Raw genomic sequence first — 72089 nt, forward strand, 5'->3', positions numbered from 1 at the left:
CTGAGTGTCATCATCTTGGGGTCTTCTTACTGCTAGCAAATAGCCGTGTGATTTAGTGTAGGGCATTTAACCTCCCTGTGCCTCAGTTTCCTAACTCAAATTTGAAGAGGTTGAGTTAATTACTGTTTCTTTTTAGGGCAAAGGAATCCATGATTCAAGTAATATTTTTATATAAACACTGTAATTTATTCCTCATTCAGAGGAACGTTATCTATGTCACCATCATACGTGGAACATCTATGTAGACTGGTCAGGATCCAAGTTTAGGAAAAGCATCAAGTATCTCAATACACAAATATGTTAAGATTTAGGGGGGGTTGTGGGTTTTTTTTTTAACTATTTCCTTTTTGTGGAGTGTACATTAATATATTTCATGCTCAACAAGTAGGCTTATTATTTTTAGACAGTATGCTTTAAATAAAGGAGAGGACTTTATTTGATACCTTTATTTATATGCAAAACAGCGCACCATTCATGAGATATGAAAAACTTGTCAGATAGAAACCAGATTATATCTATTTTCACTACAAAATATTGCATTATATAAAGCAACAGAGACACAAAAAAACCCTGAAAAAGACTAAAATCTTTGGATAGCAGATGCGGTTTTTTTTTTTTTCCCTTGTCTCTAAAATACACTCCTTGTTTTAAGAGTTTCACAGCTGAGAACATGAAACATTTTCAGGTTATAGACTTTTCTTTTTGGTTGTCACAGAGGAAAGTAGTTTTGAATTTTTTTTTTAGGAAAATAACTTAATTTCCTAAAATCATCCCACGCACAAACAGCACACACACACACACAAAGAAGCTACTCTCCTTATAAACAGTTTGTACTTTTCAGACATAACTACAGATAAGAATAACAACACTTAACTTTTTTTAAAAAACTATAATAGTGAAGTGCTAGTGTTGCTGATCTCACAACAAAAGAACCTTTCAAGAACAAACATCTTAATATATAAAATATGTTTAGAAACAGGGAGAAGTGGGAAATTTGTTATACAAGTGCAATATAATTAGAGCAAAAAGAAAGACCACAGTATAATCTCAACAAACACGTAAAAAGTTAGACATAATTATTCCACAGGAAAAAGTGTAAACACTTGACTATAAATAAATTGGCACAGAGTATCCAAAGTAAAATTGTCACCACTCTGAAAAATAAATGTCTTGAAAAAAATACTCTACTCCTTCTAACATAAATAAAAATAGGTTGTTTTTTTTTCTAACTGCACCTATGGGTCCACATGTTTAAGGTCACAAATAGATGTTTTTGGGATATATAAAGGGGCACTTCGCCTGAAAAAGCAATCAGATATTAAAATTTCCATTTAATTATGTATTCTCTTGTCTACATCAGTGTCATACCTTGGGGTTTAAATCTCACCCAGCTCAAATCTTCCCACAGTGTGTCTATTCTCAATGTATCTTTTGAGCTTACCAATATTGAGGGTTTGTCTGTTTTATTTGGATTCTAATATAATCTTCCTTTCCACAGCAGAACGGAAACTTTCCTGTTCCACCTTTCTGTGCCTTAAATCTACATTGGAGGAGAGTCTTTCCCAAACCCTCCAAATGTTAGGTGATTTGTCAATTAGAAAAATCCCAGATAGTCTAAAGTTAGGAGTCTTTACTCTGAGCTTCTGCCCTCATTCTTTCAAAACATGAAGATCTGTGGGAGATAAATGTAGGAGAACTCAAAGTCTCCAGTGAGCTAAAGCAACTACCCTTAAAGGGATCCTAACACACGGAGGGGAGGCCTGGAGGCGGTGCGTCTCGGATGCCTCCAGGAGGCACGCCTGGCCTGGAAAATGCCCCCTGCAAACCCCAGGCTCACCAGACAACCCCACCTTCCCCATTTGGAAACCCCTCGTCTCCTTGCTGACCGGAGAGAACTCAAACGCGTGGCGAGCTTCCTCCCGCGTCCAGGCCTCTCCCGGCGGCCGTCCCGCTGGGCCACCGCCTTGTCCGCCAGCCCCACGGCGGCCGCCCGGGTCGGTGGCGCTGCCCCGGCTTCCGGACCGGCGGCCTCCCGCCGCGCCCCAGGCCCTACACGTCCAGGACGTGGTTGAGATAGGAAATGTAGCAGATGGCCAGACGCAGGATCTCGATCTTGGAGAGCTTCTTGTCCGGGGGCAGCGTGGGCAGCAGTTTGCGGAGCTCGGCGAAGGCCAGGTTGAAGGCCTCCACGCGGATGCGCTCGCGGGTGGCGTGAGCCGAGCGGTACTTGGCCGTGGCGCGCCGGCGGCGGCGCTTCTCCTCGCGGCTCAGCTGCTGCGGGTGCGGGTAGAGCGCGGCCCGGCTGCCGCCCTTGCCATCGCCCTCGGCCTCCTCCACCGGTTCCAGGTCCGACACGCTGCCCAGCACCTTGGCGTCCGCGCCGCCCAACGACTCCGGGTCCGAGTGCGCCGAGCTGGGGTGGTCCGAGTCGGCGGCTTGGTCCGGACTCAGCATCATTTTGGAGGCTGAAGGGGAGCCAGAAAATCAATCAATTAAAGGAAGCAGGGTCTTTTTTGGATCCGAGGGAGAGCAAGCGAGGGCCTACCAAGTCGGCTCTCGGCGCGTCCCGGGTCCCCTCCCCACCCTAGGCGGGCGCGCTCGACGGAGCTAGCCCCGCGGGGAAGGGAGCGCGCCGAGAGGGGCAGGCCCGAGGGCCTGAACCCCGCGCCTCCCCACGGGGCCGGGGCCAGCGAGGTCCCGGCTGGGCCCCGGCCGCATCCCGGACTCCTCGGCCTCCGAGAGGCCGAGACCGGTCTGTGGGCCAGGCCCCCCCGGGAGAGGGCAGGCCCAGGAGGCTGCGACCGCGTTCTGTGCCTGCTCCGGCCAAATACCGACTCTGCAAGGCAGTCGGCCTCACTTCCCATTCCCTGACAAACGAATGATTACGAACGGCGAGCACTTCTGGGGTTCACGCGGGGCGGGGAGACGCCGAGGGCGCTCCTGCTCCGAGGGCCTTAGACCCAGCAGCCGGAGGCTGCGGCGCCTGTGGCCCTCACGCTAGTCTGGGGCGTGCGGGGCGGCCGTGGCTGCGGAGGGCGCCCCGCGCTGGAGATGAACCCTGGTCCCGAGCGCGGACGGCGGACAGGCGGCCCGGAGCGGGAGGCTTTTCCGAAAAAACAATGACTGAAAACGCGAAGGCTCCTTTCTACAGAAAATTGACCCTTATGCCCTCGCGGCTCCCCAAAGCACCATCTGTCACGCAGACAGCCACACACATCGGGGACTTAGGGACGCGGAGACGGGGAGATGAGACAATGCGCCCGGCAGTCGGCTGACCACCTCACGGGAAAATGCCGGCGGCCGGGTCGCGGCGGGAGGAGAGGCTGGGAGGGAAGGGAAGACCGGGGACGGGAGGAGACGGCCCGAGCGTCCTCTCCGCCCGCCAAGTCCGGTGCTGAGGGGCCCAGAGCCGAGAGCCCGCAGCGGTCCCGGGGCGGCCTGGCCAAGGCCGAGCCGGTCTGTGCTGAGCTCTCGTGTAACGACGCCCTCCTGGAAGACGGCCTCGCCGGGCTCCTCTCCCGGCCTGGAGCTCCGACCCCGACCGCGCGCCTGCGGGGGGTGGGGGGGCGCGCCCACAACCGCGGGGCCTGGGGGGGGATTCGGCCTCCAAGAAAAGGGCCAGCAGTAGGGGCCCGCACCTGCGGGTGTAGCGCGCACCGATCGCAGGCGCCGGGGGAGCACCAGGCCGTGGGCCCGGTGAGTGCAGCCCGAGCGACGCTCGCCGCGGGAGAAATCCGCGGTGGCGACGTGTAGGAGGGCTTGCTTCTAGAGAAACAAAAGCCAGGGATGTGTGATCCGCTCCTAGCGCTGCACTTGCCTAGGAGCGAATTTGTCTCCAAGCTGGCTTTCATTGCGCTGCTAGGAAAGCAGGTCCTCTAATGCAAAATAAAAACAAATGCTCCAAGTGAACTACATGTGACTCCTTACGGGTTTTTTGCAGATACATTCATAAAGTAGAACAACTTGCATCTACACATTCGGCTTGAAAGGGCATAAATAAATTGGCGAGTAATGGAAAATCACAATAAGCCATAACATAGTTGTAGTTCGGCTAAAAAGTTCCTGGGTTGCCCTCAAAGCATGTTAAATTCTCCTCCAGATATCTTTTTAAAATATTCATAAATAGCATGTCGTGCATACATTTTATTTATTTAACAATTAGCTGAAGCACATCCATAAATGCAATATGAATAATCTAACTTAGTTCCAGGGTGGAAAAAAATTATTTAAAGAAGTCTTACCTTGTAAAAGCCTTTTCGATAATCTTTTCTCCAATCTTTTAGAGTTACAAATTCCAAAGAATACAGGGGAGCAATTCCGAAATATATTAAAAGCAGCAAGTATTTATTACATTCGAATATGAAAAAGCAGCTGTCATCTCGCTAGTGTCCACAGCGAGGGACGATAATGTCTCAGGATGTGGACGATATAAATGATTGTTCACTTAGTTGATAGACCAAAAACGCCTTTTCCTTTTAATTGTTCTCAAACATTTCGGGAAATTCGTTGTTGATTTTTTTAAGTGAGGTGTTGAAAAGTCTCGTGCCTTTTTTCCTCTTCTAGGTCTCTATAAATAACAAAAGAGATGCAGAGATAAACACAATCACATCAAAGGGCTGATTCCTCCACTTTCTAATAGCGGAAGAATCAATAAGAAAGATGGTTAAGATAAGATCCCGCTCCTGTACGACTCCTTTCCTTCCCTTAATACGGTTGAGCAGAAACTGGGAAGTGCAAGGCAGAGATGCGATCTTCCTCAGAAGTGATTTTTTTTTTTTTTTTTTTTTGAGATAAGGCTTTGTTCAGCTGATGTCTCCCCAGTTCCCAGGAACACAATACTGTAACTCGGGGCTAAGCTTGCCTCTTCCTCTTTCCTCATTTACTTGTAGTTTGTATAAACAGACACCTATTTGCAGTTTCAAAGTCTTTCAAGGCTTGCTTCCATCTCCCACCCCACCCCCTCCTTTCTTTACCTTACAGTAAAATATATATAGTCTGGCTTGGAGACGCTTGGAGAAGGTTGGTGGAAAGTGAACGTCTCCCGGAGTAACAGTGACAGGGAAGCGGAGAAAGACGGGAGAGGGTGGGAGAGCCAGAGCAAAGTGGCAGAGATGCGTGTGTGGCTTCTTGGCTCTCCTGGTACCAATTGATTCAGCCTGGAGATGGTGGAAGAGATAAAGGCTTAAGAAGGGGGATGGAATTTTTTTTCCCTAAATTGATATTTAATGGGAAATCCTATTGGACAGAAACCTGGACATGAGTCACTTAATTGGACTTGACATCTGTCACAGTGTGGGAGTTTTCACAGCCCAAATATTTTAGCAGATCAGATTCCCACTGAATCTGTGCCATAAAATATAACAGTTGAAAGCAGTCCATGATAGAAACCTTAGCCTCTAAACAGAGTCTCTAGCCATTATCAGACTATTTCTCTTTTTCAGATTATTGATGCATCAATAATTTAAGTGCAAATAAACACATATTGACTATGGAAAAATTGCTCTCCCGTATTAGAAAAACAGTATCTTCCCTTAATGTTAAGGAAAATATTTGTGTCCAGAACATGAAAATATATACTATATATGGTAGGTACTATAGTAAATATATTCATATATGCAACAGCTAACATTTATTAGTGATCATTTATTTTAGTGATCATTTACATTTTAAAAGATACTTGAACAAGACTTGATTGAACATACTCATATTTTTAAAATATATCCTGCCACTGGATTAATTTTCCAATATATGATTTAAAAAAATAAAAACAAAACCCTTTTCAATAGATTAAGTCATTGGTGGAGCTGGGAAGAGAATCCAGGTATTGTAATTTCAGAGAGCACTCTACCACAAGACCATTCTACTTTTCTAAATATGTTTGTTTTTCTCATTGCTTATTCATTCATTCAAGTTAAAATATGGCAAATTACATGTGTTGATTATTGTACTTCATTTTTGCTTATTTTACCATGTGAATATCTAGCTGTGAGGCAGTGCACTGGGCCAGGATGCAAACCCACACAAATCACCAGTGTTTTGCAGCACATTATGCCTTTGCCTTACACGACCCCATGGCCCTGAATTTATATGCCTTCTAACAAAAGGGAAAATCTAGTTCAATTACTTTACCACTTTAGAGAGATACAGTTAGTCTCCATCAACTACCTATTATTTGCAATTTTAGCTTTTTTGATTGTGTAAGCTTAAAAGAAATATGAATATTATAGCCTTATTCCCCACCTCACTAATTCCTGGGGGAATATCTGTGGAGAGAGGGGTCCTCAGTTTTCTTTCTTTTTCAATTTTGCTCTGAAAACAAGTTTTATCATCAGGGGAGAGGATTGATCAGCCTACCCCTGGGAGTGACCCTCATGGCTACCACCAGTCCTGTTTGCCTTTGCACACATTTTTCAGCTTAGGGGAGATGTCTGGCCTGAAATGGGGCAGGGGTGGGGTAGAGTAGGAAGTGTCTCCAAGGAAAATGGGCACCAACACTTTCCAGCCTTGCCTCTGCCCAGCCCCAGCACAGAAGCACATTTTAGATATCCCCGGGACACTTCAGTGGAGGCAGAAGCCAGCCCCATTTAGGTGGCAGTGGAAACAGGTGAGCGGGTGAAGTCCCCAAGGTGGTGAAGATGAAGGGAAAAGGAGATTTCCCCAGTCTGGCTTAGAGCAGCAACACTAAGCATTCACACATAGCCAGAAGTGTGCACACAGATGTGCACCCACAGATAACTGTACTTTCCACCCACCCACCCCCACTCAGGTAAGCTAGCTGGCTCTATTAGACTGCTACACCTTCAGATTGACAGAGTGAAAAACCTGGTGCGTCTAATCACCAGAGCTCCTGAGACAATTGCTACAGTGGGAAGCCACTGGTATCTCTGGTTACCCTGATATTGGGGGAACAAGGGACAGTGGGAAGGTACCAGGGAGGTCAGATTCTGCCAAGGTGTGTGTGGATCCAGACACATTCTTCTTTACATTCAGGCTTACTGACTCCACACTGACGGACTGCGTGTGCATACATTAATATGTGAGTAAGCCCTTGTAAACAGGTACACACTCAGACTCATCCATAGCCATGGCTGGACGCACAGTCACGGTCACAAACATGGATTCACACTCACACACGTGTGTTCTGTCTTCCAGGAAAGCCTCCCCATCCCCCGCAGCCACCTTCACCTTTTCTAAGACCTCCCCGGCACAGATGGTCCCTCCTTCTGTGCTTCCTAAGCACTTTTTTTCCTATCCCCGTTAGCGATTACACACTGTATATGGTGATTCTCTATTTCCATACCTGTGTTTCCCACTAGGCTGTGATGCTTCCAGAGCATCACGGATGTCTGAGTTTGACACATTGTAAGTACTCGGTCCGTTTATGGTGAATGACTCCTTGTGTACAGAGGCAGCCAGGATGTTTGTAACGCAGAAACACATCTACTGAAAGACTCCCATGGTTTCAGTTGTACCAGTTTCCTCTCCATAAAAGTGAGGATAATGATCTTGCCCTATTCACTTCACAGGCTGTTTATGAGACTCACTGTATGTGAAAGTATCTTATAAAATACCAAGCATCATACAAATGAAGATATTAGGGAGTATTAGAAGTAATATTCAGTAATATTAAACAATCGGGAGGTGGCAAGCAGTGATTTATAAAGCCATACCGGGGAGCCTGGGTGACTCAGCCAGTGAAGCGTCCAACTCTTGGTTTCTGCTGGGGTCATGGTCTCAGGGTCGTGGGATCGAGCCCCACGTTGGGCTCCCTGCTCATGGTGGAGTTTGCTTGAGATTCTCTCCCTCTCCTTCCCAGATAAATAAATAAAATCTAAAAAAAAAAAAAAATAGGCCAGTCTTCCTGGATCTATCATAAGCTAGCTATGTGAACTTAAAGGAGTTACGTTACTTTTCTGGACCTCAGTTTTTCATCTGTAAAATGGGAATAAGAAAAATATGCTATATGTTGCTATGTTGTATCATCTTTTTTCCAAAGATAAAGATAATCTGTGTAAAGTACTTAAATGAATGCCCAGAACTAATACTCAATCAGTGTTGACTATTGTTAATAATATTACTGTTATTCAAAATACATACATATTGTGAACCTGAAATGTAAAATAAAATTACATGAAATATAAACATATCAGTGTACTCACCCCAATTGTGTGTGTGTGGGTGTGTGTGTGTGTGTGTGTGTGTGTGTGTGTGTGTGTGTGTTTTTGGCAACTAACCTGCAGTGAGCACTTTCCATATGTCAGACATAGGTCTAGGGACTTTACACATATTAACTCATTTTATCTTCACCACAAAGCGATAAGACAGGTACTGCTATTGTCCTGATTATGCATAAAGGGAAGCTAGGCCACAGAAGATGATCTATTCAAGGTTATTAGCTAATAAATTATGGAGCCAAGATTTAGACTCAGGTAGTCTAAATTCAGAAACTGCCACCACGGAGCACTACTGCTTCTGTGGTTCAGGTGTCTTACACAGATATACTCAGGCAGAGGAATTAGTCACCAAATGAAATGCGTATTCCAAGGGAGAACTATACATACACACAAAATATACAGAAAGTACCACATTTTGTATTCAGAGGTGGTCACTGAGCAAACAGTTTTAAATACTTACTGTGCATCTAGAATTGTGCCTGATGCTATTGGACTACAAAGGCTTTATAATTATTTGTTAATTCCACTAGACAGCTGTTTCCAATCTATTTTCTTAAATTTTGCACCCCATCAGTAAAAATTTTTGATAGTATACATCCAGTATATGTATATTTATTATCAACAAACTTTATATATGGACTACCTACAAGCATATTCTGTAATTATAAAGCATAAACAAAAAGACATTTTTAAAGAATGTGAAACATAAAATCAATAATCTTTGTTAACATTTTTTATTTATTGTTATTATTATTAAATACAAAAGCCTGTTAACAGCACAAGATAATATGTAGTTTTTGGAAGCAATAAGCTTCATTTTATTATAATCATTGCTTAACCCTGTGTGATAATGTGATCTGATGGTCTGGTTTTTAAGCTCAATTTACTTAGAATCTGGATTTTATGGCTACTATGGCAGAAAGAGATGTAATACAAAAATTCAAAGATCCAAATAGTAGTTCATCATTGATTATTAACTAAATTATGATTCTAATCTTTTCTCTCTTATCTACCAAATATGCCAAAGTTTTGATGAAATTTGGCTAGCAAATTTCCTTCTAATGGGAATTCTTCATTCTTTTAACAAATGAGTTCAAAAGCCCTGAAACTCTTTCTTTGGAAAATTTTAACAGTTTAGATTTTTCTAAGTATTTTAAGCATTCACATGTAAGAGATTTTGATATATGGGCACATTTCCATTACTTTGAGCAGCAAAAATCACATAACAATAGAAAATTTTCCAAATCTCTATCTATATTTTTTATTTATTTTTAAGAGAGAGAGTGTGGGGGGGGAGGGGCAGAGGGAGAAGGAGAGAGAATTTTTTTTTACTTGTTTGTTTATTTTATTTTATTTTAATTTTATTTTGTTTTGTTAATCACCATACATTACATCATTAGTTTTTGATGTAATGTTCCATGATTCATTGTTTGCGTAGAACACCCAGTGCTCCATTCAATACGTGCCCTCTTTAATACCCATCACCAGGCTAACCCATCCCCCCACCCCCCTCCCCTCTAGAACCCTCAGTTTGTTTCTCAGAGTCCATCGTCTCTCATGGTTCGTCTCCCCCTCTGATTCCCCCCCTTCATTTTTTCCTTCCTACTATCTTCTTCTTTTTTTAAAAAGATTTTATTTATTTGAGAGAGAGAGAATGAGAGACAGAGAACACGAGAGGGAAGAGGGTCAGAGGAAGAAGCACACTCCCCACTGAGCGGGGAACCCGACGTGGGACTCGATCCCGGGACTCCAGGATCATGACCTGAGCCAAAGGCAGTCGCTTAACCAACTGAGCCACCCAGGCACCTCCCCTTTTTTTTTCTTAACGTATAATGTAGTATTTGTTTCAAAGATACAGGTCTGTGATTCAACAGTCTTACACAATTCACAGTGCTCACCATAGGAGAAGAGAATCTTAAGCAGGCTCCGCACCCAGCATGGAGTCCAACGTGGAACTCTGTCTCACAACCCTGAGGTCATGACCTAAGCTGAAACCAAGAGTCAGACCCTTAACTGACTGAGCCACCCAGGTGCCCCCCAATATCTCTCTTTAAAGTGTCTTTTCCTGCTGCACCCTCCGACCCTCTTCCCTCTCGTGCTCTCTCTCATTCTCTCTCTCTCAAATAAATAAATAAAAATCTTTAAAATGTCTTTTCCATGGCACAAATTTCTTTTTTTAAAAATTACCATTTAACTCTTTTAAAAATACATACATAAAGAGAGACATTCAGGGTGTTTTGTTTGTTTTTAATCTGCTGTTAGCATCTTACTGACACCCCCTAGTCATGAAAGAAAAATAAATTTAGAACACTTAAAGTCGAACAACCTTCTTTAAGAGATTCTTTAAGAACTTTGCTATATACTAACTAATTCTTTGTGGGACAGTAGAATTTCATGATCTCTTCCAGTTTCATTTATTGCAAAGATTCTACCATATTTTAAAAGACTGAAAACTACATGAGTATATCTGGTATGCTTCAACTTTCTTATGGAAAATTCTTACATAGGAATTATTTAGTGAATAAATTTTGTTTGTGACGGTATTTCTGGCTCCCAGCCCTCTATTTGAGTTAAAGCAGCCATTCCCTCAGTGGCTATAGGTCCACAGTTTTTCCATAAATCATTCTTTTATTAAAGATCGTTTCAGTTGTGAGTAGCTCTTCTCCCATACATTTTACCTTCAATGCCCCCTTAAAAAGAAGTTCTTTGTGTATTTGATTATTGAAACAATATGTAAAGTATCGTGAACTGAAACATGTTAGAAATCACTGATGTTCTTTCTCATCCAGCTAAATAGCAAACTGCCCCCACTCCATGAATTGGTCTCATACTTGCTTCTTTAAATCTTCAGCAGTGTTTCCCCAGTGTCTATTAGTGAAATTTGCTGACATGGGAATGCATATTTGTTTGTTACCTTATTGGTTCCTGTGTACTATTTCAGCCTTTTCCCCAAGAGTGGCTTTTGCTATAGAATATGAAACCTCAAGAAAAGGTTCTAAACGTTTACCATTATATTTAGTGAAATGTTTAAAAGTGCTAGATTGAATATGACATGACTTTAAGCATTACTGAAAAACTTCAGGGGTTTCCTTTTATGGTTTGGATGCTTAATTTTAAAAATCAGTTCATTGAAATTTAATTTATATAGAGTAAAATTCACCCTTCAGAGATGTTCAGTTCTATGAATTTGACAAATGTATACATTCGTGTAACCAACACAGTCAAAATATAGAACATTTCCATCACCCTAAAAGCATCCTTGTATCCCTTAGTAACCAATCCCTCTGTCCACAATCAACCTCAGACAACAAGTAATCTGATTTCTGTTCCTATAGTTCTGCCTTTTCCAGAATGTTGTAAAAATGGAATCATACAGTGTGCATACTTTTGAGTCTGGCTTTTTTACTCAGCATGCAGCTTTTGAGATTCATCCATGTTGTTGGATAAATCAGCAATTTGGTTCATTTTGGTTTTGGTTTTGGTTTTTCTGAATAGTAGCCCATTGTGTGATGTAGCAGTTTGTTTATTCATTCACAAATGAATCAACATTTGAGTTGTTTGGATCCTAAGCATACAGCTAACTAATCTAGTATAACCATGCACATACAAGCATGTATGAGGACGTATGGATACAGTTCTCCTGAGTAAATAACTAGGGCTGAGATCGTTGGGTTGTAAGGTGCATGCTTGTTGAACTTTATGAGAAACCGCCAAACTGTTTTACAAAGTAGTTGTATCATTTTGCATTTTTGCCAGCAGTGCTCCAGCTGTCCAACCTCTTCCCTACTATTTATTATTGTTAACTCTTCAGCTTATTGAGGTATAATATATTTAGTAAATTGCATGCATTTAAAATGCACAGTGTAATGAGTTTGGGCATATGGTGTGGAGCCATGAAACCGTCATAATCATCAGGGTAGTGAACACATCCTTTATACTCTGTAATCCATCCCCACTCATCCTCCCTTCTCATCCCACAGGAAACTGTTGGTCTAATTTCTGTCCTTCGAGATTGTTTTGTGTTTTTAGAATTTTATATAAATGGGATCAAATATTATGTTTTCTTTTTTGTGTGCCTTTTTTCAATGGGTCACTATTTTGAGGTCCATCCATGTTGTTACAGGTATCAATAGTCTGTTCCCTATTTTGCAGGGTAGTACTCATTTTACCATTTTCAGAGCTCCTTATATGATTGCATAAATATGAGTTTCGGCCTGGTAACATATTTCTTCTGCCCTTTAACATTTATTACACAGCATGCCATCTGGCACTGAATTTTCTCACCTACTGTTTTTCTGAAGCTGTCTTTACTTTGGTTTCATTTTTGGAAGATTTGCTCTGGGTATAGAATTCTAAACTGACAGTTGTTTTTATTTATTTTTTTCTTTCAGTATTTTTAAAAATGTGCATTCCTTTTCATAATTGCACAGTATTCCATTGTGTGAGATCCTGCAGTTTATTCATTCACTCTCCTATGTGTGGGCATTTAGGTTGTTTCAGTATCTTACAATTGTAAACACTACCTATGCCTGTATCTTAAGTAATGTCCATTTTTGAAAATAAAAGGCTGTTTTCATTTCAGACTTTTCTGGGTAGATTTGTCTGTCTTAAGGTCCAGACAGGAAAAGTATTGAAGTGCACAGAAGACATCAGGGCATGGACAGCCGCATGCAGTTCGAACTTAGTGATGGAAAACCTACACTGTGGGGGAAATGATACTGCCCTATGGTGGGGACAGTAATGAAAGGAAGAACAGATGTGTGGAATATATTCTTGAAGTCAGTGGTCCCTAAAGATGAGAGTTTGTACCTCAAGAGAAGTGCAAGTTAATCCTTTGGGTTACAGGAAGAAAAGATTAGAGCTGTGTTTAAATTTTAGCTAAACTGAAATAAATGTTACTGTTCTCTAATACACAGAGCAACAACACTGACATCACTGTCGCAGTGTCTTGCGGTCACCAGCTGCGTGTGCAGCCTACTACAAGGAGGAGCTATTACTAGACACCTCCCGTGTTAACCGCCATGCACTGTAGCCTAAGCGCTAATAGGGTATTACTGGCATGGCTAGTTTCACTGGAGCAAGACCTTTCAACCATCGCAGAATCTTTAGGGTACATTTTTATGAGATGAGGCGTGACCGTGAAAATCTCTTCTACCTCATGGAAATTTGCTAGTAAACTTACTAAAAATTACTCCAAAAAACTGTGGACTTAGAAATGGAATTTAACATTTTTCTTTTTACAAAAGGAAGTGTTCCCCATATACTGACCTTACTATGGCAACAAATGAAGAAAGTAGTTTGTAACCAAGTATATATTTTCCAAAAAAAAAAAAAAAAAACCCCACAAATAAACACACTTAATCTGCTTCTTCAAAGTAACAAAAAGTGAGCAAGTAACAATGTTTCAAAAGAAGCTGTTGCTTCGGGGAAATCATTCTGAGGGATGGGAATGTGACTTTGTTGCCAGAAAATAAAAAATGTGTCACCTATAAAGAAAACTCATACCTGTACCCTTAAAAAAATTTAGAAACTAACATGCATTCACATAATCTTCCCTTTTTAAAGATTTATTTATTTATTTTAGAGAGAGAGAGAACAGTAGCAGGGGAAGGGACAGAGGGAGAGAGAATCCTCATGCAGACTCCGCACTGAGCGCAGAGCCTGTGTAGGGGCTTGATCTCAGGACCCTGAGATCATGGACCTGAGCCGAAATCAAGAGTCAGATGCTTCACTGACTGAGCCACCCAGGCGCCCCTAATCTTTCCTTGTTTACCATTTGAGAATGAGGAGCAGATTGCATTCCTTTATTCCTAAATACTTCAGTGTATATTTCCTAAGAACAAGGGCATAACCACACTATAGTTATCCAAATCAGGAAATTAACGTTGATATTGACAGAATTTAAAGATGTTAACCTAATCTGATAATAAACATAAGACCAATGGAGTAAAAAGGCAAGAATAAATCAAATGTCTGCCTGAGTTGTCTCGTCTGTAATATGAAAACTAATACTTGCCTTACATATGTCACAGTAATGCTATCAACATTAAGAAAATGTGAAAAGCACTTTGAAAATTTTTTAAAAAGTCCCATGTTAAAGATTGTCATAATTCATCAATTTTATTTGTGTTTGTGTATGTAATTGTTCTTAAGTCTAACTATTGTAAGCCCTGTTTTAAACTGCTAGGCTACCTTAATTAAAAATAAAAATCCAGGGGCGCCTGGGTGGCTCAGTCGGTTAAGCGTCTGCCTTCAGCTCAGGTCATGATCCCAGGGTCCTGGGATCGAGCCCCACATCAGGCTCCCTGCTCAGAGGGAAGTCCGCTTCTCCCTCTGCCCCTCCCCCCACCCCCCACTTGTGAGTGCGCTCTCACTCTCTCTCTCAAATAAATAAAATCTTAAAAGAAAAGAAAAGAAAAATCCACTAGTTAAGCTTACCATTAGACTGAAAGGGAGAGCCTTAACACAGGATAATACAGACTGTGGTTACACTGAGGAGCCGAGGAGCAAAAACAGCCGGCATGGCAAGAGGTGGGGAGGTATGCATGAGTCATTGCCATCGTGGGTCTGTGTGGATCAAGAACTGCACTGCTGCCTCGCCGTGTTCACGGCAAGGAACTGGACTTGATTCATAGCTGGTGCAATTTACTGCTAATTACCAATACCCTGTAGATTATCAGAGGTTAGGTGGGAGGGGGAGGAAAACAGCCATGTCAACTTAATGGCACTGCTACCAAGAATCCCTGAGAGACCAAGACCTCAAAAGCAAACAGGAGCAGAAATTTATAGAAAGAGCTACAGAAGGTTCTTTTTTCAACTTGACTCTCGGGTAGCAGGAACATGAAAGGGAGTATTCTGGAGTCAGCTTACTTGGTGTCTCTCTGTCTCTGCCTCTCTCTATCTGCCCCTCTCAGATGTGCTGTACATGCCACTGATCTCCCTGTAGAAGGTAGAAGGGCTTGAAGAAAGCCTTAGTGGAGAGAACAAAGGGTTCCTAGACTGGGTGGCAGAAATAACCCAGCACAGAGTAAAAATGGGAAATTTTTAAGAGGACAGAGGGGTATTCCAGCAGGTATATGGCTTGGAGGAAAAAGAGAAAAAAAATAGAACCTTTCCATCTTGGAGCTCTCTTTCCCCTCAGCCCTAAAGACCTTCCTGCTCAGGATGAATCCAGATCCGAGGAAAATGCAGCATTATGTGTCCTTGAGATCAATTGAGAGAACACCCAGACACTGACAGGTTTGAGAAATCCTGATCTGGACATCAGGCAAAGAAAGGGCTAGAAGGTGAATTACTCCTTCCTGAAGCTAATAGAGAAACCCACCCTGATCTCACAAGATGAGTCAGGTTTTCTAATTTCTTCCAGTTGAAGTTTGTAATCTTGGCAGAGAAGGGAGGAGAGGAGAAATGAACAGCTGGCTAAATCGGTGTTATCAAAACCCAGGATTTGGTTTTCTAAACCATGGCTGGTGATGCCAGAATGATGAGCTCCCAGCAAGAAGAAGAAGGCATCTTTCAAAACCAGGATAACACGTTTTGGCAAGAAGCCCTCTGATCTGATAAAGAGGACTTCAAAAGGAAATCTGGGGAAGGGAGCAGAGAAATGTACTCAGATCAAACTGTAAAGCTACTGTGCTGTACCTCTTCCACTTGCCCATCCAGATCCACTCTCTGCCCTTCTCCCTGCTGCTCTGTGCCTGGGAATCTGACCATACAGCCTGCATCACTGGGCCCCCATGCCTTCTATTTGGCTTGAGCCCGTGAGAGCCACCATATAGGAACTGTCTCTGGGCTCAAATAACCACGTCTTCCTCTTGCCTCTTCAGTCCTAGAAGTGGTATTGCCTCCCTACGGTTACCACACCCAGCGTGCTGCAGTATCTTGCCTCAGTTTCCCCAAATCATGCTCTCCCCTCCATAAGTAATGTCTACTAACTGCTTCTCACCTTGCCCTTTTTTGAGTATACCAGCTTCTCCTTCCATGACTCAGACAGATAGATATATGGAGGGTGATGCGTGTGAGGGTGTCAGAAGATGTGCTCACTGAGTTTCTACTAGAAAGTCAAAGGCAAGAGACACAGCAGCCATGACAGCTGCGGCTGGAGCAGTGGTATCTGGGGCTTCGGGAGACTGCGTGGCAAAGAATGTGTTTGCATAATTCAGATTCTTAAATGCAACCCGGGCAGTGAGGCAGTGGTTCCAAAAGAACTGATGGATCCCAGGAGTTTAGAATCGCACTACCTACCAGGAACGTGTGCACCTGGGTGAACGTGCATTTATTTCAGAGGGACTCATGGCAGATTGCAAATCGGTGAGGAGAGAGAAGGCAAGCTTGGAAGTATGGGATCATTTTCTACAGCAATGGTTCTCAACGGGGGGCACTTTTACTCTCCAGAGAACATTTGGCAATGTGTGGGGACATTTTGGATTATCGCTGAGGCAGAGGGAATTGTGCTTCTGGCATCTTGTGGGTAGAGGCCAGGGATGCTTATAAACATACTGTGATGCACAGGACGTTTCCTGTGACAGAACTATCTGGCTCCAACGTCCGTAGTGCCCAGCTGGCTGGATAGAAGCTGGAAAAGGTGTAACTCCTGCAGTGGTAAAAATGCAGTCTCTAGAATTAGCTAGATCTGGATTTGAACCCCAGCTCCATTTCTTATTGGCTAGTGATCTTGCCATTCCCAGCTTCGATTTCTTATCTTTAAGATGGGGGAAATAATAAGACCCATCTCATAGAGCTGCTGTGAGGATGAAAAGAGGCAAGGCATATAAATTGTTTAGCATAGGGTTTGACACATAGTTCAGGTTCTCAACAAGTGTTAGCTCCTGTTAGGATAATTACCCTCTTCCAGAACAGATTATAACTCCATTAAAACGAATTTATGAGGAAGAGGGAAGTTTCAGCAGAGCTGATAGGTTTCATGTTAGGTGACTAGAGAGGTGTGTTCACTTTGTGAAAATTTATTGAGCTCTACACTTAGGATTGAAAGTGTTTTCTTGTTCCTGTGCTATATTCCAATGAAAAGTTTGCTTAAAATAATTAATGAAAGTCTCATTGTGTCTTCCTCCAAAAAAACAAACAAAACAAAAACCCAGACTACAACATCTAATAAATTCTTGATTCCCTTGCTAACGAATCCCTCAGAAGGTGGAAGATGCAATGAAAGAAACAGTTACTTTCTGCTCTCTCCTGACCCAACCTGCCAAACTGGAAGGAAAGAAGTAGAATTACAGCAGTCTCACATCCACAGCACTTCACATGATAGTGTAGAAAGAAAATGTTTGTTGAAGTTCTGATATACACCCTGGATTTTAAGAAAAGAGAATTTAAAAAGTTTGAATTAAAAATAGCTGTAATCCCATAGACTAAATTCAAAACAGGAAAGGTGGCTTACATTGTAACTCTCGGTCCTACATGACCGTGAACAGGATGGGGAGGCGGCACCCAAGGAAACAGGTCAGCATGGCCACAGAAGGGGCTCTGTGATGGGCCGGGTCTCTTAAAGAATGAAGAAGATCCAGTCAGGGGCAAATACAAAGAATGGGTCCCCTTTCCTGTACCTAAAGGACAGACTTAGGGGAGGCATGGAAGCATAATAGTACGTGAAAAGGTGTTTTAGTTATCTTTGGAGTTGGAAGAAAAACAAGGAAGCCTACGTCCATGGCTGTTTTGGTGTTAACAGCAGCACAAAGAAGGCAGAACAATTCATTCCGTGTGTTTCTTTAACCTTTTCTCTCAAGGAAAATGATCTTTAAATGATAATAGCGTGATACAGGACAGGACAGGATTTGAGCACTTAACACTGAATAAAAAGTAAGAGTCTACCTTACTTGCTTTATTTTTTTTTAAAGATTGTATTTATTTATTTATTTGAGAGAGTGAGCACAAGCAGGGGGAGGGGCAGAGAGCAAGGGAGAAGCCGAGTCCCCACTGAGCATGGAGCCCCACGCAGTGTGTGTGGCGGGGGTGTTGCTCAATGCAGGGCTTCACTCGACCCAGGGCTCCACGCAGGGCCTCCATCCCAGGACTCTGAGATCATGGCCTCAGCGGACGGCAGATAATTAACCGATTGAGCCACCCAGGCCCCCTCTACCTTACTTGCTTTAAATGGACCCAAATCTCTGCTGGCTGGATGAAAGATACGCAGGTGCACCTGTGGAACCCTTACACAAAACCTGAGGCTTAAGGACAAATGTCGTGCTCACTCCTAGAAGTGGGCTCCGTATTTCAGAAACCAACACCCAGTGGGCTTGATGCTGATCCCTGGCAAAATGCCAGGCTGGCTTAATTAGCAGACAGTTTGTGAGTACTGGGTGGAATAAAGGGGTAAAAAATCCCTGGACTCAGCATGATTTTCCAAGGAAAGATGTTAGATTAACCATCATCGACGTTTACTGAGCATACATCATGGGCCAAGCTCCAAGCACTTCACTCATTCAGGCCTCAAATAATCCTATGCGGCAAGTATTACCATTATCCCCATTTTCCAGATGAGGAAACAAAGGCACGAGTGGTCAATTAATTTTCCGGAGGTCACACAGCTAATTTGTGACAGAGCTGGAACTCACACAAGGCAGGCTGGCACCAGCACCTCTGTTCTTCCTTCTTATGATTTTAGCAAAGCAACTAATACCATGTATCCAAACATCCTTCAGGACAAGAAGAAAATGAAAGCTACTCTGTACCACATGGAGGCAGTCTTAGAAAATCCAGTGCCACCAATCTAGATTCATCCCTTGGTGCCCCCTCAAGGCTCCCCAAAGAGCCTCATGTTAGTGTTTTCCCTCAAGGGAAAAAAAAAATGTTTCTCTAGTATTTCCTGGTAAACTTTTTTTTTTTTTTAAGATTTTTATTTATTTATTTGACAGAGAGCTAACACAAGCAGGGAGGGCAGCAGAGGGAGAAGCAGACTCCCCGATGAGCAGGGAGCCCGAGGTGGGATTGATCCCAGGACCCTGAGATCATGACCTGAGCCGGAGGCAGATGCTTAACTTAACCTGGGTACCACCCAGGCACCCTTTCCTAGTAATCCTAAAGGTAAGAATACATTCCTTGGGCTCAAAGGGGTGACTTGGGTGTTGGTGAGACACCAAGAGAGCATTCTGCCCTGGAACATCCAAACTTTCCCAGGGACTCCATCTGATTTCTATGGTGAAGTTCTAGCACAAAGTTCCAATGAATCACAATGAAAATTTATAGTACCCGGGATTTTACCAGGTGATTGCCCGCTTATTTGATCACATCTGTTAGCATTTTCTGGTGTCAGGGCATGATGAAGACCTATTTATTCATAAGACTGTTGCCAGGGTACCTAAGTGCTTTAATCAGTTCTCGAAATAGTTCTTTGCGTCACAACTGAAAAGCAAGTATTTTCCTGTTTCTCTTTTACAGTCTCAAGCTGTTGCTGGAGGAGCCCGGCGATGTTCAATAAGGTTAGAACATTCTCCTCATGAAAACTCTTGTTTGCTAGGTTGGTGGGATTATGGGTGATGCTTTTTTAGCCTTTCAAAGGTGTTCTTTAATGTCGACATAAAATTCTTTAAAAAATAAGCATTTTTAAAAAGGTTACAAAAAGGTCTTTTCAGGAGGTAAAACAAAATATTTTGGAGAGTTCCCAGTGTGGGGACATAGGAATAACAAACAAATGGATCAAGAAATGCCAATCTGACAAACAATTTAAACCTAAAAGGAAACTGCCAGATAGCTAACTTCTTTCAATAACCAAGCATATAAAAGTTGTTCTTTAGATAAAACTTAAACACAATTCATTAAATACTGCAGCTTTTTCATCCAGATGTTCTGGTATCCAGCAGATAAGGCCTCAAAAAAAAAAAAAAAAAAAGGCTCAAGGGGCATTTCGAAGCCACTGTTCCTGTCAACATAATGTACCTGAAGAAACGTAATATCCATCAGATTTGACCTGACTGATTTCATTTCTGCAAGGCCATGAGTGACTAGGGTTAATCTGATAAACTGATCTCTGTTAAGGTGATTGTGACTAGCAATGCCTCATCACTTAGGCTTCCCGGATATCTTGTCCTGTTCATGATGTCTTAATGTTTAAATCCAAAGGAGTTTGTGAATTTCAGGTCCCTGGAAATTTCAAGTAACTGGATCTGGCTAAGGAGATACTTGGACTTGTAGGTGACACAACCCCTACCTCCAGCTCAAGGATTTCTCATGCATTAGTGGTGGGGACCCCAGAATGGGGACCTTGACGCTTTGGATTCTGTGGTCAGCTAAAAATTCATCCACACCCCCACCCCCAAGATACCCACATAAAATTCCCAGAACCTGTGAATGTTATTCTAAATGGCAAAAGGTGTGCTTAAGTTACGGCTCTTGATTAAGTGAAGGGGCTTATCCTGGTCCAGCCACACGGGCCTTAAGTGCAATCACACGTAACCTTGTAAGAGTGAGGTAGAGGGAGTTTTGAGAGACACCAGGGAGGGTGATGTGAAGACGGAGCCAAGACAAGGAGCCAGAAGTCAAGGAACGTGGACAGCCACCAGAAACTGAAAAGACAAGGACTGGGCTCTCCCCTAGAGACCTGGGAAGGAGCGTGACCCGCCGACATCTTGATTTCAGACTTCTGGCCTTCAGGACTGTGAGAGGACACATTTCTATTAGCCCACCAAGTTTGTGGTAGTTACTAAAGGGTCCTGCTACTCGGGTTCAGACTCTGGGTCTGGTGTTAACTCTGTGTCACCTTAGATGTAGTTTGTTCGGAACCTCTGTTTCTTCATATATAAAATGAGAGCAAATGTGTGAGGTGTCTAGTACATCGTGGTTGGCACCCATCGATATTACATGAATGCTGATTTTGTCGGAAAAAACCAACTCTGTCGTTAAAACTTACATCAATATGTCCACAAAGACTCTGAGGTTCTCAGCTTATGGAGACGTTCTACAAGCACGTATGAAGAAAGCGTGCGTGCTGGTGGGTGTAAGGGAATGGGCACAGGTGTGGGTGGTGGGCCAGTTAGAAGGGGGAGAGGGGACAGAATCAGTGGGGGAGAGATTGTGTCAGAGGTCAGTGAAGGGATCACAGGATTCTTGTATGATTATAAAGCAGATGGATGAAGGCCCTCAGAATTTAATGGGAAAATTCCCTGGTTTCTTCTTGAAGGGCTTAGCTTTTTATATCCACATCCATATTTTAAACCTCATAACTGAAATCTAAGTACACTCTTCATTTGTAGCTTGTCAGCTGAGGGAAAATTACAGAATGGGTCACAGCAGCGGGAAGATTATGGGTTGCATCTGATAAATGGCTATTTATATGTACTGAGCCGGCTCTGGGGTATTCTCAGGGTATAATTTCATAGCAGAGTTAACATCATCACATAAAATATGACAACAGGTTTTACACTGCCGATCTGAAATGAAATTGCAGCCCTCTATAATGAGCAAGTGAGGCCCAGAGGCAGAATGCATTGAGCTTCACCAAGACCTGTCACCTCCAGTCATAGGCCCTTTGAGTGGAGAGAGCATAAGTGGGCAGAGGTGACAGGACATTCCTGGTTTTCTCATGGCACCCTGCAACCCACTCTGGGAGGAACGGTTTCCCACCTCCTCATCACCGAGACCATTCCCTTCATTCCATGGACACACTTCCTAAAGCACTGGGTGTAAATCATAACCCCGTCCCTCCCATTGACTCACAGCATCATTCCAGGGACGATGCACCTTCACTTCTATTGATCTTCAATTGGCAAGGACACTGAACTCCCCATCACTGCACGCCCTCAGCCTGGTGCTTAATGATTTATGAAAAATCCAAATGCCCCAGAGGTGGTCCACACTTGAAGGGACTACTAGAGTAAATATTTTAAGTGGATCCTTTTGAAATGAAAATAATCACAGCAGTGTTCATCTCCTTGGTCAGGTGGGATTTTGCTTCCTCTAATTATGGGAGGGAGGGCCTGTTTGCATGTTGTTTGGGAAACACACCTGTACCTTCGAAGCTAATTTTTCTCGATGAATAAGTTGGTCTCACTTTAACTGAAAGCAAAACTTACTCTATAGCGTAGAGCCACCTGGATTTCCATGCAGTAAACTTCATTGCTTCAAAGAGTTCTGCCCTGGAGTCTGGGCACATTTGAGAGACAGAAATGTGTATCAGGGCATGACATTCAATAATAAAGTTATTACCCAGGTTTTTATATCCATTGTCTTATACTTTTATAGCTGGTCAGCGCCACCCATTTTTCCGCTTTGGGTCATCTCAGACATGCAGAACCTTTTTCTTATTTACAGAACACATTTGAATATAAATTCCCATTCCCACCATTCCCACCCCAAATAAAAGGCCAGCTGGAACTGCATGCAGGGAGGGCTAAGCAACCACAGGATTAGCTGAAACTCTGCCTCTATTGCTCTGGGCAAGATGGTGCTTGGACCCCAGCTGTTCCCAACACAGCATCTGCTCCATGGTTTCAAGTTACTTGTCAGCACCAACCATGAGTGAAAGAAATTCTTAAATTTTCCAATCAAACACCCTGTCTTTAAGTCCTAAGACCTATTTCTGACTCCTCTTAATATCACGAGTACACCCTTCTTTCCCCAAGTCCACAGGAGGCCTGCAGACACAGAAAAGTCCTAGAATAGATTCAATTGATGAGCATTCGAGGCAATTTGGGGATGATAATCAGACTCCTGGAAATCTCAAAAGTTACATTGTCACATTATGCAGCTGAATTCCCTCTCAAAAGATCAAATTGTCCTTTTATTATTAGAGATTATGGTATCTAGTATGAACTCCATAAAGTTTTCTTTAGTTTTAAGAAATCACAGAGTAGAATTCACATTTTGGTGCACAGTGTGTACATTTTTACACAGGCATAGGTTCTTATAACCAGCTTTACAACCAGGGTATAGAACAAGTGCAATATCCCAAAGAATTCCTTCCTCCTACCTCTTTTTAGTTAGACCTTCTTCCCATTCATAATCCCTGGAAATCACCCATCCATTCTCTGTTCCAACACTGTTTCTTTTCCAGAATGTCTTATAAATGGAATCCTAGAGTATGTTACCTTTTGATACTGAGACTTAGCATTATGCATTTGAATTCATAGTTCATTCATTTTTATTGCTGGGTAGTATCCCATTATGTGGATGGATTATAGTTTGTTCATCCTGTCACCCACTGAAACTATTTGGTTGTTTCTAGTTTTTTTGTGCTTATGAATAATGCTGCTATAAACATTTGTGTGCAGTTTTTTGGGTGAACCTAAGTTTCATTGCTCTAGGATAAATGCCTGGAAGGGGGATTGCTTGGCCATATGGTAAGTACATATTTAACTTGATAAGAACTTCCCAAACAATCTTCCAGAGCGACTGTACCACCTTATATTACCACCAGCAATGTATGAGAGTTCCTCCTGATTTGCATCCTCACTGACTCTTAGAATTGTCATTTAATCAGCACATCACTAATAAATTATATTGAAGCATCTTTTCAACCATGTTATTAATCTTATTAGTCTCAAGCAACCTATTTGCTATCCATATATCTTCTTTGGTGAAGTGTATGTCAATGTTTTGCCCATTTTTGAATATGGTCTGTTTCTGGTCATTGAATCTTGAGTTCTTTATGTATTCTGGATACAAATCCTTTTGTCTTACAGGTGATCACGGATATTTTCTTCTAGCTTATGACCTTTCTTTTCATAGGATGTTAACAATGTCCTTTGCAGAGTAAAGGCTTCTTTATTCTATGAAGACAACTTCGACCATGTTTTCTTTATGGACGATCCTTATTTCTTGTTTCTAAGAACTCTGTCTAACCTAAAGTCAAAGCTTTTTCCAGTTTTTCTTCCATGAGTTCAATTTAACTTTATATTTAGTTCTAATTTAGCTAATTTGTTTAAAATTAAAACTAATTTTATATTCGGTTCTGTGATCCATTTTGAGTTAAGCTTTGTCTCTGTCGTAAGGTAGAGTTCTTTTCCAGTCTGCTGTTGAGTCTTTTCAGTGAATTTTTCAATTCTAAAACTTCCATTTTGTTCCTTTTGATAGCTTTTGTTTTTACTGCAAACTTCTATCTTTCCACTCATATACAAAATATATACCTTCCTGAAGCATATTTATAATAACAGCGTTAGGGTCTTTGTCTAGCAATTCTAATATTTTAGCCTTCTCAGGGTTGGCTTATACTGACTGCCTTTCCCTTGAGAGTGATTTAGGTCTCCCTGGTCTTCTGTATATGGAGTGATTTGCGGTTGCCACTTGGATATTTTGAATATTATGTCATGAAACTCTGAATCCTTTCTAAATCTAGAAAGTCTGGACTTTTTTTTTTTTTTTTTTTTTTTTAACCAGGCAGGCAACCTGTTTAGGTCCAGACTGCACAACCTGGTCTGCTTCCTATGGTCTGTGATTCCAATGTCGGTTTAGATTTGAAAGTATTTACAGTGCTCTTCTGATCTGCCCTGCCTGTATACCACTCAGCTGCGAGTCTGAAACCTGGGCCGTGGTCTACCCTATAGTTCCAAGTTCAAAGTCTGCATGGTGCTGATTCTAGGCCATTTTACACATGCTGAGCTCACGTGTGAGCCAGGAACTTCACATGCGGTGGTAAAGGAGCGATTTCTCCGGCTCCTTCCTCACGACTCCTCACACACTCTGTAACCTCTGGTTCCCAAGGTGTCCCCTTGGTGTCCCAGTGTTCTGGTTGGAAAGCTGGGACTTTAGCTTGCCTATGGGGTCAGCTGTGTGTTAAGAAGGACCTCTGCCTCTTTGCTAGGACTCTGCTGGTATAGGGCAGGTAGGATCAACAGGACTCTGTCCCTTAGTGACCAGTTCGGTTACCAGGGGGGAGTGGGTGTGTGGAAGGGTAACCAGTTTTTGCTGGTGGTTGCCTGGAGAAGGGCTGGTAAAGTCAAAAGAGTTTGGTCCCACTGGGTCCTCCCTTTCCAGATGCCATGGCTTTCCCTGGGCCTTTTTTTTCCCCCCCCAGGTTTCAGGCTGTTTTAATATCTGGGTCAGGATATATAAGAGGCAAAAAGAGGAACCCCCTCAAAAAACCCCAAAAACAAAAACCTCAGAAATCACTGCCAGGTCATCTTCTTGAGTCCAGTGATCCTTACCCACTGTGCCTGTTTTCATCCACCTGTCAGAGCCTTCTGATAGTTAAATTATGTGTGATTTTGTCTAGGGTTTTTAGCTATAATTAATAGGAGAGATGAGGCTGAGTGTACTTATTTGATCTTGCTTGGAGCCAAAAAGGTGAATATAAATTTTTCTGAATGAATGGGGAAAAGGAAAAAATTATGTCTCATTTTAGGAACTGCCTGTTTTCTATTCCCAGATTCATGTATACCTAAAAACATCAGCCTTCTTGTCTCTTAAGAAGTAACAAAATTTCTTCATAATCAATCCAGGCTCCAGAGAGATTAACACTGGCTTTTCTTTAAATGATGACTGTCACAGTGCCAGCATTGCCACCGCCCTTCCCACGTGGCCGATGTGGACTGGAATGATGGGTACACACATGACATTCTCGCTTGGACTCAAACACTCTCTGGCGGTGTGCCTCCAGAAGAGTTCTGTGGTGACTAAGGGCTCCATCCATAAAACAAGCAACTAGGACTGGGGGAGGGGGGGCGGTCTCTAAGTTCTCCTCCAGCCTTCACTTTCTAACGCCCCAACCCTTGGTAAGCCTGGTGTTACCACATCATCCTCCCTCCTGCCCAGGACACGCTCTGCTCATTTCCTCCTGCAGACGATCCACCCCAAGAGCTGCGAGGTTTGCCCTGTGCTCCAGCTCTCTGCATCCACCATCTTGTGTCCACCATGTGATCCTTGATTCTCTCTTCTTTGAACGACAAGCTCTGGCCCTTCTGTGAGGAATCTTGACTTAATTTTCCTCAGGCTTAGTAATGACAGAAGGGGGTTTCGTTTAAGCAATCCTGTGCAATCACACCCACAACTCCTGGATCAAGACTGCCATGAGTTTGACTGCCAAAGACCATGCTCTTGAAGCTTCACACCTTGCAGAACACTTTGGTTGATTTCTCCTGACACACTTGTCAGAGAACATTCTGGAATCGACAGAGGCATCAGTAGGTTCCCGGGGGTTGTTAAGCCATTCCTTGGCCAGACGTTATTCTTCTTATTGGCCTCCCACCCAGTGGTTCTCAACTGTGGGATTTTGACACATTGGTGTTCTGGAGCCGGTTATGGTTTTTCTGGCTGGTTACTTGTTACTATCCATATTTTAAAAACTCATGTTTAAGAAAAGGTTTCCTTTTTACAGTAATTGTCCCTTCTTTGTAGTTTTGTCTTCCACGGTTTGTTACCCATGGTCAACTATGGTGTCGAAGCAGATGATCCTCCTTCTGATATGTTGTCAGAAGGTCAATAGTAGCCTAACGTGTTATGTCACAATGCCTGCATCCTTCACCTCACTGCATCTCACATCATCCCAAGAAGAAGGATGAGTACAGTGCATGAAGATATTTTGAGAGAGATTGAGGAAAACCACAGTCATATATACCTTTTATTACAGTATAATTGTTCTATCTTATTAGTTATTGTTAATTTCTTACTGTACCTAATTTATAACTTTTATCACAGAAATGTATGTATAGGAAAAGACATAGTACGTACAAGGTCTGGTACTCTGTGCTGTTTCAAGCATCCACTAAGGGTCTTTAACATAGGCCTCACAGATAAGGGGGGATTACTGTATTTTTTAAACTGATAATTTATGATCATGTATGAACCCATATTGTCTACACCAGCCTGAAAGAGTATTTCACTGAATATTAGCCCCACAGGTCGGAAGTCAGATTTATTTGAAAATACGATGCCTCAACGATCACGTAAGTTTTAGAAATATTGGGCTAAGTGATGTTGATCTTTCCGGTAGGACCTGACCTTGTATATAGTTACTTTGTTTTATGACTCTCCAGAGGTGCTAGGGAGTGTATACAACTGCTTTGAAAATTTATTTGAACGCAGTACTTTTTGAAAGCCGCACCTTGAAGGATTTGTGAGCGGAGAAACTCACCCTAGCAAATGGTGGTTTCCACTGGCCCTCCTTCACAGTAGCAGGATACGGCAGGGAACCCTAACTCTAGACTTAAGTTACTGAAGGTCATTGCTGCTTTTTCATGTACGCTCTCCCTCTCTGGTCCCGCATCCAGAGATTCACACAAAAAGCTTCTGTGAAAGGCTTTTTGTTACAGTCGAGACAAAGACCAAGTTCCTGATATCACCTACCGCATGGCTTTGTCTTTCACCATTCTCCCCCTCTACCTCCACACTCTGGCTAAACTTTTTTTGTTTTGTTGTTTTTAATTTTTTTTTTTTAGTTTTAAAAACTTAAACCCTTCTACTCCAGACCCTTTGCCCCCATATTTCTCCTTGCCTAAAACCACTTTTTACCCCTAAACTTGATTTGTTCAATCCCTAGTTATTCTTTAGATATCAGCTCCAACACTATTTCTAGAAAGGCACCTCTGAATGCCCCGCGTGCCCCTCCCCCCTTTTCACTTTCCCTCCTTAGATCGGGTTCTGTTGTTACATGTTTTCATAGAATGGTGACCTTTTCCTTCAAAGTACATGTGTCAATTTTAATTATAGACTCATTTATGTGCTTGTTTAATGGCAGTCCTCTCCTCTACCCCTGCACTGGTCTGAAAGTTCCATGAAAACAGGGACCATGTTAATAGTCATCATTATCTACGCAATGTTGCCAAATGTGAACAAATGGTATCTGTTGGTTCTTGAGTGATTCATTCAAAGTCAATAGAAGAAGCTTGTAGACTTTAAAACAGTCCAATAACTCCACTCAGAATGGCCACAGGTCTCACGATGAAGTGGACTGGAGCCCTGTGTCATGTACATGCCGTTGAAGATCTTGTGGATTTTCTTGTTGATCCAAAGAAATTTATTCTTCGGTCTCCTTCAAACACACTTTTGCTATGCCACAAGATCTTTTACTTGGCTTTGTTAATATTTAGTGGCAGCAAAGAGCATAGAGCAATTGATCCACATAGCAGCAGTGGTTACCCAGGGGACCCTTCCTTCCAGGACTCTGAAATCAGAAAGTACACAGTTGAGGGGGCCCAGAAAGCCCATGTGGGGGCCTCAGCTAGTAATCTGGAAAAGTCACTTTTGGAAAATTCCTTAGAAGTTACTCTTCATTCTTTGGTCAGTTGGTCCCTAGAGTATGTCTCAGTTATTTATCAAAGACTGACCAGGTGCTTCTAGTGGTATGAACATTAAAAAGACATGGTCCCTTAGAGACATTAGACTGTTAGAAGAGGGACATGTACATAGACTGAACTGCCTTTCTGGCTCTTCCTGGGTATCCTGTTAATGTATTTCAGCTGGATTTGCAAATCTTCCAGAATTATAATAACCCTTAGCTCCAAATAGGTCACAGTCAATTGGATTGTTCACAAGTATTCTGCTTCCCCTTCCTGCAGGAATGTGGTAGGCTCACAATTCCTTGCCCACTTGAAACAGTCACCTGCTTCAGCCAATGAAATGTGTGACATATCTGAGAAGAAACTTAAGACCAGTGCACATCCTATTGTGTCTTTCCCTTGCCAAAGCAATTGACAGTTCTAATAGTGGAAGCTCTATCTACTTAGATCTTGCAATGAGGAGATACAGAACAGAACCTGAGCAGCAAAAACCACATGGGGCTCAATGGGCATTTCTTGGTGTTGGGTAAAGAAAGCCATTATAGAGTGTCCTAAGCGTTCTCCCCCTGGCCTCATGGATCCCTGTGCAAGGGCTCAGAGACACTCCGTTCCAAAGCTTATGTATGGGATTGTTTGCCTTGTGCTACTTGGCCTTCTTTGCATGGAGAATACCACTTTCTTATTAAGACGCTAGTATTTGGGATTTCCAGTTACTATACCATAACCCAGCCCATTCTGACTTATATTATTTCCCAGGCTCTGCTTTAAGCCACTTAGGTATAATGAGTCATTTAATTTTTATCACCACACTCCAGAGATAGTACTATCATCCCTATTCTAGAAGTGTGGAGATTAGGTGACAAATGGAGAATGTGGTAGAGCTGGGACTCAAACCTAGGGAGTTTGACTTCAGAGCTCATGATCTTAACCATTGTACCATACGGCCTCCTGATAACCCTGTGGCCTATTTCTTTTGCTCTCTCCCTGCTTCCTTAGACCTGACCCAGAGGCTAGGTCTGTACTCCTAAAATTCTGAACTCCAGGCCCTAGTTTGCCTGAGAAGGAGATTACCAGCCAATCCTTGGAGAAAGCCCATGTACAGCAATTCTATTACCATTTAACTATTTTCTCTGCTCCGCTTTGAGCACCTGGACTTTGAACATACCATCTAAGATATCCTCAATTGGGACATCCCAATTCCAGATTACCATGTTGGGGAGATCCTAACAAACCCGTAATTTAATCTGTGATATATAGGCAGTGTCTCGTCCATCAATAGCTCAGTCACTAACAATTAGAAATAAACACATCAGAGCATAGGAGAGAAAAGAGGCAATATTTTTGGACTCAGAGTCATAGAATTAGGTTAACAATAATTCCTTTCTCATGAAACACTCTCATTTTTGATCCATGCATGGCCCTCTTTGTTTCTATGCATGTTTTCATATATATATATTTACTGACTCGTTTTTCTTAAAGTAAAATGCATGAGCCCTCTACTAACAGGGGAACAAAACTACTGGCAACAGCTTACGTCACAATAGCTTCTGTACTCCTCTGGCTCCCTGTCCTTCTGCGGCTCCCCCTACTACCCTGGTTCCCGCGTATGTCATTCCTCTGCTGTTTCTAACATGAAGTTTTGTTTTGGTATGTTTATTTTTGTATTTAACTATTCTTTATATTAAAGGATAATCTCCTGGATGCAGTCTTCTTGGTTTTATTTCCCCACTCAGTATTCTATTGCTAAGGCATCTGTGGTGACCATGAGAATGCGAGTGTACTTGACCAGGGGCCCTCTTCTGCGCTCTCTACTGTGAACATTGCATGCAGCACCAAGACCACGCCTCCCGCTGCTTCCTGGCACGTTGCTCCCAGCTGGTGACTGAGTGTGGTTGAGACACTGAGGCAGCCCCAGTCCTGGGAGACACAGGGCTCCTCTGACAGCTGACGCTTGCTCAAAGACACACAGGTGGCCTTGCCAAACCATCTGTAGACCTAGTACAGTCTACTTCCCTTCCACCCCGCCCTCCTTTTCTCTTCCTTCCCTTGGGGTCAGAGTCACATCTCAGGCTGTGGCTTTCCCAGCCTTCTTCCCATTTTCTCCCACAAGCATTTCTCCTAAGAAAATCTTTCCACAGTTAATCCTACCTTGGCATCTTTCCTCAGAGGACCTGGTCAAACACAACATTCACACTGTCGCATGTAACTGAAATTTATTGCTTCCACTGTTGTATAGTGTTCTCTTATATGAATATGCCAAGAGAACAGATGAATACATTGTAGTATATTCAAATAATTGCATATTTTGGTTGTTTTCAGATTTCCAGATTCAATTATGAAGAATCCGCTATAAACATCCCTTATATGTTCAGTAATGTGTATATATGTCTGGAAATTTCTGAGTCATGGGGTAGGTGCCTGGCTAGCATTTAAGATAATGCCGAACTGCTCTCCAAAGAGTTTGTGCACATTTACACACCTACCAGTAAAGTAAAGAAGATCCTGTGGATTCCTAGCTTCTCCTATACTTAGTATGTCGGAATTCTTAATTTTTGCTACTTAAGTGGATATAAAATATCCTTGTGGGTATGATTGGCATTTCCCTCAAGCTGAACAACTTTCGATGTTATTTCCTTTTCTGTAAACTGCCTGTTTGTGTCTTTGCCATTTTGGGAAGCAGGGGTGGGTGTTTTCTGACTGAACTGAAGGAACTCTTTATGCACCCCTGATAGTTATCCTGATAATCCATTGCTGGTTACCTGTGTTGAAAATCTCTCTTCCCAATTGAATTTGTAAGTTGTCTTTCACATTCTTTAAGGTGTCTGTTTGTGAGCAGAAATTCTTAATTTTAATAAAACTTACCAGTTTTTAAATTTCATAGTTAACATTTCTGTTTAAAACCTTCTCCGTATCCCAAGATTAGAAATATATTCCTTATATTTTCTCCTAAAAAGAAAAGAAAGGTATTGTTTTTCCATTTATTTTTATTTTTTTTTTATTTTTAGAGATTTTATTTATTTATTTGAGAGAGAGAGAATGAGAGATAGAGAGTGCGAGAGAGAAGATGGTCAGAGGGAGAGGCAGACTCCCCGCTGAGCAGGGAGCCCGATGCGGGGCTCGATCCCGCGACTCCAGGATCATGACCTGAGCCGAAGGCAGTCGCTTAACCAACTGAGCCACCCAGGCGCCCCTGTTTTTTCCATTTAAGTCCTCAAATTATCAAGAATTATTTTTGTGTATGGTACAAACTTAGAGCCAATTTCATTTCTTATCCCCTCCATATGGATATCCTTTTCCCCCCCTCCGGTTAACTTATTACATGGTCTTTTTTTCCCTGCTGACTTTCCATACCAGGTCTTTCAAATATCAAAATTCCATATATTCAAGGGTCTGGGTTTTTTTAGTATTATTTAAATTCAATTAACTAACATATAGTGTATTGTTAGTTTCAGAGGTAGAGTTCAGTGATTCATCAGTCTTATATAACACCCAGTGCTCATTATGTCCCGTGCCCTTAATGTCCATCACCCAGGTACCTCATCCCCACCCCCTTCCCCTCCAGCAACCCTCAGTTTGTTTCCTATGATTGAGAGTCTTTTATGGTTTGTCTCCCTCTCTGATTTCGTCTTGTTTTATTTGTCCCTCCCAGGGGTCTATTTCTGAGGTCTCTTTGTGTTGGACAGTTTGTCTCCACTAGAAACACAAAATCTTAGTGGTGCCTGGGTGACTCAGTCAGTTAAGTGTCTGCCTTCAGTTCAGGTCATGATCCTGGGGTCCTGCATCGGGCTCCCTGCTCTTGGGGAAACTGCTTCTCTCTCTCCCTCTGCCTCTCCGCCCCCCCCCCCCAGCTTGTGTACTCTCTCTCTCTCTCATTCACTCTCTCTCTCAAATAAATTAATAAAATCTTTAAAAAAAACACAGAATCTTAATACAGGTTCTTACAAACTTGATATCTGGTGGTCTAAGTCTCTCTTGCTTATTCTTTGAAACATCTTGGCTTATCATGATTCCTTTATTGTTCCAAAACTAAATTCTGTATTCTTTAAAAGTTATTTTTAAAATCAGTTTTTCAACCTCTATGAAATAATGTTGAAATTTTAATTAGAATTGCCTTGAATCTGTTGGCTCATTTTGTGAGAAAAGACATCTCCGTTGCTGAGGATTCCAACCTAGGAGCATGTTCTATCTCTCCATTTTTTGAGGTCTTTCTTTTTTCTCATGGAAATGTTGCAGATATTTTGTTCAGTTTACTGCTTGGGTACCTGGTTTTGTGTGTGGTGTGGTCCTTGTTGTAAATGGTATCTTCTTTTCCATTGCACTTTCTAGTTTACGATTGTTATTGTCTATGAATGCAATTGGCTTATGTATTAGAAACAATATTCTGATGAAAATAATGATCATGGTAGCAACTATTATTCAGTATTTTTAGCTTTCATTTGCTGAGCACATATTCCGTGCTGGCCATGATGCTAAGTGCAAACATACATTTTCTCCTTTATTCTCAACACAGCCCATGAGTTTGAAAATAATTAACAGATTAGAAAACCAAGGTGTAGAGAGATTGGAGCACCTAAAGTCACACATCTAGACAAGTGAGCAACTAGGGTTCGATCCTAAACTGTTCTGACTCTAAAGCATATACTCCTGTCACCAATTCACAGCAGTCCTTAGTTTTAAGGGGAAACAACAATAACAAAACTAACATCAACCACTCTATAATTTTTATGCATTTCCTGCTTTCTCAGTTAGGACTTCCATATATAGGTGGTATCTCAATGTTGTTAAGATTGACCATTCACAGAAGGTGCAGAAAACTGGTTTTCTAAGAGTATGGTCGCCAATGTCTTTAACAGAGGAGCCAATTCATTCTTTACTGGCAACAACATCCACCTACTGTATCTGTCCCTATTATAATCAAAATTCCATGATCTAAGGCTAAGGAGAGGGCTGTAACTCCCAGAATCTGGATTTCTTTGCAGAGAGAGAGAGAGAGAGAGAGATTGAGAGAGAGACTTGTTCTGCTTTGTTTATTTTTATGTGGCTTTCCTGGTCATGTGTTAATTGTGGTGCACTCCATTCAGCCCAGTCTGTGATGAACAGGGAAATGCTTTCAGTTATGAACCTGATCTGCCCTACACCCCAAAACCACCACAGCAGTAGATACACAAGATCATACAAGACTTAAATCCTCACATCATCATAAGCCAACGTATAGTAGATACATAATCATTCCTTAGATGTGCATAACAAAGCAATTTCACAGTGCCTTGGGAAGTAAGCTGGGTAGGTGACACTATGCCCACTTTATAATGAAGAAAGTGAGACCCAGAGAAAGTGACTTGTCCAGGGTCACCATGCAGTTGAGAAATAGGAGCTCCAGCTCGCCCCATGGAGACTGACTTCCAGCCTGGTGTTCTCTCTACCTCTCTACAGACGTTCCCCTTTAGGTTCTACTTCCCAAAGCTGCCAGGGAAAGGCAGTCCCTTTTCAGATGCTCAGCTCTAGAAGAGGGTTAATTTCCTACGAAGGCAGAGAAGCACTGAGCAGGCCAGATAGCCTTGAACACAGTGCAGATAATCACTGGCTTTCACCTTCTCTTCCTCAGTTTAAATTCACATTCCTGCTAATGAGGTAGAATTCTGTGTGGCTCTTCTCCAAGCCACAGCTCTTTTCACTGTATGTTGAGAGGGGAGAATCCTATAGGAATGCTGGTAGGACCCTGTGACCCTGGGGACAAATCTGGAAGAGCACTTCTTGTCTTTGAGTGATCCTAAGTGCTTTGGATATGTGAGTGAAGGGCTCCCCTTTCTTCCATCATTCCATAACCCCATAGTGAGAACCAGACTTCCTTCTCCATAACCATGGCAGTGTAGAATCCGTTTCCCAGGTGGGCTGGGGTCCTAAACCAGGAACTCTAGCATGCTCTTGAAGCAGGATTTGGTAAATATGTGCATTTTATTCCAGTATTTTTCAATGTGTGTATTTTGTTTTATTGAATGATGAAATCATGATGCACGAGGTTTTATATCCTTTCTAATTAACATATTTGGGGCATCTTTGAGGTCTCCAAAATTTTTTTAATTTTTATAATTTTTATTTATGTTTTATTCTTTTATTCAAGTACAGTAGACACAATGTTACATTAGTTTCAGGTGTACAACGTACTGAGTGATTGGGCAGTTTTATACATTATGCTCTGCTTGCCACAAGTTAGCTACCATCTGTCACCATACAACACTATTACAATACCATTGACTATACTCTCCATCCTGTACCTTTCATCCTGGTGATTTATTCATTCCGTGGGTGGAAGCCTGTGCCTCCCACTTCCCTTCACCCATTTTGCCCATCCACCCCCTCCCCCCGGCCCCTTTCCCTCTGGCAACTATCAATTTGTTCTCCATATTTATGGGTCTGTTGCTGCTTTTTGTTTGTTTTGTTTCTTAGATCCCACATATAAGTAAGCATATAACATTTGCCTTTCTCTGTCTGACTTCTTTCATTTAGCCTAATACCCTCTAGGTCCATCCATGTTGTTGCAAATGGCAAGATCTCTTTCTTTTTTCTGGCTGAATAATACTCCATTGTGTGTATACACCACATTTTCTTTATTCATTCATCTAGGGTTGATACTTGGGTTGCTTCCATATCTTGGCTATTGTAAATAATGCTGCAATAAACATTGGAGTGCACATATCTTTTCGACTTAGTGTTTTAGTTTTCTTTGCGTAAATACCCAGTAGTGAAATCACTGTGTCATAGGGTATTTCTATTCTTAATTTTTGAGGAGACTCCATACTGTTTTCCACAGTGGCTGCACTGATTTATATTCCTACCTTCAGTACACAAGGGTTCCTTTTTTTCCACATCCTAGCCAACACTTGTTATTTCTTGCCTTTTTGATTCTAGCCATTCTGCTAGGTGTAAGGTGATACCTCATTATGGCTTTGATTTGCATTTCCCTGATGATCAGTGATGTTGAAGGTCTTTTCGTGTGTCTACCGGACATCTGTATTTCTTTGAGAAAATGTCTATTTAAATCTTCTGCCCATTTTTAATTGGATTTGTTTTTTGGGTGTTGAGTTGTATAAGTTCTTTATATATTTTGGATATTAACCCCTTATTGAATATGTCATTTGAGAATATCTTCTCCCATCCAGTAGGTTGCCTTTTCATTTTGTTGGTGGTTTCCTTTGCTGCGCAAAAGCTTGCCCTTTTTTTCTTTTTGGTGTAATCCCAATAGTTTATTTTTAAAATTTTTTTAAAAACTGACTTTTGAAAGCCTGCAAAATATTCCATTATTTTGATATACAACAATTTATTCAGGCAATAACACATCCTTACTCATTTAGGTAGTTTTCCTTTTTTGTTAAACATCTTTGTGTATAACATGTGTTTGCCCTTCTGATTGTTTAGGATAGATTCATACATGTAGAATTCTTAAGGGATAAGACCATTTTTAAGATTTTTGATATAAGACTGCCAAACTACTTTCCAGAAAGACTGCACTAATTTATACTCCCTCCACAGTGGGGGGAAAAATGCTGATCTTACCAGATTTTGAGTGTTGTCATTTTTCAAACACTTTGTTATTTCAATAGATTTAAAAATGGTATCTCAAGGTTATTTTATTTGTTTTGGTACTCTTGAGGTGAACTTTTGTTTTTCTAAGTCAATCATTTATATTGTCCTTTGCCTATTTTTTCTTTTTTTTTTTTTATTGTAACGGCAGTGCTTCTCTTTCCTTCTTTAGTTATTAAGGATATAAATCCTTTTTCTGAAATATTTGCAGCAAATGCTTTCTGCCAGACTGCTGTAAGGCTTTTAAAAATTGTAATGATTTTTTGATGTACTTAAGTTTGGTGTTTTCATTAAGGAATCTACTGTTTTGTTCTGACTCCCCCTTTTAGTTATCTGTACAGGAAATCCTTTCCCATCCAGAACTCTGACAAATATTCATCTCAATATTTTCATATTTTGGTTCCATTTAAAATTTTCTCCTATCCATCTGGATTTATTTTGATATATGGTATGTGAGGCAATAAATTTTCTCTGTTTGCAAATGGCCAGATTTTTCAACAGATTCGCATAGATTGAATCTTGATGTTAAATTGGACCCAAAAAGTCAGGGAAGGGGGAGCAATAGGAGGATTTGTTGCTGGAGGGATTCATACCTGGGGTGTTGAGAATGCTGATGGATTGCTGGGTAAGCACCAGGAAAGGAAAAGAGGAAAAACAAGGATTTGACAGCTATTGAGTGGATTCTAGATTGTTTCTCCTTTTCCCCTTCTTCACAAGTACGGGGATGTCCTGTATTACAATGAACTGTCCTAGGTTCAAGAAGTCAAAAGTCAGGGCAGACCCCAAATTGTTTCCTGGTGTTAAGACCTCAGTCAACTACTGGAAAATGAGATTCTCTCAGAGCAAGTTGACAAGGATGCCAGGAGGAGTAGAGAAGTGTAATTCTCATGTAGATGGAGCTCAGCTGGAAGACTTGTCCACAGTCAAGCTGTTTTTGCCCCTTCCATGTTCTCCCATAAAACTCTGTGCATGTCTCTAGCATTACACTTACAAAGCATATTATAATTTTTCTTCATGTGTTTTCTTCCCCCTTTTCCTACTTCTAGGTTGTTTTTTTTTTTTTTTTTAATATTTACTTATGGAGGTATAATAACAGTAAAGTGCCTAGATCTCGAATGTACCATTCAATGAGTTTTGATAAATGTAAAAACCCATTTAACTAACACCCCAAATAAGACATAAAACATTGCCATTACTCTACAAAATTTCTTTGTGCCCCTTTCTTGTCCTCACCCCCTCCATCCAGAGGCAACCACTATTCTGATTTCTATCCCCACAGACTAGTTTTGCATGTTTGGGGACTTCATTTTAACTTTTAAGTCATATTCCTCTGCATCTGGCTTCTTTCAGTCTGCTACACAATATTTCTGAGGTTCATTCATGTTGTTTCAAGTATCCATAATATGTTTCTTTTGCTACTGAGTAGATTCCAGCATCATTTGTTGAAGAGCCTGTCCCTGCCCCATTGATTTGCCTCGGCACCTCTGGCAAAGATCATTAGATAGTAATTGTGGGGTTTTTTTCTGCCCCATTGTTCTATTTGTCTGTCTTTACACCAATAACTTACTGTCTCAGAAACTGACAAGTTAATACTAACATTTATATGGAAACATAAAAAAAAATCGTCTTAAAAAAAATACCACAAAGTTTTACAGTGACACTTAAAATCAGGTTGTGTAAATCCTCCAACTATTTTATTTTTATCAACTCATCAATTTCTACAAAAACCTTCCTGGGAATTTGACTGGAATTGCATTTAATCTCTAGATCAGTTTTGGGAGAATCACCATCTTTACAATATTGGTTGTACTGCCCTGTAAGTATGGTATATCTCTCCCCATTTATTAGTCTGTCTTAATTTCTCTCAATAATATTTTATAGTTTTAAGTGTAGAAGTCTTACACGTCTTTTTAAAAAGTGATTTTGTATTTCATGATATTGATTCTATTGTAAATGCTATTTTAATTTCCTTTTCCAGTTGTTTATTGATAATACATAGAAATATAATTACATTTTCTATATTGACCTTGTATCCTTAAACCTTGCTGAATTATTAGATTCAGTAGGATTTGGGGGTAGATTCTTTTGAATTTTCTATATGCAAAATCATGTCTTTGTAAATAAAGATAATTTTATCTTATTTAAACTTTGTCTTTCCCAGTCTTCATGACTTTTATTTCTTTTTCTGCCTAATGGAAAGAAGTCATATCCAGTGTTGACTAGTACCAGTGAGAGTAGACATCCTTACCTTGTTTCTGACCTTAGAGGGAAAGTGCTCCATGTTTTATCATCCACTGGTTTTGATAGATGCCTTTTATCAGATTGAGGAAGTTCTTTTCTATTCCTAATTTGCCTAGAGGTTTTATCATGAAATGACGCTGAAGTTTGTCAAATTCTTTTCCTGGATCTGCTGAGATGTTAATAGGATTTCTCTCCTTTATTTGTTTAATGGGATAGGTTTACATTGTTTTCTCACTTTAATGGACTTTGCATTTATTTGCGATAAACCTCACTTGGCCATGATATGTTATCCTTTTTCTATATTGATGGGTTTGATTTGCTAATGTTTTGCTGAGGATTTTTGCATCTCTGTTCATGAGGAATATTGGTTTGTAATTTTCTTGTAGTGCATTGTCAGATTTTGGTATTGGGAATATGACAGCTTCATAGAAAGGGTCAAGAGGTAGCCCCACCTCCTTTGTTTCTGTAAGAGATTAAGATTGGTATTACTTCTTTTTTAAGTGTTTGATAGAATTCACCATTGGCAGTATCTAAGCCAGAAGCATTCTTTGTGGGGAAAAGTGTTTAATGGTGAATTCAATTTCTTTAACAGATTTCAGGTCATTTATTTTTTCTTGTGTCTGCTTTGAAAGCATACATTTCAAGTGATTATTCATTTCATTCACATTGTCCAACTTGTTTGCATAAAGTTGTTCATAATATCCTTTTATTACTCTTTTAAGATCTGTAGGATTTGAGGGAGTATCTTTCCTTTGATTCTTCATATTGGTCATTTGCATTTTCTCTTTATTTTCTTCCTTGTTCAGTTTAAGTAGGGATTTATCAATATTATTGATCTTTCCAAAAAATCCTTTTCTTTTCTTTGGCTGTTTATTTTCTCCATCGTTTGTTTTCTATTTCATGGATTTTCACTCTTTATTATTTCCTTTCTTCTATTTACTTTGTTTACTTTATTAGCTTCTTAAGGTAGAAGCTTAGATCACTGATCTTAGACCTTTTTTATTTTCTTTTTTAAAGGAGCTAGAAGTTTATTGAATACACTGCAAGGGGGTGGTGGGCAGGACAGCAGAGGAGAGGCCATCTGCCAGACCTTTCCTATTTTCTAATAGAAGCACTTAAAACTCTGAATTTTATGCTTGGCATCACCTGAGTTGCATCCCAGAAATTTAAATATTATGTGTTTTTATTCGCTTTCAGTTAAAAATATTATCTAATTTTCCTTGAGATTTTTTTTCTTTAGAAGAGTATTGTTTAATGTCTAAATATTCTGACATTTTTGAGATCACTTTTTGTTACTGGTTTATAAGTAAATTCCAGTGTGGCCAGAAAATATACTCTGTATGATTTTTATGTTATCCAAATTTTTCTTGGTGTTCCTACGGGAATGAGGATGTGCTGCAATCTTTTACGTGCTAACCCGAAACAGAATTCTCTCCCTACTTAACTTAGTTTCTCGAAGGCAGGAATTACACCCTGGTGGTTTTACATGGTAGTGCTTGCCACATAACAGAAATTCAATAAATATAAGAATTAACTTATTAACGTTGAAGATGGGAGGGTGGGGTTATGACTGAAACATGGATTTAATGTCAAGTAACTCACAGTATAACACATAAACACATGGCTCCATACTGTTTTTAAAAGAACTGTAGGAAGATGGAAGGATGGGTATGAACTCTAAAAATCTAAATATGGTTGAAATTGATCTCAAGATATAATAATACAGTAATTATCATTTTCATTGTACTTTACACTTGATAGTTTAGATACGTTTTCTCATAGAGAGGAAGGCATAATCTAGAATGATCCATGTGGTTTCTAGAGAACTCACTATTGAGCTCAGAAATTTAGTGTACATAAAAGAAGAGAGTGGTACATAACCAAGAGCAAATATAATAGAATTACAAGATGCTGTTAATGCCCCTCCACACTTTCTCTCTCTCCAAAATAAATAAATCTTTTAAAAAAATAGAATCTGTTAAGGAAATGGATACTAGCAAGAAATGTAAAGTATGGAAGGCCTGTGCTAATGAGGCTGATAATAACAGCCATCATTTACTGAGCATTTACTTTGTAATAGGCATGATGCTGAATGGCGGATGCTTCCAACAACCCTATCTTATGATACCCACCTTACAGATGAGGAGACTGAGACAGGAAACTGACTTGCCCAAGGTTATATGGTAAAAACATGAAGTAGCCAGGATTTGATCCCAAACACTTAATGAGATTTGTGAAAAAGTTCTGAGGGCTGCTATTCCTTACTCCCTGGGACTTGTCATAAATGGGGACCTTGGCTGTCCGGGTAGGGGATAGGATTTTGCACACAGACTTGGTCTGTATTTCCAGAAGTAGAGTCAGCATGGGATTTTCAGCATAAAGGGGGTCTTGTCAAAAGCCAGGGTGTGGGGGCAGGGTGGGGGGAGGAGGGTGAAGCCAGCCCATGAAGGGCAAGTAGAAAATTAAAGTTTGAGAGACACACAGCACAGGCTGAGAGGGGTTAGACAAAGGACTGGTGACAAGAGTAGAACCGAAGAGAGACAAGAACAAGGCAGAGACCAGAAGGTAAGAGTGTACTACCACAGTTCAACCCCACATGGGCCAGGCACTGTACATGCTACTTATAAGGCAATTATGTCATGTGATCCTCACAGTCACTCTGTGGGGTAATTGCCAGTGTTCCTCCCTTACAGACTGGCCCTCGGCCACATATATAGTGTGTGTTGGCATTTGATGGACTTAGAATTCCACGATCTTAAACACTTTCTCTGCAGTGGTAATGGGAGTTTTGGACCAGAGTCCGCAGGTGGGAGATGGAAGCAGGGGACAGTCAGGAAGCCAGGCACTGGGACAGACACCCCTTAGTAAGCTACTGCCATGGCAAGCTGGCTTGTGGTGAGCCATCTAGCTTTTTGTTGATACCGCTCCCAGGACTGCTAAGAGACACCCAGACTCTTCAAACAAAGAAAAGTTTTTAGTTAATATTTGGTAAAGGACAAAACCATGTCCACTGCTTGATCAATATTGTTATTGGCACAGTATGGGAACAGATGATGAAACAGACCGGTTCAGCATTTATATTCTTTCCATGTTCCCTATCCGGGAAAGTAACTTCAAGTTGGAAGAGGTAAGGTTCCCACAGATGCTGGTGACGAAAAATGGAAGCCCAGGTAAGAAGGAAGGTTCTAAAAACCCCCTTGGAGTCCCAGGGCCTGGCCAGATAAGTTAAACTCTAGGAGGTTCACTGTCTGCTTTGAAGGGCTGAGGCTTTAAGGAAAGGTGCTAGAAACCCAGCCATAGGAAAATTGTGATTTATTTTATTTTATTTTTTATTTTTAGGGAGAGAGAGAGAGGGCACGAGAGCATGAGCGGGGGGCGGGAGGGAGAGGGAGAGGGAGAGAGAGAATCTTAAGCAGGTTCCATACCCAGCACAGAACCCTGACGTGGGGCTCGATCTCACAACCCTGAGATCATGACCTAGCCAAAATCAAGAGTTGGACACTTAACCAACTGAGTCACCCAGGCGCCCCTGTGATCTTTAAAAAAAAAAAAAAAAAGGCAGGCATGTTAGACGATCTTTGGTCAGGTGAACTGGACATGGTCTTCAGGTGAGAGGCAAGGAGTCAGTGCATTTTCCCAGACTTAGCACATTTCTGAGAGTTGCTAGACTGGTTTTTGGGTATTGTACAAACAGAATGCATTTAGGTTGCAGCAGTAGGTTTGGCAGGTAAAGTCCCTGTCCTTGAAGACAAGATGCACCTCTGGGCAGGAGCTGAAGGTAGCCCGGTCAGGTAGATGAGTAACTGATTGAATATAGAGTACTAATTAATTGATGACGATCTGGAGAAAGGATCTTTCCCACCACAGGTTTCTGGCCTCCGTCTTGCCTTGTTAACTATTTTTATTAATGACTTGGATGAAGACATTGATGGCCTGGTGATAAAATTTGTGGGTGACACAAAGCTGGAAGAGCTAGCTAATACATTGGATGACAGAACTGGGATGGAAAAAAGACTTGACAGACTGAAACAATGGACCAGATCTAATAAGATTATGTTTAATGGGGATAAATGTAAAGTCCTGCACTTGGTTAAAATAAACAAGCAAATAAGATGGAATAAATAGCAGATGTGCTTTGATGGTAACCTATGGGAACATGATAGAAATGTTTCAGTTGGTTATTGGCTCAAAATGAATGCCTAGTGCACCGTAAACTTAGATTGTAACGAGAGGGCAGGTCAAATATAAGGGAGGTAGTAACCTTTCTTCCTCCAAAATGATGGCTCACCTTTGCAGTGTTTGCCATCTGGTAAACATCTCTCTATGGATTCCCTCGTCTAGTCTCACCTTTCAGGGGCTACTATTATCCCATTTTACAGATAAGGAAACTGAAACTCAGGGAGATTAAGCAACTTGTCCAAAGTCACATTCAAGAGCCAGGCTGTGAATACGGTGTTCTGACTCCACTTGTACTAAAACCACTGCCCCAGGCTATCTTTGGGCCCTTTAGTTTGTCCCTAGAGAACTGTGCTAGGTTTTGGTGTATCAGCTCACCTTATAAAGGTGACATCTCTAAGCAGACAGAGTTGAGGACTTGAAATCATAGCCATATAGAATGAGAAAGGATTGGGGCTGAGCTATCGTGGGAGGCATGCAGGGGAGAAGGTGGGTATTAGTATCCCTGTCCTCGTAAGTGTAACAGGCTTAGATTGTTCCTTCCTGGGGTCCTGAAAGGCAGAGCCATGGCCAAGTGGGTGAAAATACAGAAGCATATTTAGATCCAGGCAAGCATGAACTTTCTAATAATTTGAGCACTCTGACAATGGACTGGCCCCATCTGACAGGGGAATGTCATTCGGTGGCATCCGGCATCGTCCAACTTGTTAGGAACGAACACTGGATCAGGTGATCTTTGAGTTCTCCTCCTATTGAGGGCTTCTGTGCTTCTAGAGAGGTCCTAACATCTGGATGAGAGAGTCCAGGCATTTTTGGGCCCAGGGGAATGTCCCGGGGTTTTCAATTTATTGCATTTCAACAATGAACACTGATAACTTGTTCCCCTCCAGGGAGTTGCTTTATTTATTTTTTTTTTTTTTGATGTTTATTCTTTGGGGATTTTTTGAAGTATGTACTACGCTTTATTCATATAACAGAAGCTACCAGGCCACTGCCTTGGAGCCCCCATGGAAGGATTTAAGAACAAATAAAGAAACAAACGTATAAAGTGTTCTCTACTTCATTGTGCCTATTTGTGCCTTCTCATTTACTGTCAAATTATCAGATAGCACTTTTTGATACTGTCAGGATTTTATACAGACCTAACAGCCTCTCCCTCCATCTCTACTATCCCACAGTTGGCCATTCTAAATTCTATCTATTCTGCAGTGATCTAGTGAAAGAACTATCACATTAATAGTTAGAATTACAAATAGGAAATGAGTAAATAGGTTCGGAGCCAGGAACTGAAGGACCTGTTCAGTGAGTAAACTGCCCGGTATGCTCTCTCTATAATACAGGGACTTTGGTCCATCGATTTGATTAGAGCCTTCCTTTTCCCCCGCTTCCAAAAACCTATAGAGTATTTTGTATCTATGTTCTGGGAAAATTAGGATGTATGGACTCGTGGCCCCATATATAAAATGTTCTTAAAGTGAGGCCTCCCATTTCAAGAGAAGACACAGTGGCCCAGCAGTGAGACCACCACCCCACCCTGCACCAGCCAGGTAATCCATCCTAGCAGCTTGTCTGGCTCCTGGGTGGTGGGGAGAGCAGCCGCCGCCCAGTGTAAGAGACCCCCGTCCAGCACTGTAGGCAAATCTGCTTGGGCCTATATTCCACAGTCTCACGCTGCAGTTGTGTGTTCCTAGGGAGCCCACACCATCTTAATCATGCCTGCCAGGGAAGAAATTCTCCTTTCTCTTTTTTTCCCCAAGTCGTATTTCCCTGGTATCGTTTAAACATATTAAATCACTCTTAGTACGCAGAGTGGGCATCATGTTAACATAAGATCTAATCAGAGTGAGTCTGCTGGTCTCCAAAGGCTTTATTCTTTTTGTCTCTTTTCCTCTGTTTTCTTGTTAGACTGAAGAGCCTTTTCTGACATCCTCATTTGTTCTGCTGTGTAATAGCATGGGATCTTTCAGAGCTGTCGACATCTGCTCCACTCTGGAGAGCTGCAGAACCGAGCCAGCAAAGCAATAATAATTATGCCCGAATGGACTGCAAAGGATGTAAGAGATAAGAAGGAAGACAAGAAAAAAAAAATACAATGAATGCAGTGGTGTTCCAACCTGGCACATGTGTGTGTGTGTTTGCGTGCATGCACGTGTGCATATGTGTGCATGTAAATGTACATGCGCTGAGGCCATACACCTACACATGCACTGTGGACACAAATCATTTTCCTGAGAGGAGTGAACTGGGAATCAATCCAGCTCAGAGTTCCCCAAATTCCCAATCCTTGCTCCTTCCCCAAGAAGGCCACACGCAATGTGGGTGCTGCTTCCTACATGGCAATGGTGGTTTATAGGACACTGGAGAGAGGGGCCTTTTTCCTTCTGCCGCCACCTTTAGACACAGCTGTGTCTTCTTCCCTGGACACCACTCTGGGGATAAATTAGACTTGTTGGGAAGATGCTATAAGTGTTCCTGATTGTCAAGACACTAGGTATTAAACAGCTGGCCTGCTGGCCTTAGACTAATATTAAAAAGAGCAATTGGCATCTATTGAATACTTAGTATTTGCTGGGCACTGGGGGAGCCCTTCATGTGCAGGAACATTCTTCCTTAAAGAACTCTACAAGGCTGGGGCGCCTGGGTGACTCAGTCAGTTAAGCGTCCAACTCTTGATTTTGGCTCAGGTCATGATCTCAGGGTCGTGGGATCGAGCTCTGCGTGGAGCCCCACCTCGATTCCACGCTCTCGGCATGGAGTCTGTTTGTCCCTCTCCCTCTGCTCCTCCCCCGCTCATGCTCTCTCTCTCAAATACATAAAATCTTAAAAAAAACGAAAAAACAAAAAACAAAACTCTATAAGGTCGGTGTTACTAGTATCCCCATTTGCAGATGAAAAGATGAGAGCATGGAGTGGTCCCACAGCTAACAAAGAGGGGTTTCAGAAATTGATCCCCGGCCTCGATGACCCCAGCATCTGCATTCTTAGGTACAAGGCCATATTCCCAGAGGCCTCGCTTGTGCACTAAAAGAGACTGGTTTTTTTGTGGCTGTTGTTACACAAGAAGAGAAGAACCAGTCATATCGTTCATTTGTGATTCTTCGGCAAAGCCACCAGGCTGCTCAGTGACACACTTGGTCAGTTCCATGAACAACCAGTCAGTTTAACAAAGAGAACGGAAATAAACTCCCCAAACCAGAGAGCCCAGTTTCTTTTTCATTAGGTTAGTGGATTATTTTGCAGAATCCAGGAAACCTACCGAGGCCAGTTGTCTTGAAGTCAATTAGGGCCCAGGGCAAGCAAGCCCTGCACCTAGTCTCAGGGCCCTGCGTCTTCCAGAAGCCAACGCACCTAGGGTGGACCAGCCCTGAGCAACAGCGGGAGGCAAAGGAGGCTCGTCAGGCCAGAACATATTCTTCCAGCCTGTGCCATCCACCTCCCTCAACCTTTTTCCCACCCTGGCCCCACAATATGGCCCCACCATTCCCACTCTGGAACTTACACCGTAATCTCCTGACATCCTTTGCTTCATCAGAAGCCTCCTTAGAAGGCCCAAGTGACTCATTTATGCTGAAGCAATCCTCTTAGAAAGATTCATTTTAACTAGAGGAAATGTCTTAATTAGGCCAAAGGATTACATTCCAGTAGTGGCCTCAGAGGTTTCCCCTAACAAGGGAGCGGTGGCTGGGGGGGAACCTCCATGGCCTTTTCCTGATCATACTCTTGGAAGAGGGAAGAACCTTTATCCACCTGCTTCTGTGGCTGGATGAGGATGGAGCAGAGACAGGGGTACAGAACTTCACACAGGTGCCCAGCTCAAGACTTGGGAGTCATGAGGGTCTTCATGGGAAAGCATTTCACAAAGTGAACATTGTGAAATATGAAATGCAACCCTCAGTGACGTTTTAGAGAAGAAAGAGAAAAGGACTGACCTAAAAAAAGCTTAGGCAGAAAAAAGGCAAACGGATTATTCTGGGGAGGGAGGGAATAAACCTTGAGTGAGAGAAAAAAAACAATGTGCATCATGATGTCTGTCTGCAGCTGTGCTGCTGAAAGTCCCCCACCTGGCAGAGTGGGCATTCGGCTGGATGGACACTGCCTGTGTGACCAAGCATCCAGGAGGGCCAGGGCTGGGGATGAAACTGGAGCACATCTGAAACCAAGAAATAACATGGCTGCCCTCTCTGTGTGCCCAGCATCGGCTTACGTGCCTTCAGGCCCAACCTGGGCCAGAATGAGCATCAATAGCCCAGTGATAGTAATAGCGATGGTCACACCATGTTTATAGATGGTAGCTCCTAGGACCATGAGTAGCCAGCAGGTGAAATGTGCTCAGCCAACCAAGATTCCAGTTATAACACCTCACATTGTCTTTTTGGCTTTTTTTTTTTAAATTAATTTATTAGAGGAAGAGTGAAAGAGGGGTGAGGGACTGGGAGAGGGAGAAGCAGACTCCCCACTGAGCTAGGAGCCCAATGCGGGGCTCCATCCCGGGACTCCGGGATCATGACCCGAGCCAAAGGCAGATGCCTACGGACTGAGCCACCCAGGCGACCCTGGCTTTTGGTTTTTAATGTGATAATTCTCCCACCTCCGTTAAGAGTTGTAAGCCATACAGGAACTCCAGTGACAATTTAGGAATTCAAAGGGTATCTGGAAGATTCTGTATTGCCTTCCTGAGTCCCTGAGTTCAGTCATTTGGGTCTATAGTTGATCCTCCCTGGTGAGTTGGAGCAATGTGTCTGGAGCCTCCAAGGGAGGGAGAGCCCTGAGATCCCAGTGAGGCCAGTGGATGCAGGATTCCCGTAACCCTTTCTGGAAGGGGTACCAGATGCGAGAGAGCTGGCCCCTGAGAGCATCTGTGCAGCCAAAGGCCACTGCCTGGCTCAAGTCCATCCAGATCAGCAAATCTGCATATTGTAGTTCAGTAGGGACTGCTGCTCTTGATTTAATTAATAGTTTGCATAATTTTCCTTAGGAAGGACTATTAGCACATCAAAAGGACATTAAAAGTATCCTTAGTAGTAATAAATACAAACCTAGTTTATCACTTTGTCAGTTTCCACAAACACCACTCTGTTGTGTTAACCTTGCCCATCGAGGCGCCCTGTTTAAGTCAACAGCCAGCCAAGTGGGAAAAGTGAACAGAGGCCCGGTCTCTGAACTGGTTGATGGTGAAAGCCAAAATAATTTTTATAAGGATATATTTCTTTTGAATTCCCAAATACCTGAAAAATGCCAGAGGCATGTGTATGACTCTCCCCTCCCAACCCCCACTTAAATGCTTTTGTGGAGAACCTGCTGTGCGACAGCACTTTTCTTTGCATCTCAAGGGAACACTTTGTAAAAATGTTTTTAGAACACTCATTTTTATAACACCCCAGGGGAAGAAGGAAAGGTGGGCCATTTACATAAAATTAAAGATTCCTGTAGAGCCCATTTCTGTCCCACCACCAAAGAAGAGAGCGGGAGAACAGCCTATGTCCTTGAAATGTCAGCAGCCATGTGAGGTTTGACTCAAGAAAGAAAATGCCTCTGAAGGCAGAAGATAGAGAAGCAGAGAATCTGACCGAGCCCCTCCATGGCTCAAGATACGCCAAAGTGCAGGTGAAACCAAACCACCTCATTAGGTACACCTCTGGGCGGAATCAAGGAAGCTTGGGTGTGTGTGGTAAGTCTACCCAGTAAAATCTCTCCAGGCTCTCCTTGGAAACTCTGGCGGTTAAAGCCTGTGGACTATTTTCAAAAAACTAAAATTCAACTCCTTTGACTAAAAATGAAGTGTTTATTTTAGTCATGTATGTACTACACCCCACCTCATTCTCTTCAACAAAAGATACTGAACATAATGAACTTTTTCTACAGTCATCACCTGGCATGTCCAAGCCTGATCTTACTAACTGGAAACTGGAGGAGTAAGTCCAGAAATTAACAAAATCTCACCAAGGCCACGAGCATGACATCCAAAATGGCAGGGCAGTGTTACCCTTTGCCCACAACTGTTCCTGTTCCTCCTTGCTGCTCGGAACTCTGGCGCTGTCTGGCATTTCCCTCTTTGCCAACGAGCCCCTGGGCCTCCAGGGAAGTGGATCCAAACCCAGTTCCTCACCTCCACTTGCTCCAGGGGAGGGTCTGATCTGGTCAAGGGCAATCTCAACCCACTGGCTGTGGTTGGTTCAGAAATGAGTGTGTAATCATTTGGGCCAATGAGGAAAAGAAGAGATTTTCTGAGAACCTCTGGGGAAAATATCCTTGTTCTTCAGAGACTGCCTTGGCGAGAGTTTCTCTGAACATGGTCATTCATTGGATGGGAGGTCTCTCTGCTGCAGCTGTCCTGTGGCTAGGCTGAGGATGAAGGGGCGAGTACAAGAGGGCAGAGTTATGAGAACGGCAAGAGAAGGGGCAGGAGCCACAAGACCCTGTCAACCCCAAAGCCTCAAGTACCTCTAGACTTTGGTTTTGTGAGCTGTACTTTATTTGAGCTTATAAGCCAGTCTGAGTTTCCTGTTGCTTGCAATAAAGGAATTGTAACTACTATGAGTTGTCAAAAACTAAAAACTTCTAAGTAGTACTAATGAGAAAGACAAAACATGTTGCTTGTGTAAAGAAAAAATGTAATATTGACTAATGGATAAAAAGAAGAGAAACTCAATGTAATAGAACTGAGATAAGATGGCTGCCGCCTCCTCCACACAAAGGGTTTAAACTATCATATAATTTAGCACTGAACCTAAAGCACTGTCATCACTCAGGATGGTTTGAATATGACCAGGTAAAGGGAAAAATCTTAGCTACCTACCAGGGTTGTACTCAGCCTCAGCATTAAGACCTGTTGTAGAGCATGAAGTAGATACAACCTAACGTACAATTTAAAATGGCCCTCAAACACCCTGGTCAAGAGACCAGAGACTGTTCTGGAGGCTCTGACGATAACCATACAGTTCCCAGTGGAAGGGCACAGGCTGGAGGAAAGTCATTTAACTATGTGGAAGCCAAAGTCCGTTTTGTGCATAAAAAAAAATGGAAGGCTTTAAGGAAGTGGAAAAAAAAATGGAAGGCTTCATGGACTTGGAAAAGTGTTCCCTCCCCATCTGAAATACACCCCCCAAATCCCTGCTGTTTGCAATTGTTACCTCCGGAGTAGAGATAGAGATAAAGGACCTCAAATGCAAACTTCCTGAGAGCATGAATATAGTACTAAAAACTTGGCCACCCGAAAGTCTGTCTCTCTAGCTCTAGAAAGGAAGCTTTTCGAGGCCAGAGATATTTTGGTCTTGTTCATTATTTTATCCCTTCTATCCCTTATAAAAGGGATCCACATGCAAAATAAACAGTTGCGACTAAATGAATGACCGATATCTGAGTCTTACCAAGAGCAAAGTTTTCTAGGAGAGGAGAAAATCTCCAAGAGGTGGATTTTTCACGCAACTGGTGTAAGGTAAGCATTGGTGACCCTCAGTTTGCTAGGAGGAACCCTACCAGTGCATTCACTTGTCACATGTTTTTGCAAAATTTGTAAAAGTTAGATATTTTAGTCTCAACAGGTCAGACTTCTGTATCTTTCTAATCCAACCTGATCTCCTAGCAGGTTGCATCAGTCACTGTGGGCATGGATTGGGGGAGGGGGGGCAGCTAAGGCAAGTGGATTTGGAAATACATTAGCTTTGGTGTAGCAGGATATATTTATGTGATTCCCAATCACTCGTACATATGATATTTCTAGCCTTCCTCTTGTGGGAGCGGATTTCAGGAATATTCCTACAGCCTACTGTGGAAACACAGCTGATGTCTTCACATAAAGTAGCAGATCTAAATGTTGTATCACAATATGAATGTGTTCTATGACCTTAGTGGAGGAAAAGAAATGTTTGAAATGGAGTCAGAAGCAAGTCTGTGGAAAATTCTTTCCAATCAATTGTAAACAAAGCATTTGGTTTTCACTGACACCTAGTCAACATGAAGTTTTCTCTTATTGGGAATACACATGAAGATGCAGTGTATACTTTCGTGGTTTTGTCCATAGAATAAAATCATTTTTCATATATTTGCAAATGATGTTAATAGAAATTATTCTGACATTTAGACATGAATTGTAACAAACAACAACAACAAAAGATGATTCCAAAAGTAGTAAATCATTAAGAGGAAGAGTTAAATTGCTGATAGAAATAATAAATAGGCTCTTAGATTATTTAATGATCCAATTAATGAAGAAGAGTGAGTTATGTGAACGTATTTGAAAAATATTTAAGTTTCTTTACGATTTGACAAGAATTTCATATTGACAAAGATAACGTAACTCATGATATATCACTACAGTGAAGACATTGAAAACAAATTTCTTCACAGTGAGCACCATTGACTCAAAACATTTAAGAATAAGCACCAAACAACAAAACCTGGAAATGCCCTGAAATCTTATAACTTATATATGACAAAATGTTTCCCCAAATTGACTATAAGCCTGAACATTTCTGTGATGGTACCAATAATGAGATAAGGAGCTCACAAACTTTTCTAAATCATGAATGAAAGACAAATTTGATCGAACATGTACAGGAAAGATTGATTCACACTCTCTAGGTAATATCACAAAATCTTTGCCATATGAAGAGGTAATCCAGTGTACAGAGTTAAAAAAAAGAATGAAAAATCATACAGAGGTTTTAGATAGTCAGGTAACAAATATATCGTGGTAGAATAGTATATGTGTGTTGAGGTTGGAATTCAGGAACCCTCTTAGAGTTTCTAAAGTGGAAAAATAAAAATGAGGGTCACTGCCCTGAGCAATGGTATCTAGTGGAAAGAAAACTGACTTTGGACTTCAGGTGTCTTGGGCTTAAATCCCAATGCCTCCACTTAAATAGTTGTGTGACTGTGAGCCTTGATTTCTACATTTGTAAAAATAGGCAGAATATTAAGTGCCTTTTAGAGCTTTTGTGAAAATTAAATGCTACTACTGAAATTAAATGAAGCTATAAAAATTAAATGAATAGGGCTGTCCTAAAGTCAATGTGCTCAGTAAGAGGTGTTCTGTAAATGTTAGCTTCCTTCTGAAATATATAGAGGAGGATGTCAACTTATGCGAAGAATGTAAATTTGTTCTGGTCATAAATGTCAACGCATTTTCTGACAATGCCGGTGAATTTGTACAGACTATATGGATTATGTTTCACCTTTTTGCCCTATCCTGAAGCTAATACCAAATAGGGCAATGACATGTATGGGCAATTTACGAAAGAAGAAATAAGAATGTCTGGTAACATAGCAAGAATTGTTTAACATTCCCAGTCATCAAACATGATGTAAACAATCAAATACCATTTAATCACTCAGATTGGCAAAGAGTAAGAAGAATGGAAAAGCCTACCCGCAGTTGGCAAAGGAGTGGTGCTCTTCATAACATTAAGTGGCTGGAGGTCAATTTAAAAGTACAGTTGACCCTAGAACAATGTGGGGGTTAGGGGCTCCAAGCCCCCACTTCCTGCACAGTTGAAAATCGTGTATAACTTTGGACTCCCCAAAAACCTAACTACTGGTAGCCTTCTATTGACCAGAAGCCTTACCCATCACCCAAGGAGTCGATTAACTCATCTTTTGTATGTTATTATGTATCATCTACTGTGTTCTTACAATAAAGTAAGCTAGAGAAAGAAAATTTTATTAAGAAAATTATAAGGAAGAGAAAGTACATTTACAGCGGACTCTACTGCAAAAAATCTGTACATATGTGGGTCCATGCAGTTCAAACCTGTGTTGTTCAAGTATCAACTGTAGAGCCAAACAACAACAAACAAAACTCTTTAAAAAATATTTACCCTGCATTTAAAGCTAAACAAGCCTACCCAATGATCTACTCATTCCACTTCTAGTTTGCTTTGAAATAATATGTACATATGTCCTCCAAAAGGCACGTACAGAAATATTCATGGCAACTTTATTCATAATGGTCAAAATGTCCATCAACAACAAAATAAATCAATTGTAGTATATCCAAAATATAAAATACTGCACAACAATATAAAGGGTGAATTACTGCTATACACTACAGCATGGATGACTGTCACAGACATTATGTTGAGTGAAAGAAGCCAGAAACAACAGAAGTACGCACCCTGTCATTCCATTTCAATGAAGCTCAAGGACACGGAGTAGGTACCGATTAGGAAGGGGAATGAAGGAGCAGTCTGGGGAGCCACAAATGTTTAATACATTGATCCTAGGTAGTGCTTACAGTTGTACACACATATGTAAAATTCAACCAGCTATATACCCAAGATTTATTCATTTGATGTATATATGTTATGCTTCCACTAAAAAGTTTTATGAAAACATACGCTTTGATTTAGCAATTATGTTTTTATCCTAAAGGAAAAATCAGAGGAATATTTTAAAAGGTTTCCATGGAAGAACGATCACCACAGCATTTTTTATAGTACCAAAAACCTAGAAAGCAGTTAATAAGGAAGGAGTTAAATAAATTATGGTACCTTCCAACAGTAGAATGCTGTGTAGTCATTAAATAAGATGAAATAGAATAGTTAAAAATATGGAAAGATGTTCATAATATATTGTTGGGAAAGGGCAGGTTAACCAAACGTTATTTAAGGTTTAATACTATATTCGGTTAAAATATGTGAAGATAGACATATATCTATATCTCTCTATATAGAGATCTCTATATGTGTATATACATGTATAGAGAGAGAGAGATATTCCTATGGAGATGTATATACCCATAGAAAATGCTGTGTAGTATGCAAACCACACGCTTATCTCTAACGGGATTTTTTTCTTTCCCTTCCTTTAAACCATTTCCTACATTGAATATGTCTTATGTTTTGTAATCTGCAAAAAAGTTTAAAATTTAGAAAGGGAAAGAAAAAAGCAAGAGAAAGCAAACTGTTAACCTCTCCCTATACAAGTAAACTGTTGCACACATTCTGCCTTCTAGGTGTGCCCTTAATGAAGGTGAGTTAACCTCTCCAAACCCAGTTCCTATCTGTAAAATGTGGATAATAACAGCACCTGTCTTATAGCATTGTTATCTGATTACATTAAATAACCTACATAAAATAATCTCTACAGTGTGTGAGGGCCACAACGTCATAAACACGTTCTCAGTACTAGCCATTGCATTGCTCTGGGCCGTTGGCCAAGATGCCCAAGTTACTGACACTGACTTAACTGTTCTGTTGATCTTGGGTATCTGCTGACCTGATCATCACTTGCTCCTTTAAAGGGTAAGCAGAACACTGCTGGCGATGGGGTGGCACGTCCCGTAGCATCCAACCATCTGACAGGCCCCGGGGAGACCCCATCTGATCAGGGGCGTGCATTCTGACAGCCAGGCCTCAGCATTCTTGGGCAGATGCATCAAATCCCAACTGACAGGAGAGCCTAGGGCCGGGAGCCCGAGCTTGTGAGGGCCCCTCAAAGAGGTGTGGGGGCCCAGGTGCCACAGCGTTCTGAGCCCTACAAACACAAGCAGAAAGTTAGGGAAGTGCTCATTGCTTTCTGTCTGGTTTTTCTCCCCCTGCCCCCGCCCCCGACCCCCTCCCCTTACCCCATCCCTAGGGACGGGGATTGCACAGTCAGGTTTAATTTCATTTTTTTCATCGTGTGTCCTCTTTCCCTTACTCCTGCTTTCCTTGTTTTCTGTTTCTGTTTCTACTTTTTTTTCTAAAACGCTCATTTCCTGGAGCTGTCCCTGTGTTTTCTTCTCCCCCCACCAAGCGGCCCCACCTTGTCTCCTTTCTCCCCTCCTTCCTTCCCTTTCTCTCTCTTCCTTTGCGTCTCTCTTGAGACAGGTCTAGTGGCCTGGTTGCCATCTGCTGTCTTTTTTTTATGAGGTTGAGATCAGATGGCATCTAATCGATCGTCATGGTCTCCATGGTTACCAGGGTGACAGAGCACTTGGGAGAGACACATTCTCCAGCCTAGGGCTGTCAGACCATTCCTGTGAGGGGGAAAGAAAATAAAACCTCTTCCATCATATTCACACATTTACATCTTTCTCAAAGGCACCAAAACACAGACCCCTCAGTATGTTTTACATGGCTACCTAGCGGCTTGAGGCCAGGGAATGCAGAGTGACTTTTTTCTATCAAAAAAACAAAAAACAATACACACAAGCACAGGACTTCACTTCCGGTAGATTTTTTTTTTTTTTTTTAAGCCTCAGAGTACCCCCTTACTTCCATATACACAGAGCTTCACCTTTTTTTCTTCCCTCTTTTAATGTTTGGACATTAACTTACTAATTCTAATGAGTTGTTATTCTTACAATAAATCACAGAGTAGTTCTGCAACTAACCATTGACACCTATTTGCTTTAGAGAAAAGGAACAGCAGCTACTCCTTAGAAGGATCCACACGTACTTGAACCTTTGATTAGGATCAGTGGTAACGTTTCTCGAGACTTGTTCTTTGGCCAAGAACTATTTGTAGTACAGGAAGCCATTTTTCCCACGAACAACAGTCACATATGATGAAATGTAAACAAAAATAACCCTTCCTAATGCAAAACAGTGCGGGGGCATGACGGTGGTCTGTAACGCTTTACTACTCTAGGGCGGTGGAGAGGCAGAGATGCTCCCGGGCCTTATTAGAATAGAATACGGTGGCGTCGACAGCCCAGGTCTGGTTGAAAAAGACAGGAGACATATCTTGGTCGTCAGGATATATATAACTAATGGAACACGTGCTAGATTTTTGAAAAAACTCAGAGAAAAGAAAACAAGCATGATCTGCATATCATTAAGTAATGGTAAAACCGCAAATAGAATCCTTTGATTTATTCACATACCTTGAATGTCAGGCATGGATGACTGGAGGCTATAGACTGTTTTACTTCCTCTCTTGGTAATATTTCATGCTTCATAATGATTCTTAGGAATTCTGTTCTTTTTCTGTCTTTGTCAGAAAAAAAAAACAAACTTAAAATTATGGCACAGGGAGAGGGCCTCTAATTCTTTGTCATTTAAGGAAATGTGTCACCCCAAAGATGGGCAGGGCCTCCCTTCTGCTTTCTTTCCTTTGTCTCTGACGTCCCCTCAGACCTCCTCCACCTCCTTCTGTACAGTATCTTAGTAAGATTCAGATATATTCATCCTCAGTGCCTTTGGCTGTTAAGCAAATATCACACTGATATTTGAAATAGAAATGATGCCATCAATTGGAGGAGAGACTTTAATATAAAGGGAAAATAATTTCTCATGAACATGAACCCTCTTACTCACTTTGCACCTCTGCATCTTCTCTGATGCTTGTCTCTCCCCTCCCTCCCCGCAGCTTTTCCACCCTCCCCTCTTTCCTGGCGGTCCACGGGTCTCAGGTCTCCGTAGCAGGGCCTCTGGGAATTGTTTTGACTGCAAGCCCCACCTCCTCAGAAAGGCTCCTGCCCACCCCCTACTCCCCATCGCACAGAGGCTTGAACTCCTCATATTCTTAAGGTCTACACCCATTCAGAACTTAGTTCTGCTACCTGTACCCTTGCTGATATATTTGTTATGTGTATCTCTTGCCTCTCATTTCACTGTAAGCTCCAGAGGAGGAGAGACTGCGTCCCCTACTTCTGGGGTCTTCCCTGACTTTCCACCTAGTCAGCCCTCACACCAAATGTTTGAGAGAGGCGGTAGCAGCCTGTGGTGCCTACAGTGTGCGGGCTTTCTTTCTTAAGGAGTTGGTTCTTAGCATGTCTTGACCCGCAGTGGTGTTGCTTTGTGTCAGCCAGGAAGCTTTCTCTACCTCCTTGCCTCGTCTCCCCTACTCTTGCATACAAACCTGCTTTTCAGAGAAGGTGGGTTCCACCTTGGAATGAAATGAGTCATTTGCTCCCATCAGGACAACTGCCACAGCATGGTGTCAACTCAGTCTTGCCTTTGGTAAATTGAGTTTGTCAGTGCTCAGCCACACAGCTGAGTGAAGTGTTGTGTGATGCGGGCTGTCTCCTGGGAGAGAGAAACTGGCATAAACCACATCCTAATGGGATCCAGAAACAAAGAAGCGTGAATGAAGTGTTAATTGCATTCATAAAGACATTAACAAAGGAATTAAAATGGCAGAAGCTTCCGTCCCCCTCTCAAGATTCACAGGAAAACATGTTATCCAAAGAATGTTTTAACAATAATCGTCGAAGTTTATTGCTTGCCCACAGCCAGAGCTAACTCTCAATAAATATTAACTTTTCAAAGGACAAACATTTTTTGTTCATTATCTCGAGGATATTACTAGCAGACAGTTTATTTTATCCCACCTCCAGTTCTTTTCTTGCTCCTTGCTGCCTTTGTATGATTTAAGTTTCCAGAGAATCAAGAGGCATTTTCAATGCTGCTTCATTAACCATAAGGATGTCTGTTAACAGTTTGAACCTAATCAATCCTACAGTTCGTATTAGGGCAAAATGCTCATTATCTGGAAGCTTTTTTGCTTTTTGAAGTAAAATTACAGGACTGGGGGTTTATTTTACAGTCCTTCTTAAATATTCCCGAGATAATCTGCAACGTGGGCAACCTGGGGCTCCCTCCCCCTGCCCTTTGGCAGGGCCCTCAGCTGCAGACAGGAGAGCTAAGCTGGTAAAAGGTCAGAAGGCTGCATTTGACTGAAGATGGGTCACAGTGATGAATATCGCGCCTGCCTAATGAAGTCAAGGCCACGGATTTGGGGCGTTTATGCTTCTTCTCATTTCACTCAATTTCACCTTCACAGACCGCACCACTAATCCCAGGCACTCATTTTGCATCTATGTGCAACCGGTGACAGAGGGACAAGAAAAAAAAAAAGTCAATGAATCTCATCTGGAAAACGGTGACCGGAAATCTCTGTCCCTGAAGAATGGGAACTACAAAGTGCCTCATGTAATTCACACAGCAACTCCATGAGATAAACGGAGCAGACACTCATACCCTCATTCTGCAGATAAGAAAAGGAAAACTCCAATTTGGTCAAATGCCGGGATTAGAATTCGGGTATTTTTGATCATCCGACAGCTCTTTCTATACAGCAGGAGTCTAACTCTCTTGGGATGTCATTTGATTCTCACACGAATCTTGTGAAGTTAGGCAGGCTGTATAAACAAGTGGGTTGATTTGCCAGGAGCCAAATTCACACACCCAGAGGAGTAGGTGCTCTCAAGCTTATGCCTGGAATTTGGCGGAAGCCTCTGGTGACCTAAAAAACTACATTTTTCAGTCTAGTCTAAACCACATTCATGGATAGTGGCAGATTTAAAAGTGACAAAATGCTGGCATGTTGTGTCTGGAGGGCTGACCAACACGGGTCAGTCAGAGGAAGGGGGCTCAGGAGTGCTTACTTCCTGTCTTCAGAATCAGACCCAGGGACTCGCCAGTGACATCTACTTCTGTTGCAGATATTGGGGGCATTTTCTCCCAGACATGAGCTGTGTGTTAAATTTTGGGATATCATAAAACCTAAAATAAAAATGTTTGGATTCAATGCTGCTTTGTATTAGCTGTGCTTAGTGTCCTATCTATCACCATATACTCAAGAGCTGGTCATCTTTATTTCTTCTCATTAGAACACATCGTCAACAGTACTTGACTTCCATAACGTTCAAATAATGGCAGATTTAGCTCCAGTGTAGACGTGTCACCAAGTTGTTCAAGAGTGCAATCCAAACAAATATCTAGAAGTTATTAATATTACTTGTTTCTACTATATTTCTATTTTCATTATTTTTTGTCCTGGTTAGAGGACCTTAATGTTGCTTCTAAGATGGGAGACTAGTAAATTGCAATCTTACTTGTCTGTGCCTAGGCATGGGAGGCCAAGATGCATGATGGGGGGGGGGGAAAGCAAGTAGTTGGTCAGCTACATATTCAATATAGACAGCTGAGGTTAAAGCTTTACTTTTTCTTTTTAACAATAGCAGAAAGGCTGAATATCTTTCCTCTGAATTCCCTTGATCAGAATGCATAACTTTCAATTTTCTATAAATGCTGACTGAAGACATGAAGAAGCCTGATGTCGTAATTATCTACCGATATTCCAAGCACCTAGGTAATCATGGGATAAGAAATCTAGTCTTCTAAATTATTTTCTTTTTATCTTGATATTTGGGTATTGAAGAGACACAGCCTGAGATGCCACCTGAATACTGGGGACATAAACTCTTTCAGACACTTACTCATTCTGCTTATGTCAAAAATAAAAGAGTTAGTTCATGTTCCTAAGTCAAAACTGTGTCATTGTCATAGGGCGATCATTAATTCACTTCTATTCGTGGAAATCCAAGTGGATGAAGTCATTTCATAAGGGCCGTACTGGCCATTATGGTCGCTACTAGCCATAGGTGGCTATTTCCATTAAAATTAATTAAAAATAAATAAAATTAAGAATTCAGTTCCACATTCCGGGTGCTCCATAGCCACAAGTGGTTAGCGGCTACTATATCAGAGGCTGAGATGTATAGACCCTTTTTGTCCTGTAGAAAGTTCTGTTGAACAGAGCTGTTCTAGAGCGAGAGATCAGAATTCACACCGACCACAGAGATACATCCCATATCCAATCATATAGTTGTCTGTAAAACAATAAAGTTTCAGTGACAGTGACTTGTGGGACCAGGCTGCTGGAGCCTGGGCATCAGGGAGGGGGTGGCCTGCAGCTTTCTTTCCGAGTGTGCACTGGCCTTCTGTGTCATGGGAGAGGATGAGCCAGATCTCTGGAGAAAGGGCAGGTGCGGATGAGCCATTTCCATTTTCCACTCCTGCACTCCCAGAACCTCGAGTCCAGACCCGCCGCCAAATCACACTTGCACAGAAGCCCAAACCAAAGCGCGTTTTGGACTAATTATCTGGCGGTTATTTCCTTGCAAAATCTATCTCGTGCCTTTGATTAAGGACTTTCTTTCTTTTTGCCATGAATTTCAATGAATCTGAACCTAGCAGTGTTTTCCACCAGCCACGATATTTAGCATAGGCACTGACCAAAAGAAATAAGGTTTCGGACAAGCCAGAATTATAACAGAGACTGAACTATACAATCCAGAACTCCTGGACTGACCATCTTCAGGTGGATGACATTCACTGGCTCATCATCATTGCTAGTCAGGGAATAAACATATCCATAGACTGAAGAAAGGTCTCTTAGTAAGATGGACAAAATGGGAACCATCTCTGGTGTTCACTGCATTAGCCACTGTAAATTTAGAAGTACTAAATCACCAATCGTATCATTGTCTCCCACGTATCTCATTATCTCTGCTGTATATATTCAGAGATCGAGTCATGGTGTTTCTATAAGATTGTTTGGTCATTTGCAGCAAGCACATGAGAAATACAACATTATTTTATCACATAATTCATCTGATTTGGCCTTATTAGGAACATGTTTTATTTTCTTAGTAGACTGTAAGCCCCTTGAGGCTGCTGATCATACATATTTGCATCCCACAAGCACCTGATACGGTGGGAGGTGCTCAGCACCTAGGTTCAACCCCATCAATAAGTAAGTGTTGAACAAATTAATGAATGAAAGATTACTGGTAACAAATGTGCCCAGCCTGTGTTAGGGTAACTTTCAGCTGACAGCTATAGAAAAGGGGGCAGGGGTGCCTGGGTGGCTCAGTGAGTTAGGTGTCTGACTCTTGATATCAGCTCAGGGTGGTGAGTTCAAGCCCCACGTTGGGCTCCACCCTGGGTATGGAGCCTACTTAAAAAGGGGGGTGGGGCAGGAAGCAGAGATGCAAAATTTAAGAAACACAGAGTGTGAGCGGATTGAAAGTGTATCACTTCAAAGTTTTGAATCTCCATAGGGATGCTGTGGGACAGAAAACATCTTTTTATGGGCAACTGTGTGTTTCAGTTGTGCATTTGGTTTATCCTCTCCTTTACAGAACCTCTTTGCTGACATTCTGCCTGAAAGAAGGGAACTTAAAGGTATCCTATTAACTTGTATTGGATTGTTTTGTATTAATGGCTGAATGGCACAATAATGGAACTGGCAGACACTGAAAACATTGACAGAGTTGAGCCCAAACCCATGCACTTCCAGATAAACCAAAGGAAAATGAATCCTAAAATGGAAGTGACCACAGGAACATCTTGTAATCCACCCTCATATTTCAAATCATCCCTGAAAATCGAGGTCCAACCGAATCTTCAACATTTCCAAGAACAGAGAACCAGAGTAGTATGTGTCAGGCCATAAAGAGGAGTTTTTTAAAAAATGTGTGTTCAAACCTCTTTTGGGTTTTAACAATGCCGGTCCCTAACAAATTTTGCGATGTAGCTTTTTAAGTCATGCATCTTTAAATCACGACGGCTCCTATTTGTCTCTTGTTCCAACTGTTTTCTGGTGTCTCTCTTGCCGAAATGGTTTCAATTAGAGCCTGGAAAGGCTTGATATCAAACTCTTGCACCGTGCTTGCCAACATGGGAATTGGTTTTAAACATTGCTGTTTTTCATCCAAAAAAAAAAATCCCCCCTTCATGCTTTTGAGTTAGAAGAGATTATTCTCAGACAGGCATTTAGCTGATTTTTAATGTCAAAGAAACTTAATTTGCAAACTCGTTAGAAACTCTTTAGGAAAAGCTGCCTAGTAAAACAGATGATTAATATTGGTAAATCTTCATTTGCATATTAATTAGTCTCCATACTCAACTAATTAAAACTGCACTGCCTGTTGGAGGACTTTTCTCTAGACTGGTGGTCTTGTTTCCATGTACAAGCATGTCTTTTAACTAAAATAAGGGCACAAATTATGTCTGTCCTTTTCTAATGTACTCATTTCCCCCTCTGACATTAGGTCTCCTTGAGAAGTCAGAACCTTCCAAAGCAGCCATTTCATTGGCCCAAAGATCCCTTTTGTCCCAGAATTTCTGTGTTCCTTCAGGTTTTGTTGGGAAGAAAACAGTTGGATTATCCACGACTGGTAATAATTGAAGATAAGTAAGAAAGGCACTAAATTGTGTCTCAGTATTTCTTTTCTTAAATCCTGTTCTATAAAGGTAGCTTTCCAGTGTAACATTTTTTTGGCGTTTAATCTTAGCTACTCTAATAATTTATTCTACTTTTTAATTTTTAATAAATTATTGGGTGGGGCGGGGGGGGCGGCGCCTGGGTGGCTCGGTAGGTTAAGTGTCTGACTTTCAGCTCAGGTCATGATCTCAGGGTCCTGAGATGGAGCCCAGCATTGGTTGGGTTCTCAGTTCAGAGGAGAGTTTGCTTGCTTTCTCCTTCTGCCCCTCCCCCCACTAGTGCTCTCTGTCTCTCTCTCTCTCTCTCTCTCAGATAAATAAATAACCTAAAAAAAAAAAGAATTATTGGTGGGAAAGTAGCCTAATCTGTTTTAGAAAATTATGCCTGCAGAAAGCTCAGTGATTGGAACCACAAGACTCTAGTTCTTATTGGGGAGAACATACTTCCATTGTAGGCAAAACAAAACCAACTAAACAAACAAAATACCTATGTAAATAAACAACCTTTGAGTAGAGTGCCCTCAAATGAGAGTCAGCAGAAATTGCATTAGTCCCAATAATCAAGTGACATCAGTCAAATAGCTGAACTTCTCTCTCATCTACTACAACCAAAAAATAAATATGCGTTGAGTGTCTACATCAGGCATTTTCCTATGATGTTCTGTCCCCAAACTGAGTTATGTGTCACTGCTAGGATCTTAAATAGCACCCAGAGTTTACCCTTCAGATAGCCCATATCTTGTAGTACTATAATCATACCTTTATTTTTTTCATACCCTTTACTGGATGCTTCTCTATGGCAAGGCCTTTGTCTTGTTCATTTACATCTCCCAGTGTTTATCACAGAGTCTGTGATATATAGTATGTGCTAATTAAATCATTGCTGAATGAATGAGTAAACAAGTAGTACCTAGATACAATAATAAATAAGTTATGGTTCAATATCTGTCACTACATAACAAGCAGCCCCAAGCCTTAGAGACCAAAAACAATAATTTATTATTTCTTACGATTCTGTGAGTTGACTGGACAGTTCTGCTTTTATGTGGGCCCATTCATGGTGCTGCCTTCAGTTGGGGGTCTCTAAGGGTTAGGCTCAGTTGGGATGGCAGAGGGTCTGGAATTCTCTCTCTTGCCCTCAAGTTGGCTCCTTGGATTTCCTAACATGGTGGTAGCAGTGTTCCCATGCACAAATTCTTACTGAGCTTGCATCAAGTGTGCTGACATCTCACTGGCCAAAGAAAATCATGTGGCCAAGCGCAGCGTGGGTGTGGGAGGGGATTGCACAAGGGCATGACTATTTGGGAGGCCCTGAATGTAATGATCAACTACAACATGTCCCTACCTTAAGGGAGCTCCTAATCAAGGGAAAGGAGTGAGTATATAACTTACCCAATGTGGTAAATGATGTACCAGAGATGCCAACATCCTGCTAAGGACATAAGCATTAGGGCTAGAAGATGTTAATTTGAATCTCTTCCCTTTTATGAACTGATATGCAACCTTCCGCAGGTAAGCTCATTAACCTCTCAAAATGCTGGCTTTACAAAAATGGGTATTGGCCTGCTTCACATTTGTTGCAACCTCCTTCCAGTATGGCTTCCTGATCTGCAAAGCCTTAAAAAGCTAAAAACTATATTCATTAGACACCTTGAGGCTAAAGATCTTGATGTGACTTGGCTGCATCCAATCAGGATGCAAGCCAACTTTGGGAATCGTGGGCAAACAGGCTTAAAGGGCATCAGCCGTCAATTCTGTGATCTAGCAGCTACAGCACAGCCCTGGGGCCAACAGTTCTTGTTGGAGTCATGTCCCAGATGCCCGGGTTTGATGGAAGGCTCTTAGAGTCTGCAGTAGGGGGGTAGCTTCCAGACTCCTACTGCAGTCAAAAGAGCAGTTCCCATGGCAGGTTAGTTCGATGGTGGTGTTTGGGGAGCCATTATTCCTGGAGGTCTTGTCTGAAGCTTCCTCACTGAGGCCTTCCAGTACTTTTGTAGGTACTAAATTTCCTCTCTGTTTAAAATAGCCAGAGTAGTTTCTGTTTTCTGCACTGAATCCTGATGGGTATATCTCCTTCCAGGATTATTATGGAGTTCATGTGAGATTTTTTTTTTTTATGTAAAAATGACTGGCACTTAGTGAGTACTTAGTAAATACTAATTTTCCTTCTCTTATAATCTGTATATAAAAAAACACAGATGAAACATCCGGATGCTTGAAAGATTCTGATAACTCTTTCTCTCTCTTAGTTTTCAGTTGTTGGGTCAATGCAATCTTTAATCAAAAGCCTAAAGTCGGGGCACCTGTGTGGCTCAGTTGGTTGGGCAACTGACTCTTGATTTCTGCTCAGGTGGTGATCTCGGGTTCGTGGGCTGGAGCCCCATGCATCAGGGCTCTGCCCTCAGCACAGAGTCTTCTTGAGAGTCTCTCTCCCTCTCCCCTTCTCCCTACCCCCCACACGCGCCCCCCTCTCTCTCTCTCAAATAAATACTCCCCCCCAAAAAAAAACACCTAGAGTTGTGCCAATACACAAACATAGAAATAGGGCTGCAAACTACATCCGTCTTTTATACATTCTTCTAACCAAGTCTGATTGACTATGTATTAAAATTAAGTACCTGATCTTAACCTTGAGCAAATCATTTTATCTCCTTGGGCCTTGGTTTCCTCACTTAAAAAAATGAAAGATTTGGACTACATAATTTCTAATGTTTCTTTCTTCCTTTTTTCAATATTGTGTGTTCTTTGTATCATTAAGCAATCAACTCCCAGTTCTGAGCTATACACAGGGAGCCCCAGTTTGTCTCGGGACACAAGGTTTCTCTGAAGGTTTGGAATTGTGTGAGAGGAGTTGATATGTCTTTATACACTCATTATGTCTCAAATCGGTTAGGACAGCCACTCCCTTATCAATAATAATACATTTTCTTAACCAAATGGATTGTGGATCTGACCTTCCTAAACACAATTCCTCTTTCCCTCCCCCTTTTAAGAATGCACTACCATCATTATCATCACTGATAACATTTATTGAACAAGTATTATTTATCAGGCATTTTATATTTTCTTATACACATGATTTATTGCCCATGTAACATCCACAGTGCTCTATGTACTTCTTTGATATCATGAAACTGAGGCTAACAGCAGTGAAGCAAGTTGCCTGGAGTTGCAGAACTAGAAAGTGGCAGAGTTAGATCTTGACCAGGTTTATTTGAACTAAAACGTTCTTTCTTAACCACTGCATTAGATGGTGTCTCAGTAATAATAATAATAATAATAATAATAATAATAATAGCAGTAGTTTTGAAAGCAGTGTTATTTTAGCTCACTTTATTGAATATTTACTATATGCCAAGCACTCTACTCTTTTATTCATGTTCTGAATTAATTCTTATAATTTACAGCTGACATTTTTTATAATCTAAATAATTTACAATCCTATTATAACCCCCATTTTATAGATGAAGAATGGAGGCTTATTAATTTCAACAGTCTTGACTAAATTTGTTCCGCTTGTCCTTGGTGTAGCTCGGCTGAGAGCTTAGGGAGTATGGAACCAGAGTGTTCTCACATGTCATGCCTTATTGCCTAGCGATGGTATTGAGGAAAAACACCTCAATCTACCTTAATTTATGGAAAAAGAAAATTATCTACAAACTTAAAAGCCATAAGTAACAAGTAAACGTGTTGCTCCCCACAACCAACTCTGCCCAAAAGTGCGCCATGACTGACGCACCAACAGGGAGACTTGTGAGCACAGATGGAAGGAATGAATCAGTGATCTGTGTAAGTGAGAAGAGCTGTGGTCTGGACACATTCTCCTTTTCCTCACATTGGTATGGAAGAACCATAACAACCCTTTTCATTATCTTCCCAGAGCTGGAGTTTCTAACCCTGTTTCTATCAGGGTGGTGGTGACTGTAGGACACCACTTTATATTTGTTTTAAACATAATTTCTAATGTTATATAGATTGTGTGTTTAAAATTTATGTTGTTTGGGGAAAGAGTATGGTCCTTTTAAAATTCAAATCAATCTTATAAGTGCCTATTAGATTTAATAAGGAGAAAAATTATAAATCCAAGTAGTTAATTATTAAACATCTAACAGCCAAATATAGTACCTGTGGGCAGAGAGGCCCTCTCTTTTGAGGAGGTAAAAACTAATTGCAAAAACAGAGTTGCTGAGAAGTCACACAGGGAAGCATGGGGTGCCCATAGTGTTTGTCACTTTCTGTGTGTTGAGCCACATTAGAAGAAAGGTGGAGGTCTAAGAAAAAAATATTTAAAACCCCTCTGGGAATTTATTCAGTAACTACACATGAAAAAGAATAGCTGATAATGAGAGCCAATGAGGAAGGCAGTAAAGGGATGTCTACTCTGGGTTGCAGGGAACTCTGTGAGTCCTGAGTCTTTCAATCCCTGAAAGATCAAAGGTCTGGCACTTAGTTGGTGCTCAGAAATAAAATTAAAATAACCAGGTAATCAATGAATGGATGGATGACTTTTTTCCCCCAAGTTTGAGAAAAAAAGAACAATGTGTATATTCTTAGACCCCCTGCCCCCAGATTCTGTGTGGAAGCCCTAACCCCTATTGTGATGGTATTTGAAGATGTGGCCTTTGGGAGGTCATCAGGGTTAGAGATCATGAGCATGGGCCCCTGGTCTGACGGGATTAGTGCCCTTGTAAGAAGAGACACCAGAGTGCTTGGGCTCTCTCCCTTCAAGGACACAGCCAGAAATGGGTCATCTGCAAGCCAGGACAAGCGCTCTCACCAGGGGCCAGAAAGGCTATCACCTTGATTTTGGACTTCTCAGCCTCCAGAACTGTTGGAAAACATTGTTTAAACATTCAGTCTATGGTATTTTGTTATGGCAACCTTAACACCCAAGTCCTTATATATCTTTAAATCTTGCTCTACTTGGGAACACATACATAGACATACCTAGATAGATATACAGAGATATATACACATATAATATATATACACTATATATTGTATACTATGTTTTATTTTTCATTGTATTAATGTTTTATTTTTTAAATAAGTTGTAAACTTTGAATGTAAAATAACTTCCTAATTGAATGAAAACCACACTATTTTCTGACTTGGAGGTCCACGTCTGAGGAGAAGCTGGTATTTAAGTCATGGGGCCCAACATGTAGGCAGTATGTCAAGTAAGAAATTCAGATTTCTATAGTATGGGTGAGGCACAAATCCACGTTGCAACTCACTTTCTCTTGTTTTCTCTCTTTTTCTTTTCTCTTTGTATTGGGCCTTTGGGATACATAATAGATAGAAAAAAACAAAAAAACACAGACCAGGTGGTCCCAAGATGGAGTGTGCTGGATGCACTATGGGGCTGCCGTAACAAGAGCTTTCAGAGGAGGTTCAAAGCCCTTGGGGCCTGCTTCCTGAGGTCAGGTTTCTGGAGCTAGAGAACAGCAGGAGATATATTTCTCTCTCTCTCTCTGTCTCTCTGTCTCTCTCTCTCTCTCAGTCCTCCTCACAGCAAATACAAACCACTCCTGAACGTGACATAGACAGAGTACTAGCAAACCCCCAGTTAGGAGAGCTCTCCCTTCACCTGTGGGAGCAGCTCCTCCCTTGGGTGTGCATCGCCAAGAGCTGATAGCTTTTTCCAAAGTTTGTTGTAAAGGTGAATATCCACCTGGGAGCATGGGGAAAAAAAGAGTACCAGATTCTGGAGACTAGGGTCGGATCTTATCTGTAGTTCTTACTAACTGTGATCCATAGTACATTCCTCGGTCCTTCTGAGACTCCCCTTCTCCGTAAAATAGGGCAAATAATTCTTCTCTACCTGCCTCAGTGGGTTGATCTCAGAAATAAGTGAGGTACGTTTGGGTATATGAAATCCTTTTGTGAATTCCAATATCCCACACCAGTGGGTGGCAACCTCTGGCCCACAAGCCAAATCCCTCCTATTGTATGTTTTTGTATGACCTGCAAACTAAGAGTGATTTTTACATTTTTAAATGGCTGAGAAAGAGAATACTATTTATGATGTGAAAATTATATATGACTGAATTTTCAGTGTCCATTCAAATGAGCGTAAATGCATATTTAACACTACCATGTCAAAGTGGAGTATGGTCCACAAAGCCCCAAATATTTACTCTCTGGCCCTTAACAGGAAAAGATTGCCAACTCCTGCTGTATACAATTCAAGGGATTATTCTCTTTTTATGAAATGGATGCACCTTTATTTACAAGGTTTTCCCAAGGAAACTGGCCTGCCCACCGTTAAAGGGTGAGAGCTGACCCTCTCCTAGCCATAAAGCTGGGCATACCCAGCAGCTCCATATCATCAGGAGAAGTGGTATCATGTAGAGGGCAGGCTGAAAGACCCTAAAGATACCATACTCACAGGAGCAGAACCTTCTCCATGGCAGGTCTTTTTCAGTCCACTCCTATTGTCTTGGAAGAGTGGGGAAGAGAGAAAGTCTTGTTGAGAGATGGCTCTGCATGATACGATGACCTCAGTGGAAGTAGATGGCACAGCATGATGGTCCTACTCTGGGTGGTCCTGGAGGACAACCAGAAAAGAAAATCACTCCAGAAGGCAGAACTTCAAGAGGGACACCGGTGCACTTTTCTTAGAAGGAGACATGGCCTGAGGTCAGGATCTGTTCTGTTTCATAGACAGTAGCCAGTGACATGGTTGGATGGTCAGGGACTAAGAAAGCACAAGATTGGAGGATTGATTGCAAGAAGGTTTAGAAGAACGGATGGTAGATCCCTGAGAATGGTCCGGAAATGTGAGGCTATCAGTGTCCCATGTAAATATTTACCCAGAAGTCCCTTCTAAAGAGGAAGATTTCAGGTGGCTGAAATTACTTGCTCTGTGACTTAGTCAGCCTACTCCCCCAGGTACCCTAGGACTTGTTCAACAGGCTCCTGAACAACCATCACCGGCTATGATAGTAGAATCAGAAATATTCCTAGGTTTAATATCATGAACTGCCCTTCTCTCCTGCTGTTGGCTTTTGCCATTTCTGAGTGCCCAACTTGCTCTCAGTGTTCACCAACATGGAGTCCTAATATGGTACCATATCCTCAGGAGCCCAACTGACACATCCCTGTTCTGCCCTGGTAACATCGGACTCCAGCCCCCAAGTGTCCTCTCTGGAGTAGATTTATGCTCTGAGTTCAGAAGTATGTTCCCTGCCCACCATGATTCTAACTCCCTTGTTAGACACAAATATGCCTGACATACTTCCATGGCATCCCAGAGAGCATTGGTTCTGACCAAAGATTTGCTGTTCTCTGAAAGATGTAAAGCAATGAGACTCACAGGATTTATTTCCCATTACCCAGAAGCAGCTGGCCTTATAGAATAGTAATGACAACTAACATTTACAGATCTTCCTTGACTTACAATGGGGTTATGTCCCAATAAACCGGTCGTAAGTCGAAACTATCGTAAATCAAAAGTGCATTTAATACACATAACATTCAAAACATCACAGCTTAGCCTAGCCTACCTTAAGCATGTCAGAACACTTATATTAGTCCTCACTTGGGCAAAATCAGCTAACATACAGCTTATTTTATAGCAAAGTGCTGTGTATCTCATGTAATTTATTGGCTACCCTATTGAAAATGAGAAACAGAAGTGCTGTGTGGGACAGAATGGTTGTCAGTGTATCGGTGGTTCACCCTCAGGATCACGTGGATGACTGAGAGCTGTGGTTGCTCAGCATCACGAGAGGATCGTAGCGCACGTCCCTAGCCCAGAAAAAGATCAAAATTCAAATTTCAAAGTATGGTCTCTCCTGAATGCGTATCGCTTTTGCACCATTGTAAAGTCGAAAAATTGTTAAGTTGAATCATCATAAATCAGGGACCATCTGTGTATTCCGGGCACTGTTCTTAGAACCTCACATGTGCCAGCTCATTTAACCCTTACAACAGCCCTCCAAAGTAATTACATCATTACACCAGTTTCTAAAGATGGTTAATAAATTGCTTCTGGTCACCTGGTTAGTAAAGGGGGACTGAGATTTGAATCCATACAGTGTAGCTGCAGAGCCTGTGCTCATAACCACTACTATATACAGCCTACAACAGAGGAGTGGAACGGGGTTATGGAGCCTCACTAGAAACTAAAGCAGGTTAGGTTAGCGTGTGGCCTTGCGAGACCAAGTTTATTCTCTAAACCAGCAGCCAATATATGGTGCCATTTCAGCCATGGCGAGGATAAGCCTATCTGGGAATCAGGAAGGTAGGAGCAGGAGTTATACCTCACTACCACTTGTAAAATTCTGCTTATGTTCCCCATAACTTAGGGCCCCACTGATGTAGAGAACTGAGAATCCAAAGAAGGAACAGTCCTGGGGGAGAGAGCAATATCCCACTTGAATTAGAAGCTGAGACTGTCACCTGGCCATTTTGAGGTCCTCATGCCAATGGTGAACAGGCAAAAAAGGGAGCTCTGCTGTAGGTCAGGGTGCTTGAGCCCAACTATTTAAAGGGAATATATCAGGGTTCATTTGGCTCTAAATAGCAATGACAGCAAAGCACTTAAAAGTGATTTAAATCATAACAACCTAAATCATGGGAAGGCTGGTGGGAGGCATCCAAGGGTGGATTCAGCCGCTCTACAATGTCATCTGAGAACCAGGCTCTCCCCAGCTTGCCACTCCTCCATCCTCAGCTGCTTGGCAACGTCTCTCCGCATGGCGCCAAGATGGCTGCCACCCAGTCTGAGGGAGGAAGTGAGGAAAGCAAAGCACCAGACACCAGTAAGCAGAGCACAGGGGATTTTTAGGGCAGTGAAAATACTCTGTACGATTCTGTAATGGGGGATACACATCATTATACATTTGTCCAAACCAGTAGAATGCACAACCCCAAGAGTGAGCCGTAGGGTAAACTAGGGACTCTGGGTGATAATGGTGTGTCACTGTAGGTCATCAAGGGCAGCAAATGCACCACTCTGGTGTTGGGGGGGTGTTGATAACGGGGGAGGCTGTGGAGGTGTGTAGGTACAGGGTTGATGGGGAATCTTTGTACCTTCCTCTCAATTTTTCTGTAAACCTAAAACTTCTCTAAAAAAAAAAAAAGTCTTAAAAAACAAACAAACAAACAAACCAAGGGATAACAGAGAATGTATTTTGCTGGCCCTCACAGTTTCCAGGCCAGCAGAGCTTTGTGGCAGCATCAAGGTCCAGTGCTGGCGGGGTGCTGGCCCAGGCACCCCCATTCAGCTATGCAGGCGGTCCCGTGGGCCTCCATTCGTTCCCAGTCATGACCCTGACTCTCCAGCTTTCCCAGTGAGTCAGTGAGCTACCAGTACCTCTGTAGTGTACCTTCTTTCTGCTTCTACCTGCAAGAACCAACTTTTGTTGTTTGTAGCTAAGAAGTCTGATAATGTGGCTATTTAATCAGTTCGTTGAAAATGAAGAGAGGTTTTCTCTTTTTGTTGTCGTTCTTTTTGGTGTTCTCAAGGGTTTTAAAAGATGGCCAGAGAATAAATATACTTTACTGAAGTGTAGACCACATAGACTTTACCAAATCTCTATTGTCATGGCCCCTCCTCAGTCCAATTCAGGCCAAATAGATGTCCTCGGGAAAGGGGTATAGCTGCTGACAAACAACATTTACTGAGCACTGAATATGAGCCAGGTACTACGAAAAGTACTTTAGTACATAAAAGTACTTCACTTGTTGGGCACCTGGGTGGCTCAGTTGGTTAAGTATCTGCCTTTGACTCAGGTCATGATCCCAGAGTCCTGGGAACAAGTCCCAGGTCAAGCTCCCTGCTCAGCGAGGGAGTCTGCTTCTCTGCCCCTCCCCTGGCTGATGTGCATTCTCTCTCTCTCTCTCTCTCTCTCTCTCTCTCTTTCTCACCCTCTTTCTCTCTCAAATAAATAAAATCATTTTTTAAAAAAGTACTTCTTAAGAAAAGTACTCCTAATAGCCCCATGAAGTTTACAAAATAGTACTGTGCTATCTATGCTTGCAGATAAGAAAGCTGGTTTGGAGACTGGTCTCACTTGGTGCACGAGACAAATGACCTGGTGTGCCTGACCGAAAAGGCCCCGGGCTCTCTCCAGTGTACCAGACCATTAATTTCATCTCTTTATGCTATCAGAGGGTAAGACTGCTCAGCCATAATACCAAAAGCATCTATCTTGGAGTCCATCCAGAGGATTTTGTTCTGGAAGGACCATAAAGACACTGATCACCGTTTAATGCGGAGGGAGGTCAGCGACATGGATACTGAGGTTACCGTGAAAGTGTGGCTGCAGGCAGTGTGCTCCTTTTAACTCACTTCACCTGCCTTGTCCTGCCTTGGCTCATGAAGCATGTCCGCCCACACACCCTGTAAGAGAAACTTCCCACCCCCATACGTCCCTGCAGCCCAGGCAGACGCATTTAATAGTAATCGCCACCGCTGATGGACGATGGCCAACTGGCCCAAAGGCCACCAAATCTGAGACAGACTAGCCTGTGGCTTATGCAGCCTGTCTTGAAAAGATGGGTCTCTCAGAGAGCTCTCCTAGGAATTAAGAACTGGGAAAAGGGAAGAGTGAGTGAGTTAGCAGCAGAGATGAAGTGAAGGGGGCTTGATGTCAAACAGATGAGAAAAGTCACACAAAAGCTGATGTTATGAGGAGACAGAGTCTATGCTCTGGGAAATAAAGGGCAGAGGAGTTGGTTGGCGGAGAGAAGAGGACCAAGCAGATGGGCAGAGGAAGCTCCAAGAGAGGACAAGGAAGGGGCAGAGAGGGAGGAAAGCAGATGATGTCAAAAGAGAGACCTGGCCCCGGGCTTCTGGGATTTTCGGCATC

At 41.9% G+C, this 72089-nt stretch overlaps 1 protein-coding gene across 2 annotated transcripts; it reads right to left on the minus strand.

The window, feature by feature from the left end:
* Positions 1-469: 469 nt before the first annotated feature.
* On the minus strand, positions 470-5124 carry NHLH2 (nescient helix-loop-helix 2). 2 transcript variants are annotated; one of them, XM_027624600.2, is made up of 3 exons: positions 4974-5124; positions 4242-4567; positions 470-2465 (listed from the first exon to the last, which is right to left on the minus strand). In XM_027624600.2, the coding sequence occupies exon 3, from the start codon at positions 2455-2457 to the stop codon at positions 2050-2052; it is 408 nt and encodes a 135-aa protein (XP_027480401.1). In that variant the 5' UTR covers positions 2458-2465; positions 4242-4567; positions 4974-5124; the 3' UTR covers positions 470-2049. The 2 variants fall into 2 exon arrangements, with proteins under 2 accessions (XP_027480401.1, XP_027480410.1); XM_027624609.2 differs by lacking the exons at positions 4242-4567; positions 4974-5124 and adding an exon at positions 3216-3295.
* Between the last annotated feature and the right edge of the window lie 66965 nt (positions 5125-72089).

This window comes from Zalophus californianus, chromosome 4 (assembly GCF_009762305.2).
Source record: "Zalophus californianus isolate mZalCal1 chromosome 4, mZalCal1.pri.v2, whole genome shotgun sequence".
NCBI lineage: Eukaryota > Metazoa > Chordata > Mammalia > Carnivora > Otariidae > Zalophus > Zalophus californianus.

Bases quoted from the DNA above. Each gene is read 5' to 3' on its own strand.
- NHLH2 (XM_027624600.2), bottom strand. From the start codon at position 2,457: ATGATGCTGAGTCCGGACCAAGCCGCCGACTCGGACCACCCCAGCTCG.